This window comes from Sphaerodactylus townsendi, linkage group LG03, assembly GCF_021028975.2.
Source record: "Sphaerodactylus townsendi isolate TG3544 linkage group LG03, MPM_Stown_v2.3, whole genome shotgun sequence".
NCBI lineage: Eukaryota > Metazoa > Chordata > Lepidosauria > Squamata > Sphaerodactylidae > Sphaerodactylus > Sphaerodactylus townsendi.
The window spans coordinates 15775626-15844702 of NC_059427.1; the positions used below are offsets into that span (position 1 = coordinate 15775626).

At 69.1% G+C, this 69077-nt stretch overlaps 2 protein-coding genes and 1 long non-coding RNA gene across 3 annotated transcripts; 1 reads left to right on the forward strand and 2 right to left on the reverse strand.

Moving 5' to 3' along the window:
• Positions 1-235: 235 nt before the first annotated feature.
• PPP1R10 (protein phosphatase 1 regulatory subunit 10) lies at positions 236-12943 on the reverse strand. Its single transcript, XM_048489677.1, has 18 exons — positions 12826-12943; positions 11711-11797; positions 9474-9609; positions 9326-9377; positions 9050-9133; positions 7751-7921; positions 7456-7561; positions 6555-6664; positions 6267-6367; positions 6003-6150; positions 5608-5769; positions 4765-5011; positions 4192-4267; positions 3548-3745; positions 2964-3078; positions 2493-2594; positions 1756-2337; positions 236-1351 (listed from the first exon to the last, which is right to left on the reverse strand). Exons 1-18 carry the CDS (start codon positions 12930-12932, stop codon positions 1242-1244), a joined length of 2694 nt encoding a protein of 897 aa, XP_048345634.1. The 5' UTR covers positions 12933-12943; the 3' UTR covers positions 236-1241.
• Positions 12944-16845: 3902 nt separating this feature from the next.
• Positions 16846-24372, reverse strand: LOC125428981. Its single transcript, XR_007243922.1, has 2 exons — positions 18383-24372; positions 16846-18218 (listed from the first exon to the last, which is right to left on the reverse strand). It is a non-coding gene; the product is annotated as an uncharacterized LOC125428981 (long non-coding RNA).
• Positions 24373-24881: 509 nt separating this feature from the next.
• Positions 24882-32980, forward strand: MRPS18B (mitochondrial ribosomal protein S18B). The gene is made up of 4 exons (XM_048487252.1): positions 24882-25272; positions 29159-29300; positions 32438-32562; positions 32906-32980. The coding sequence occupies exons 1-4, from the start codon at positions 25183-25185 to the stop codon at positions 32978-32980; spliced, it is 432 nt and encodes a 143-aa protein (XP_048343209.1). The 5' UTR covers positions 24882-25182.
• Positions 32981-69077: the final 36097 nt, after the last annotated feature.

Genomic DNA, 69077 nt, shown 5'->3' on the forward strand with positions numbered 1-69077 from the left:
AATATTAGACAGTCAAAGCTCACAGAAGTTTATCTTGCAGTAAAAATTTCAGTCATAAGATGCTGGGGGACTCCTGTTTTGTTTGATATGTGTCTCCTGGTTTGGAAGCTCTAGGTAAATATGCTGGGCGGGGGAAATCTTAGACTCTCCCCAAGTCCCCTTTCAGTAAAATGAAGAAGTCCTCCTTCCCCTTTAGTGAAGAAAACACAACAAAGAATAACCTAGGCTATCAGGGTTAAGTTAGAGAATTTCTTTTTTTTCCACCATGTTTATTACTAATATACAAAATATACAAAACAGAGAGGGAAACATCTCTTCTCCTCAGGAAAGGGATTGCTGCACCCACTTTTTTGGGGGGAGGGGGAAAGAGACAAAAGATGTAGTGATGAGTCCACATCTTGAGAGCCAGTTTTTCTTAAAAAAAACCTGCAGCCAACGATAATGTAATCAGGAAAACAAAAGTCACCCCTCGCCCCCAAATTATAAGAGTAGAGTTTTCATAGAAAACAGGTGGTAGATTTCCCCCAATGACAGCTTTAGCACCAAGAGAAATTTTTTATCTCTGCAGTCAGTGGGGGGGTTACTGCAGGGGGCACCTTGGGTAAAGAGGACAATGTGCAAGGGGGGCGGGGGGGGGGAAGCTGCTAAAATCCCCACAACCCACGTGGTCTTCAGGCACAGTAAAGATCCCGCACAGTACAGCCAAGTGATCTACGGGCATCTGCTTCACTTTCAACCCTGCCTCGCACACGTTCCTACAAGGGCAATAGCTTTTCTGCTGTTTCCTCCAGACCAAAGCAAAAGTTCTCAGTGCAAGTCTGGTGCCGGAGGCCAAATACAACGCAGAATCCAAGTAGGACTGAGTGGTGGAGCGTCCCCTTGTCCTTTGCTGGTTTTCACAGGGATATTTACACGAATAGTTTTTTTAAAAAAAAAATCTGTAAGTCTCTTGTGCTTTCAAGTCATTGGTTGCCTCCTTGCGCTGTGAATAAGGAGAAGATTCCTTGCAGTGGTTCCTCTTTTGGGGGTTGTGGCATTTCACCAGTAGCAGCAAACGTGGCAGAAGGGATCAGCCACCTCCCCTTGCCCCAAGCATTCAAAGGGCCTCACAGAAGCCATAAAGTGGTGGATGCAACAAGAGTCCAGAACTGAGGTTCAAGCCCCCATGTAGTCCATGGCAACGGGAATGTGCGCTGCCACCACAGTTGACGGAGAGAGGCAGAGAGGAAGGGTCCTTGCGACTAGGGTAAGGGTGGCCCGTTCACTCCGGGGTGATAGAAGGCACAGTTGTTCTCGTATCGACAGCTGCCTTTCATGGTGAAATGACGACACACGGGGCGCTTCGACCTGTCTGAGAGGCACAAAATAGAAACAGGACTGTCAGCCACAGCGGCTGAAAGGTTTAGGAGATTCACACCCCGTTGCTGTCAGCATGCACGGTTCTACTCTTTCCCCTAGCCTGACTCCATCAAGAACCCAGAATACAGCACATGAGCCTGTTAAAACGGCAATAAAGACTATTTCAGCAGGTTTACGCAGGAATTATGACTGCCAGCATGCCTTGGCAGGAAGCTGAAGGAATCTTTCCCTCAATCCAGCCCAGAATCGATCCCTTTGAACAGCCTATCTTTTAGTAGCCAAAGAAAGCAAAAGAAGCCAGCCAACATGCAATCCCTACTCTTACAGAATTGAATGTTATTGCCTTTCTAAAGCCCAACCTGCCAGGGCAGAGCAATCCACCCTTCTAGTATTTACCTCCTCCATGGCCTCCTCCGTGGCCTCCTCCGTGCCCCCAGCCGTGGTCCCCTGGGTGACCTCTGCCGTGGTCCCCTGGATGTCCCCTGCCATGGTCCCCAGGGTGGCCTCCTGGATGCCCCCTGCCGTGGTCCCCTGGATATCCCCTGCCGTGGTCCCCAGGGTGGCCTCCTGGATGCCCCCTGCCGTGGTCCCCAGGGTGGCCCCCTCCACCATGACCTCCATGGCCTCCACCGCTGTGTCCCCCTCCGTGTCCACCACCTCCTCCGTGTCCTCCTCCGTGTCCGCCACCCATGTTGCTGTTCGGAGGTCCACTCCTGCCGTTGGGGGGCCCACTATTGCGTCCACCTCCTCGCCCACGATAGGGGGGCTCTCTGCCACCACGCCCACGGTGGAAAGGGCCAGGGCCAGGGCCAGGGCTGCCACCCCTCATGCCTCCATGGGGCCCACCACGCATTCCACTATCAGGAGGGTCCCAGTATCCGTCATTACACTGAGGAGGTGGCGGGCCCATCATTCGAGGCCCACTTGGCACACCAGGACCTGGGGGCATGTTAGGGCCTCCTGGGCCTCCATGGTGTCCTAAGGGAAACACAACAGGAACATGATGAGCATGATTCAGGATCAAGATCCCCTCTCACAGCCCACCACAGATCATGCCCTCCTTTTCCACCCCATCGCAGCACGGTGTCTCATGCCGGTATTTGTCAAGCTAGGAACAACCTCTCTACACTTACCAGGCATGGGTCCTGGCCCTCCAGGACCAAAGTGCTGTATGTTTTTTGGCCCTTGGGGGAATCCATTGGGAACTGGGCCAGGTCCCGGTCCAAGAAGTGGAACTGTAAAACAAACAAAGCCCTCAAATAAACAGAGCCCCCAGACTGAGAATCCCCTTCCCCTTTGACAGTCTTGCAACACGTTATTTTATATTATGCTATCTTTGGTTCTTAAACTAAAAACTTTTGTAACTATTATTGTAAGCGGCTTTGAACTAAAAGGAAAAGCGGGATACAAACGTTTTAATAAACAAATAAACAATTCAGGAACTCAAGTGTTCAGACAGGGGAAAGCAATGTGGCCGAGACCCTGCTGAGGAAAAGCTGTATTCTACACAGAAAAACAGCTGATGAAAAGATGTGGTTCTCAATGACGGCTAGTTTCAGGACAAGAGTGGGGGGGCATTCTAAAAGTGACCACGACCAACTTACCTCCCGACGGACCCATTCCTGGCTGTCCCTGCAAGTTGCCCAGCAGGTGTTTGATCTTGTCTGAATAGTCCGGTTGCTTCATCAGCTCTTCTGTCTTGTGATTGTTTGAGCCTCCCTGTGTTTGCGTGCAAGAAAATACGGAGTTAGAGAAAGCAGTTTAACATGCAGCCCTAATCTGTCCCCCGTTTGCTGTACCCAATACCAATATGTCGATACCCTACTTGGAAAAAGCTAGCTAGGGAAGACTTTTCGACAGTCAATAAATCTTGACCTAGACCAGGTCGCCAGAAAACGGGTTTCCAGAAAGAATCCCATTTGTCTGCTTCTCTTCCAGGTGCAGTGTGGGAACTAAAAATATTTCTGAGCCCATTAGCTGCACCTGATTGAAGGTACTAGGGGTAAGAGCACGAGGAATTAGCTGGGATTTGGGGACTCTACTGCGCTTGAGGGCAAAGGCGGCTCTCGCATGCACACCGGCAAGGAGGCTAGGAGGTCTCTCTTTTCCATTAATTAATTTCCATTAATTAATTTCCATTAATTAGTTACGCTGCGGTTCAAGACTGCACTCTGGTAGCTCTAGTTACCATGATAGAGGTGAGGATCTCTTGTACGTTGAGAGAGGAGTTGGGGTTAGGGCCCTGCGGGTTCTTGACTGCCCCCATGCTGCCAATGAGGTTGGCCAGGACCGGGGGCAGCTTGGAGCCCCCAGCTCCATCCGGAGACTGCGAGGCGGTGGCTGGGTCGAGTCTCTCCTCGTAGGCAGCCTCATCCATGGAGCATTCCTGAGAGAGGTGACAGAGGAGACATAAGGAGTCAGGAGGAAATGGCTACTGGGGAGCTGGCTGCTCAAACCCAGGGGCGGGGAAGACTGGCAAGAAGAAATGAGGGGAGAAAGGGAGGCTGGCTGCTTCAAAGGGGGATCCAGCTGCACTTGTGTCTAGAATATTCCTCTTCTCCAGCTTGTTTCCCCCATACAGAGGGGAAATAGAGACAGAGAGAATGGGAGGATATGGCACAAAACTCAGGACTGCTGATACTGCTGTTCTAACAAATAATGTCCTCCCTGAGCCGGGGGCCTAGGAGCCTTGCCTACCAGCTGTCCTGCTCTAAACAAAAACCCTTGTCGTGAGGATCTCTGGCCAACACTCCACTCCCACTCCTGCTGCAGCCCACTGGAATTTCTGCTCAGAGCAAGGGACAGAATGTAAGAGGGCTGGGACAGACTTACCTCATCCAGAGGGATGAGCTTGGGTGGCACTGGCTCATAGGATTCTGGGTCAGGCTCGTGAGGGCTGTCAGGAACACTAGAATGACAGAAAAGAGCAGCTTAGATTTAGCAGGGAAAGAGAGAGAGAAGACGACAACAGAAAATGGCTTGTCTGTCCAAGGTTAGGATTATTACTCCTTTAGCAGTGGTGGGGTTGGGGGGCAGATCAGAATAAAAAAATTCCGATGGGCAGGCCCTTCATTAAACTCTGTCTGCCTCATAAAAGAACTGAGAAGACAAGCAAGGTCAAAACTGTGAGAAGCTCCAATAGGAAAACCAGAATTATCAAGAAGTGCCCAGAATGAGGCTAGGCGCTCCATGCTAGTTCTCGGTTGTCCCTGCATCTCCTGCTGAGTCAATCAATCCCCCAGTTAATCTTCTACGCACAAATCATACACACAGAACTTTGGAGTCTCAGGAAAAGGTCTCTTGTGCAAGCCCTTGAAGCCACCCACCAGAGATGCCGGGGAAGAGCCCAGGAATCTTGCCCATGTAAAATTATGCACTTGCGCGTCTGCAGGTCATCCCTCTCACCTCTCTTTTGAGAGAAATATCTCCTGCAGAATGCCTTTCTCTCGTTCAGCCTGAGCGAATTTCTCTTGGCTGCCACTTCCTGGCTGCACCAGTGGGGCCAGCAAGTCAATGGGCTTGGGGTAGATCCACGGGACCTTCTCCTCCATGGCATCGTGGCTGAGCCGACGGGCAGTCTCAAAGGCCTCGCGGTCCTTCAGCATCTCTCGCTTGGCTGCCTCTCCGAAGTCCTTGATCTTGTTCACATTGACTGTGAGGATGGAACGGAAGGGGACTGGTCAGCTAAAGACATGGTCTGACAAATCACTGGACAACAAGGGCTAGAGACACTCGTGTGCCGACAGGACAACAACATTTTAAAGACCAAACTAGATCATCATGGTACAAGTTTTGAAAAAGCCTATTCTACCAATTGCATGACGGTAATAATGAAAGGGTGCAAATATACCTACGGAAGGAAATATCAACGGATGTTGAAATCAAGTCCAAGCAAAAATGAATACATGTGTAACAGGCAGGGCTATACATTAGGCGGCTATTCTGAGGTCGCGCAGAAAACCCATAAAATGGGGCACTGTGTTCAGAGTTAATTCCCCTAGAATTCCAGTTTTTTATCATTTATGCATGGCAAGTTCTTTTACGGCTGTGAACATAGAAAAGTGTGTGTCCAGTGTCTGCTAGGATCTTGCAAGCTAAAGTGTGGCTCAACAATAATTTAAGTGGGGCAAGATGGGGGGGAGGGGCAGGGCTCTGTACTGATACCTGACCCACCCCTTCACCAGCAAACCAAATATGCAAATTTCAGTGAATGTGAGTAATTTATGCAGATTGAGAAAGGCCACTCACCACGCTCCGTCTCATCCAGTTCGAAGTAGAAATATTCCCGCAATTTACTCTCTTCAGGCCAGCTCACTGTCTTCTTCTTCTTCCCCTTCTTTGTCAGCTGCGTTGAATCAACAGGGCTCTCCACTGGTTTAGCATCGAGCAACCCACCCTGTTCAGAAGAGCCTGCACAAACACAACACACAAAAGCATCAGTGACATGACTTTCGAGGACGCTTATGCCTCAAGTACCAGGAACAGACGGACAAGGAAACGTCCACCACCAGTCTGGACCAGGTGGTAAATTTAGCCAGGATTTTTATCAAAGACACTCTTCCCAGGATGGCACAGGCTTGCTGAATGTGCCCAGTAGCAAGGGGCACTCCACTCTCCTATTACTGTAGCTGTGCCTTGCTTACCTGTCTCCATGGGCTCAGGAACCTCCACAGCTGGTACTGGGGTGCCAGGTCTATCTGTATCCATAGGCTCCGATGCAGGGTTCAGTTCTGGTGAAGACGGCTTGGGAGTACTGGTCTCTGGGACTGGCTTCCCTTCAAAAGGACTTGGCTGAGGATTGAGGAAAGACACATCAAACCATTATTTAGGCACTAACATTCCCTGCAGGCCTTACATCCACTCTGAAAAGCCAGGTTTGCAATATACTTTCTAAACTATTGTCTTACCTTAGTAGCTGTTGGAGACAGGACTTTCTTTTTCTTCTTGATCTTGATCCCTGGGACAGGCGCAGAGTTTAGGGCATCCAAAAAGCCCAAGCCTTCCATCGCTAGAGGGAAAAGGAGAAGGGAATTTAAAAAGCAGTTCTCTGATCCAAGCCTCTTCCGCTCCACTTTAATGGCCACCAGTCTCGTTCGGTAAGTGCAGGAGTCTACCACCACTAGCTTTTGTGCATGTTCCTTCTCTGGAGAGCAGATGTGTGAAGACTACATCAACAAAGAGAGAGAGAGACTTACGTTGTGGGGGGATGATCTTCACTTTAATTTCCTTCGTAGCATTTGGAGTGGTGTTGAGAGGCTTGTATTTCTTCTCAGCTGGTGGGTTGTCTCCAGCTGGCACAGATACGCTGTGGGAAGGAAAGGTACACACAATCAAAATGAAATAAAGGCACCAGCAGGTTGAGGAATGGCAATCCCTTCTCAGTCTGAAAGACTTCCTATAGTTCCTGGTCACTTTTTCACCGACACCGAAGTGAACTCCAAAGGGGAAAGTCATTATTTTGATACAAACTCATTGTGCTCAAAGCAACAAGATAGCATTGTCCCGGTTTTATGTTCTTTGCATACGTGTGCTTTCATAGTATTTTCTAGGAAATAAAAACTAGTTATCTCGGGTCCCCTGTTCCCAAGAGAGGGGACCTCACTTGGCTCCAAAAGGACGGACAGATGAATAGCTTTCTTGATTCTGTGGCTAATGGTGCATGGCTTTTCTTAGTTGGTGGATCAATTGGGTCTCCAACAACAGAGGAGACTCTGGTATGCTAATTATTTACACCGGTAACACACACTCGGCTAATAATATATTAACAGTTCATGGCTCGTATTACGTTTGAGTTACTTAAGCCACCTTGCCTGTTTCAGTAGGCTCTCCGGCAAGGTGGCATAAATAGCAAACTACATCCCATGTCCCACTGTTAGCCATAGATACGAGTCTAGGGATTCCTTGTTCTCACCCAAAGATCTGTGGCTAGAGACCAATGAAGCACTAGCTTTATAAACGCCAGTATGTGCTACAGAGGGAGACAGGAGTAGGAAAGAACATACCACATTACTAGCTTCAGAGCCAACATCAGTGACAAATGAAGGTCAAAGAGATCGAAATATTTTTCCTCAAGGCTATCGTAATTTGGGGACCAACCTCTGTCTTTTCAGTGGTATTGGCTTAATGTTGTATTTCTCCGAGGTTACTGCCATGCTGGCATTCTTCTTTGAAGGAATGAGCGACGGAGTCTCCATTTCCAAACCTGCAAATCAGAAGTAACAGCGGCCATCAGATCTCATTTTCAACATTCAGCACCTCAAGAAGCACCAGAATGTGCAGATCACCCACCCATCCAAGAAAAGTGGATTCTGGAGGTAATGGAACACCACAAATGTTGCTGCTGCGGCGTGTTATTCCTTCAGGCTGGAGAGTACACACTCAGCCCACTTACCAGTTGAACGGAACTTGGCATGGCTGGGTGCTGTAGTGCGTAAAGACTTCGGTTTTTCTTTCTTTTTCTCAGGGATCTCCTCGGGCTTGGCTTCTGATTTGGCCTCCTGAGGCTTCTCTTGAACGGCTGCTTTGCTTTTACTCTCCTCTTTCCTCTTTTCTCCCGTCTCAGCTCTGCCAGAAAATTAACGGAAGGTCAGAAGCCTCTGATGTGTAATATTATTGTTATTATTGTGTGTTATTATTATTGTGTGTGTGTTATTGTTATTGTGTGTTATTATTGTTAGTGTGTTTGTTTTTAAGAGGTAATCTCTCCCTAGCACTTCAGGAGGGCAAGAGAGGACGACCACCAGAGTCTTTCAGTTCAACACACAATCACAGCTTTACCTTTACAGAGCTAAGAGACGCCTCCTCTACACTTAGGTTCCTAGAAGGCAACTAATCTATCACTGTAAGGCTATTTAAGAATATCACTATCACTAAGAATATCACCTAGAAAGCAACTAATCTATCACTACAAGGCCGTGGTGGCGAACCTATGGCACGGGTGCCAGAGGTGGCACTCAGAGCCCTCTCTGTGGGCATGCACAGAGCCCCCCCCCTCCCACACATCTAGGCTGGCCTGGGCTGCTGGGCTCAATTATTAGCATTAAACCTAAGACCTAGCTTTGGGGAAGCAGTGTAGGTAACCCTGGTAAGCGCTGTTAAACCCCACTGATTTTCATGCAAAGAACTAAAGCGCGATCCTTTACCTGGGAGTAAGCTCGGTTGCTGGCAATGGGGCTTACTTCTGAGTAAACCCTCCTAGGGTCGTGATTCACCCGTTGGAAGAGTTGCATGGTTGCTTCAAAGCAAAGCCACCGACTACCACCAAGCTTTCTCCCGAGTAATGCACGCCTCGGACCCAACTGTTTTTTTTCTAAACTAAAACCTCAGGATTCAGGTTAAATGGCCATGTTGGCACTTTGCGATAAATAAGTAGGTTTTGGGTTGCAATTTGGGCACTCGGTCTCGAAAAGGTTCGCCATCACTGCTATAAAGCTATTTAAAAATAAACCTTCCTGGCCCAATTTCTAGAAAATCCCGTTGCCTGAAAGTGGTTTGTTTATATATCTGTCACTCTAACTCTCTATCTATGGCCACCACCAAGTAGGTATAATCCAACTACATGGGCCCAGATTTCTACATTATAAGATACTGCCAACAGTGTATTGAAAAAAATTGTTGATTTTACTTCAGGCTTGGCTATCATACACCTTTAAATAACAACATCTGCAGTAGAAAAAACAAAGCAACTTACCTGTAGGTTGTATACTTCTTTCTAAAACTGAGATAGTACCCATCCAGTAGCTTGAAACTAATATGAATAACAGCCTGCGAAGCTCTAGAAAACGATCAGAAACCTTTAGGGCCCATGGAAAGCACAATGAGCAGGTCCTGAACGGCCCTTCAGTATGAAGACTCATACCCACCCAAGAACTCACACAGCAGAACTTCACAGAGACCCACAGAGCGATTTCTAATATATAAATATGTATGTGTCACAGTTTTAAGTAAAGAAATGTAACATTTTTACCTTCATCCTCACTGGACTTGCTGAGCTGTTTCACCAGCTTGGCAGTATTATTCTGAAACAAATGAAAGGACAACGAACAGGTAAATCACAAGAAACAAAACCACAAGCATGTGCCCTCAATGCCGCCGCTGCTGCTTCCCTGACTAACCTGTTTCAGGTGGTCTACTGTAAGGGGCAGGTGCTGCAACGTGAGCAGAATTTGCTGAAGCAGCGGCACATTGTTAGCAGCTTTTGAGCTGGTCAGCCAGGTGTTGAGGAGTTTGTAGCCACCGGCCTGAATGAACCTGTGGGAAAAGACACATATTGTGGAGATAAGATCACTGGTAACTATTTCTTGCCTTTTTACCCATTCTTAATTTTCATCCCACCCACCCCCCTTCTTCCAAGGAGCTCGCAATGGCAAAGATGGTTCCCCCTTTTTTCCTTACAATTACCCCGTGATGTCAATTAGCTAGAAAGTGACTAGCCCCAGAACATTTGGTGAAGTTTGCGGCTGGATGTGAACTTCAGCCCAGATCTCCTTCATCCTAGTCTGAGGCTCATTCCGCACATGCAGAATAATGCACTTTCAAACTGCTTTCAGTGCTCTTTGAAGCTGTGCAGAATGGCAAAATCCACTTGCAAACAGTTGTGAAAGTGGTTTGAAAACGCATTATTTTGCGTGTGCGGAAGGGCCCTGAGATTCCCTGCCACACTATGCTCCTTCCACCTGAATAGGTTTCAAGGAGACCCCAGAATAATTATAAGCTGCAAATAAAGAAATAAAAATCTGGATCTGATTCTACCCCAATTGAACCAGCATGAACCTGTCATTTGGTTAAAACTAATTAAAAACAGTTTGAGGCACAACAACCAACACACAAACAGGGTAAAAAGGAGAATAGGGGGAAAAAACACTTAAACCAAGAATGATAAAGCTACTAGTGAACAACTGATTACGCTGCAGCAAAAAACACAAAATCACTAGAGTATTACATCATCCTAACTACTATTGAACTAAGACAGGGGTAGGGAACCTGGAAACTCCAGATGTTCAGAAGGCCATTCAATATTTCAGCATGGCCAATTGGCCATGCTGACGAAGAACTGATAGGGTGCTGGACCCTGAATATCGGAGAAAACCTACTGAACTTTAAGATCTGAATTTTTTTCCCAAATCAATTTCATAGCTCGCTATCCAGAAAGCCAATAGCCTACCATAAAGTAATCCAGAACCATAAAAACAAATTGCCAAACATGCAATTCCTAAAGGCGGGCACAGGGGCAGAGCTCAATTTCTCCAGTTTTGTTTATCCAATTTCCTTCTGAGGAGAAAATAATCAGTCCTTTCATGAGGTGCTCCTTATCATCCACATTCCCATAAACACATGCTGTGAGCACCAACCTAGCATCCTGGCCTTACTTCCTCAGCTTTGCTATGACTATGTCATGAGCCGCACCACCAAAGGAATGTAATCTTCAACTGCTTATCAACTAGGTTCCCAAACAGAGAGCTCTCAGCAGCTTCCAGAGGATCTCTGAGCTACCAAAACTATAGGTATACAGAATCAGGCTTCCCATCTACAGACCAGGATCCATTTTGTTCGGCTGAATCTGGGATCAAATCCACTAATTCAGCAAGACTGTGTCTATCATGGATGTAAGTCTGCTCATTAGACACCTTCCTAATGCTGTGACCCTTTAATACAGTTCCTCATGTTGTGGTGACCCCCAACCCTAACATTTATCCATTTTACAGATGCAGAGAGTCTTAGGCGACCCCTGTGAAAGGGTCGTTCGACCCTCAAAGGGGTCTCGACGCCCAGGTTGAGAATCACTGGACAAGGGACAAAGCTAATATTCTATAACTCTCCACTTCCATTTTTTTTAAAGTAAGTGCAGCCCTGATAAGGACGAAAACATAAAAAATGGCAGGAAGCATTGTGATGGTTTAAAAAACAATGGAGTTTGATTTCAAAGCTTTCAGGGGTCAGGAGTCAAGACCAGAGCTTGCTCTCTCTCACCTAGCTACTGTTTCTTGCGTCCCATCTGCATTGGTATTTATTGTGTTCTTTCATCCTCTTGTTATTTTAAAAACCCAGGCCTAAAAAATATTTTAATTTGCAGACACAAAGTCACCCCACCCCCTGGCCCTAGACAGCATAACTATGTACATTTCAGTCAAGTGACCAGCTGGCAAACGAACAGCACAAAGTGGCAGTGCAAATTACAGCTGCCAAACTGTCGTGGCATTCTCCTTCCAGCTCGGCTTAAGTTAGCTTACTGAAACTGGAGGTTAAAGTCCAAAGTCCTTCCCAGTAGCCCTGTTTAACCAAATAATATCTTCTTGTTGGCCCTGAAACTAGCAGGCCCAGCCTCATTCTCTTGAAATGTGCTAGTTCTTACTTTGACAGGATGTCTTGTGTCCGGGTCTGTAACAAGATGTTCAGGTAGATACAACGACTGACCATCTTCTGAGCATCTTTCATCAAGCTAAATTGGGGATGAGGTGAGAAAGAGAAACAAGGAAGAAGACTTTATTTACAGTCAATGACCAGATATATTACAAATCTCCAAAAAATCTACAACAAAACAAGAATGCAGATCTCTCTCCCGTATTCCAGCACTATCCATCTATATATCATTATACTCTGTAAACACACCAAACAGCATAAAAATACTAGACAAAACAAAAATATCTAAGGGGGATACCATATTCAGATCATTTTTTCTTTTTCATAATGAATAGACAGAATTTTGCTACCCATTTAGTAATATTCTCCTTCTTATCTTGTAATAGTTTTTCACCACAAACTTTATCAGAACAATATGTCATTTTGTGTAGTAGATGTGACAGGCATTTTTTCCTTGCCTCCTCATAAAGGGGACACTTTAATAACATATGCTCTATAGTTTCTACAGAATTCAGAGAGCAAGAACATAACCTTGCAGCATAAGGTATCTTTTGATATTTCCCTTCTAAGACAGCAGAAGGTAAATGTGCACTTCTTGCGAGTGTAAAAGCTCTCCTTAGATCTTTGTTATCCAGATAAGTTAAATAAGGAGCAGGGGCAGTGATATATTTCTGTGTATAACATAGAGGAAAATCTGAATATCTTGCCAAAGAGAAACAAGGATGTATCTTAGGTTTTTATTAGAGCTAGAATACCCAGGAGAAGAAAAATGTTTACTGGACAGATGTCGGTAAGTTATAGGGGACAGGGAATGAATCCCTTCTGCTAGGGAGACACAAATATTCTATTTATCTCAGACTCTGGCTTTTGTTAATTCTGAATAATGAGTATTCATTGTTTCTGTACAAAGACCATGACAGCTGTTCTGCACTAGGGGCGCATCTTACATTACACTCACCTGATGAGTCATTAAATTATTCCCTACCTGAACAATTGTTGACCAGATGGATAAGTACCAACCCCACATGTATTGTAAGCTAGGGGAAATGTGGATTGCTGAACGGTGTGCGTGCTAGTTCAATCATAAATTTTATGCTAAACACGTACTTGAAAATTTTAGTAATGCCTTCGTTAGTTTTTACTTCTCCATCTTTTCCAAGGAAACAATCCAGTCCTTTCAGGAGTTCCTTTGGGTCTATTGGTCTGGAGCCCATGGTGGAAAAATCTGCTAAAATACAGAGGAAGAGAGGTTACGGGTTACTAGACTCCACCCCAAAATCAAAATATGAAAGAAAAAACATATGGAACAAAAATTCATGTAAACAGATCAATGCCCTACCAAGTGCAAAGTATTATATTACCACTCCTCAGAAAATCCATACAAGGCAAAGTGCTTTACAATTTCCAGGACTGTAACCCAAAAGGACTTTGTTCTTACTTGGCCAAAGACAATTTGAAACTGTATTGCTAAACTGAAGAAGAAATTCCATTATCTGTATTCCAGTATGCTTTAAAACAAATAAAACAAGAGTTTCCAGTCCTGTGAAGACTCTTCAGGAGAGCAGAGATCATGGCCTTTTGTACCACTAAAACCACTGCTATCTTTACAATTGTCATTGAAATAGACAGTGAAAGTCAACTAAGCACCTTTGGCGCAACACATTAACATTGTACTGTTTATAAGTGAAATGGAATGAGTTGTCTTGCTTGTTGGCTCAAATGTTATTGGATATCCAGAGTCAAAAAATGTTTTCCCTCTGTAAATGGAGTAAAACAGATTTCTTCAAAAGGACTTGCTCAATGGTTGTTTAGTTACAAAGTAAGCGTGGTATTGTTAGCTTGCAGCAACTGCAGTGCCAACCTAAGCAGAATTCCTGCCTTTTAAGTTTAATTCAGATGGCGGCCTTAGAAAGTGTAACTTTGCTTAAGACAATGCTGTCTTTCCTTTCATAAATTATGAGAATCCTGTGGTCATGTCCCTAACATTTGTTAATAATCAGGCAAGATGGACAGGGTCCAATGTATCATTAAATAGTGGGTGAAGTTAAACTATTAAAACCAGCAACCCATTTTATTGAAGGGAAAGCACCTGCAAGGTCCATAGTATCCCTTTAAAGAAATGCAGCTCACAACAGTGCTCCATACATGAGGTAGATGGCTGCAGAACAAGGGCCACTATCCTTTTGCTCTTCAATGCAATCATTGTATTACATCTTAATAAAGGCCATAGCAGCTCACATTGTCTGCAAGACAAAGTAAGCAGCAGCTAAGACTCACCACTACACACTTCAGCTAGTGCTAGAAGAGCAAGTGGTTTCTTTTGCAGCATTATACTAGAACCCTCCCATGCTAGCTAATATTCAATTCCATTGGTTCTCCCATATACTTATTCTGCAGATCAACACACTACACCAGCACTCATAAATGGAACAGCAGTGTTTATGCCTCTATACTCCACAGCAATGGAGAATTGGCTGCTGGATCCAAGGTCTTTGAAACTATGCATGTGCCTACCCCATAAAACTATTGCAGAAAGCAGGAATTTTGTGCGCGTGGTGTCATGAAGTGTACACCACATGGGTTAAAAACCCATAGATTATATGCAGTTTGAATACCAACTTTTGATTTGGTCTCTCTGCAGATGCAAGACAGCCTTGTGTTGAATTTTAGCACTGAACGCCTTCTCTAGAATCCCTGGAAATGAAGGCCTGATGATCATTTTCGATTTGGTGAGGAAGTTGGCATATTCAGGTCCAGAGTAAGGGAGAGCAGATTATGAGAAAAGAAATGGATTTTTTTAGTTGCACTCTTAGAAACGGTTAATATTCCAGAGCAAGTTTGTAGGGAATGTAGAAGAGTGACGCTGGACAAGACTGTAAATGAGTCTTTGGATATCAAAGAAACTGCCTTCAAGTTTTGACTTGAATGATTGTACAGCGCACAGGAAACTTCTGGGCTGTTAAGGCAGTTGGAGTAAATAAGTGTCTGTTGTTCCTTCCCTGAAGAAAGTCTTTGTGTATGCACTTGCCAGTTTGGACTACAAACAGAAGCTTGCCAATATTTGTAGTCACACTGACAAGCAGTAGCGGTGTAGCTACCTGTCAGTTTCCTACTGAACTAATCCTAGATCAGGGGTCTGCAACCTGTGGCTCTCCAGATGTTCATGGACCACAAATCCTGATGGGAATTGTAGTCCACGAACATCTGGAGAGCCACAGGTTGCAGACCCGTCCTAAATGCTCTGGATAGAAGGTTGCAACTATTGGGTGTGTAGAAATAGCTTAAGAGGATAATTCCCCCATCCACTTAAAGTCATTGCAACATGCAACACGACACTGCTGAGAGCCCTTTGGACAACGCTCAGAGCCCTTAGGGGGTGAGCGGTATAAAAGTCTAATAAATAATAATAATAATTCCTTCATGCAGTTTAAGAACTGCCTGTGTTGTTAAGTGGACCCCAGAAGTTTTGTATGATCTTCAACTAAAAAGCCTGAAGGATGGTTGATCCTTTGCAATGCCTATCAAGGATATCAGTTAAGTGACTGTAATGTTACTGCTGCGGTGCCACTTCTCCCTGTTAGTCATGTGTGCTGGGTCAGATCTAAGGAAACTGTCAACATTCTCAATTACAACCCAGCAATACGTCATCCACTGGTCATCAAATTAGGAGTGGGGTATTTTACTTTGAAAGGGCCTTCCTGTTCCACAGATTGATCTCCACACAGGACTCCCTCCCCACACTGCTTTTTACAGCAGTAAATCAGCATCCCCGAAATCCAGGGTGGTTTTACATTCTTGTCTCGAGTGCAGATAGAATAAAAAGCAGGTGTCTCCACTAATGGCAGGATTCCATATTCATTTGAAAGGAAATAAAATCCAAGCATTGTGGACAGTTGGGAAGGAGTGAAAGCAGTTGTTACCGGTTTGCAGCAGTTTTTTTTAAAAAAAATATGGCATCGGTAAAGTTGTGAAGTATTTGCACTGAAGATCCACGGTAGTTCACCCTGTGGTGGAAGCCAGATGACCAAGTGGGCTTTGGAGACTGAATTCCCCTTTCACCCACAATTTGGCCTTCCACATACAAGGCTATGCACTGGTGAGGAAGACTTAGGACTGGTGATGCTTGACCTCAGTCTGCTTTGGTGGTAGAGGACTTCAGTCTCCAGAGCTGTCAATCTGGTACATTCCAATACGAAATTCCCAGGAAAGATTGAAGAAAAAATAAACAAACAAATATGCACTTGTGCATAATGTTCACAACATGCTAATTGATGCTATATGCCAAGTTTTAAAAGCGGTCCCTTGGGTACGAGCACACCCTACGCCATGATGGGACATGGGGATGTTTGTTTACAACCCTGAATGACGATAAGGTTGACCTGATAATATACTCCCATTTGCAATGACTCCCACATCAGGCCAATACTCATCTTAAGACCACCACACATTATTTAGCTTGAGCAAGTTTCTGAAACTGGAGAAAGCCACTAACATTCTTCAGCATCCATCGCTGCTGGCCTGTGGCTGAATTTCCCACATAAAATGTACGCTGTAGTTTTAGACCCACATGAATTACTTAGGTAAGTTGGGAAAGTCTTGTTTTACATCTTGGTGTGGCTACTGAGAACTTGAAGCTCCATGCAACTCCCCTGACAGCCAATAGGTTATCTTGAGTTTCGTCAGGTGCAAGATCAAAAATAAACCTTCAACTGACTAGTCCAGAGACACCTTAAAGACCAACACATGTTTTGTGGTACACATTTTCATGCCTTCCTCATGTCCCTGGTAAAGTGGGCTCTACTCAAACACTAAAATGTGCAATAGCTTTTAAGATATCACAGGAATTGGAATTGATACATTAATATTGTTTACTCTCTGAAAGTTATTTATATGAATAACATGATTAGTCTGGACCAACCTCCCCAATAGCCATGAAATACATCAACCCCCATTTACAATTACTTCAGTTGTGTATGCTTCTCCTTTAGCAATGCATTCTAATTTAATTTTACCCCCAGCAATCTGGGTACTCATTTTATCAAATTTGGAAGGATGGAAAGCTGAATCAACCTTGAGTCAGCTACCTGAAACTGACTTCCGTTAGAAATTGAACTCAAGTCATGAGCAAAACTTTGACCTTTTATAAAAATGTTGCTTTTTAAGCCCATTTTTAAGTGTTCACACACAACTCCCAGATTACAATAGCTTTCTTTTTTTCAGATTGCCTCCACTGAATCTCTCTAGAATTTGAAAAAAAGCAACATGAATACATCTACATGTGCAAGCAAACATAGCTAACCCGAACTAGTTTGTAAAACATGATACACTGCAAATGTTTAGTAAGTCAGGAAAGCTGTTCTCTACTCTCTAAAACAGTTGCAAGTTGCTCATTTAAATACAGGCTTCTGCATTACCACTGCAATCATATGCAGTTAGTTAGGACAAGTCTTGCTAAACTTGTTGGAACATGCTTCTGAGTGAGCATGTGGGGTATCATAAAGGTTTATGAACACAACCAGAGAAATTACAGGCAAGTCTGTGATTGAATGCAACTGTTTGCATCACTGGGGTCAAAACCCAAACCCTTCATGAGGAAACCTGATAATTGATTATGTCAATTTAACTATGTAAATTTTCAAGCTGTCTGTACTAGGTCTGAACAGGACTGTGCATCATTCAAAAAGCTGTAGTTAAGGCCTAAAATCTTAAAGGAAAGGTAAATCCATGACAGCATGATGCCTCCCTAGTTTCCCTGTGTAAATTAAGTGTGAACACTATTCTCTATTGCAAGCCATATAGTTTAATACATAGCTGCCCTTCTGCCATATGAACCTTCACAATTTTTTTCCTTTCAGCAGTCCAAATCTTGAGCAGTCTGAGCATGGATTCCAACAGCTGCCACTATCATGTAAACATCTCTACAGCTTGCAGAATAGCACAAAAGAGTTTCTCTGTACGACCAAAATGCTCAAGAATCGTACTTACTTGAAAAATCTTGAGTTTTTAAAACTAGGAAAGAAGGCTGAGCTAGAGACTGGGTCATGTTTTAAAGAGGCAGTTTCTGTGAGGTATAAAGGACCTAACCTCACAATCTGGCATCATAGTTAAAAGAAGTGACCGGGCAAATAAACCCAGCATGAAACAAGACTTGCATGTCAATCATGTCTTCTTCCAAACCAGAATCACTTCATCCTAACTACTTAGCACAGAAATTAACAGATGAAATTTGAAATAATGAACCACTTCTATACTACCTTCAGAATCAACGAGTTCATTTTAAAAATCAGTTAAAAAAATGTAAACAGGAGGAAATGTTCCCTTTCAACATTCCCTTCCATTAATCCCAGGGAAGGTCCTCAGTCACCCAGAAACAGTATTTCAAGGGGCATTTAGGCCAGCTTTAGGAAGTACAAAAATGTTGCACTCCTGTGCACAGAATGTTGACAGGACAGGATGTGTCTTACATAACCTTTTTTTTACAGAAGAACCAGCTTCAAATTCTCATGGCCTATAGACATTGGTGGCGAACCTTTGGCACTCAGATGATCTATGGACCCCTACAGGATTCATATCCAGCCCCTGCCAGCACGGCCAATTGGCTGATGCTGGCAGGGGCTGATGGGAATTGTAGTCCATAACATCTGGAGTGCCAAAGGTTTGCCACCACTGGCCTATAGCCTGAAAGGCAGTGAATTTACCATGGTACCAAGCAACCTGGTGTCAATAATGCCAATTCTATTTAAAAAGAACTATCCTCTCCCACTTCAGAAGTCAGGCACTCATGTTAGCATCCCTCAATGGTAAACACAATGTTACATGGCAAGAAATCCTTCTAGTGAAGCACTATAGGAGAACTAAATGCAACTTATTTACAGTGCAATCCTAAAGAGAGTTACTCCAGCCTAAACCCACTGACATGAAAGGACTTGGATTGGAGAACACTCTCTTTAGAATTGCATCGTAAGCTGTTATTCTGAACACTTAACCCTTGACTCCATCAAAGTTGCCATGGATATTAAACATACATTAACATTAAGGGCTACGCTTCAAATAGGAGAAAATGAACAAATATTTAGCAGTTTTAAACAGAAGTGCGAGACCACTGACATTTCCTGTAATTAAAAAAAATAACCAATGGTTAGACTAAAATTCAGCAATAATCCTAATTTGCAATACACAACCTGCAGCTTTTTGAATAATGTCTAGGCAGAGAAAAGACATTTTAAATTTCTGACACCTGTGAGATTAACTGTACCAAGCATTCCATTTCCACTGTATAAAGCTGAAGAGAATCAAATTTCTGTCCGAAACAGCACAGCAGGCCAGAAATGAGCCAAGGAACCTTAATCAGTTCCTAACAAGGTATTCCTATCAGAGCGCTTTGTGTATTAAGCGCTGCCAAATGGTGGGCAGCCATTGTCAGATGTAAGCCAATCATCCACAGCTGTGTGCTTCTATTATACTGCTGAGCTAATCAGGCAAGGCATCTTGAAGACCTTTTTATAACTAGAGTTTGGGCTCACTGAAGCAGATGTTACTATTATTAACCAAAGTGTTGAGGAAGGGGGCGCCCGACCAATAGTGAATGTCACCAGAAATCACAAGCAAAGCAGTTCTAAGCATCTATTTAGCATAACCTCTTCCCAAGTGCTCCAATCCACCTGAAAATGAATTATCTAGGATTGGATGCCATGAGGAGAGTCATATGGTACTTACAGTTTAGAGTATGGAATCAGGACTTTAATCCACTGAAAAGTTATCTTCGTATTCTATAATCCTATTGCGTTAGCAAAGTGGGTTTTTAAAATGTTCCCAAGGGAATTACTACAGCTTGATAGCTGCCGTTGAACATACCCCTCGCTGCACAATAATAGCGCAGATGGAGAAGCACAAAATTGCTACTAAAATTCAGCCCATGTAGGGATTCTGAAGGCCTCCCAAGCATTTTCTTCCTCCTTTAAAGTAACTAGGGAGAAACTGAACTGCATCAATGAAATGATTCAAAATCAGCATTTCAAAAGATGGCAGTCCCAGTCCCTTTACCACTACTGTCAACTGGAAGGCAATTAAACTAGCAGCATTTCCCCCCTAAAGCCATATTCTCTGGATGTACTATCCTACTGATGTTTCAAAGCAACCAACACCATGAACTCCCATCTGTGTGCTAGCCTCTGAATTAGTTTCAGACAGCACCAAGATTCCAGAAAAGTATCCCTATATGATATAACCCTGAAGATGTTTGCCAGAAGTACATCCCACTTCACTCAGATGTCAATCTCCAAGCAACCCCAGCTCTGCCAAGCTGGTATGACAGATGCAGCAGAGCTGCTCTTCAGTCACCTTCCAGACCAATTCAAGGCAGGGTGCCATATAAAGGAAGTTGGAGAAGTTGCTCTTAAGGGATGGCCCACAAACCTTTCTGATTTGCAGACACTTATTTGGAAGTTAGGCCTATATAACATTCCCTATAGGCATGCTCAGACCTGCCAATTCTGTTCTGGACCAGTACAAATAGAGGACAAACCATTTATTCGCAAGGGAATAGTTCTTCCCTTCCCAATTCTTCTAAACAGAGGACCAGACAGAACAAAGAACTAACCCATCAAATTGGGGACAAGGCTCTAAGTCCAACTTCCAGGTTCTTATACAATCAGCTGAAGGAAATGGGATGTCACAGACTTGTTGGGGTCTTTCACAGGAAAAATACAGCGTGGTCAATTTTTCAGCTGTCTTTTACACCATTCATAAGGATCATTCTAACCTGTTTCCCCCAAGTCTTATGACATTTCATTGCCTCACCAAAAAGGCTGACACAATAATGTAACTATCACATCTGATCAAGTAATGTAGTTAACAGGGTACAGAGGTGAACCCTAAAACAAGACTCAGGAAGCTTAAGTCCATCGGGCTGCTTTACAGGACTGAAGCTCTTTTCCTAGGCTTCCAGAATCAAGGTTTTAGAACCTTAAGCAAACTGAGATTCTAAAAGAATTGTTTCCCCATCAAGGGAGGGAATTCTTTGAATAGTTAACTGAAGGGAAACTTTCCTCATGTCCTTTCCTGTATTACTGGATTTCTAAAATAGCAGAGTGCTCAAGCATTCACACGCCTCTTCTACAGAGAGAATTACTTCCAAACCAGAGTCCCACAGCACACCTTGAGTAGAATGCTTAAGAACCACTACAGCTTCAGTTAACCTACTCTGGACTAGATAACAGCATCGTAGTTATGGAGGCTGTACAAAATGCTCATCCAATCGAGTCTAAATCTAAGACGCAATTAAGATGGCTAATTGTTATCATCTTGTACCTACTGTGAACAGCAATGTACTATTTTCCCAGGTCACTACCCCTCTAATTAATGTTATCATGACTGAAGGTAAAGAACACACTTGTCTAAATCAGGTGGATGATTAACAGAAACCCAACTTCTGAGTTCACGCATTGAGATGCAGTAATCTTTCATCCAGTTAACACTCCTTTGTTAGGAGTGCTGCCTTCCCAGCAGAGCATGCCTCACTTGGTTCCCCGCCCCCAAGTTTAAGTTACCCAGATAGGGGCCTGGCTCTTATAAAGCACTTCAGCGAGTTCTTTAGTTCTGGATGAAATGAGAAGTGCTTCTATTAACGCTACCAGGTCCATGTTTTCTAGTTAAAATACTGTCAATGGTTCACTGGGAAGAAGACTTAACAATATGAAATGCTACCACCGGAGGCGTAGATGGAGGCATTAAATTCTGCTTTGTGAAGCATTTCCCCCCACCAGAGCAAAGAATGAAGACTTAAAGGAGGGGGGGGCACATCATAATGGCATCATTTTAAAAATGCTATTTGATGCTCATGCAGACCTATTTAAGAAACTGAATTCTTGTTTTTAAATAAGACACTAATGTCCTCAGCAGATTGGCAAACATTTAACACCCTTAAAAAGCCTGCATGCATCAGTTGGTGTTACTGCATGGCGTTGACAATGGAAGAGAACAGTACCGAAAAAAAAAATTAAAGACAAAGTGGTCTGGAACAGAAATGAAGGTTGTGAAATGTAATTAATACCAGAAAGATTTTGCTTACCAGGTGGAATTGTGGCTGTTTCCCTCCCATTGATGAGGAAATACATGTGCTGGCTTCCCTTTTTCCTAATGATCACTTCTTTCCTAGTACATTGTACAGGAACTGTGGAATGTGGCAAATTAATACAAACTTATCCCCCCAGCCCCAGACATTTGTGTGCATGCGGCCACCCAACCTTTTGTCATTAGTTCCTGAAAGTGTCACTGACACTTAAACGTTTCAGGTCCAGTGGTAGCATTTCATCTTTTTAACAGTTTGATTCAACTATGAAATTTGCTCTCCTGAATAATCCTAAAAGGACTAAAAGATTAAAAAGGGGAGGGGGGAAGAACATACAATAGCTGCCTAATACCAATATTGGCATTTTAACCAATTTATCTTTATATAAAGTACAGCAGACATGGAGAGATCACTGAAATCCACAGCTCGCATGTGATGTTGGAACCTAAAAAGAAACCCAGTGGATTTATGATAATACTTTGCACTTATATTAAACCATACCTAGAGATTTCCTGTAGATGAAGTGGGAGTGGAATTTCATTAATGTTAAGACAAGAGGGAGATGAAGGGTAAACTAGTCCTGCCCTCCCCCCACCATCTCTCCTTCCCTCCATCCTGTGACTGCTTGCTCCGGGCGCCAAATGAAAGCCATTCAGGGGGTGGAGTTTGCTACAAGCTGCTTACATCAGCTCCCTGCCCAGCAAGCCTTGTGGGTTCTCTTCTACCAAAGGAAGGGAAAGAAGCAGCCGGCGCCATTTTAAGCAGACTAGAAAAAAGCAAGAGGCTTCTGAATCTACTGAGAAAACTACAGCAACACAATCTCCATCACAGACACATATTTGTATTTTTTTATGTCAGTTCTATAAACTAGAACCTATTTAACATAAAATTGAGGGAAAAAAAGCTGCCTTGTTCAAGCGCCAGAGATTCAGAAGAATCTCATCGCCTTAATTCATTTTTGCCGCGTTAATAGCCCCCCCACTCCCATGCTTTCCCACTACACATGGGGGGGGGGTTGGAATAAAAATGGAAATATCCTGTAAAGGAAAAAAAAGCAATGCTGCTTGTCAGGGACAAAAGATAAAATATCACCGCCATATTGCAGCAAGGAATCGGGGAGGGAGAATATAAAAAGGACGAACATTTTAAAAGCACATTAGACCTCATTTGAGTCCAACAGATCTTTCAATTAATGAGGGTTTTAAAATATATTGGACCGATTTAAAGCGATTTTCCCAAGCCACCTTGCAATCTTTATTTCTAGATTGCCACCTAATTTTTTTCCAGTTTTACATACCTACATATTACATCATTAAAGTTTGCAAGTAAAAAAAACCCACAAAAACTTTCAACATTGACATCAAATTTAAAAATAAGACGAGGCTATGACAGATCATCCTGTATTTTAAGCTCATTGCCACTATGCAGAGTTATTGCTCTCTTGGTCCCTTCGACTCTTATCCTGCAATCTTTATGTACAGATTGCTTATTTAGCTCAACTTCCACGTCTCCCACACAAAGAAGTAGTACTTTATGGCTCAGTTACCACCATCTGTTATGTGGGAGCTCATTAACCCTTGACAGTCCTGGAGACGATGTATTATCTAAGACCACCATCGAACTCCTTATAAATACGCATTTTTGGTAGCAAAATGCCCAAATTGTAAGGGTTAACACCTCAAATAATCCCCACTTCCCCTCCATTTTTTTTGGTCTTTTCTTCGTGCCATTAGCTCACTTCCACATGGATGATATTTTTTTGGTCAGTTGGTTGAAAATGCGACACTTACTATCCAATTATTTTTCTCGTCGACAGCGCCTCAAGGTTTAGCTTTTTTGGATTAAGCTTTGTTTTTAAAGAAAAAAATGAATTTGGTTTTGCTCATTTTAAAAAAATAGCAACTTTTTGATGGTCAATAAAGAGGCAAAAAGCTGCTCACTAAAAAACCTCAGGGAAGATTGTTGCTAAATATTAATTTTGATTTTTTTATGTTTTGGTGGCAGTTGTTCTCCTTCAGGTCATAAAGAACTTTAACAGCTTCCCAAGACAGGCGATCGAAAATGTAGCTGGCTTTTTTTGTGTGTCTTCTCAGAGGCTCAACTGTAGGGAGATTTTTTCCCTTTGTTTCTTCAAGCAAATTCAGCAGTTTCTCACGACCAAAGCCAAACCTAGAACAGGAAGAGATTTAAAAAAAACAAAATTAAGATTTTTTTGTTTAAAAGTCCCCAAATGCACATTATTAAAATAAATTATTTAACACTTAGCCCCATTACATTATATAAAATTACCTAAAACAAAGCGCTTGATGTGAGGAAGGACATCCGACACGAAAATAAAAGGTAACAAAAACGTGAATTTAAAAGTTTAACTGATCGCTAGGGAGTGGTTCGGCCTCTCTTTAATGAAAACTAAGCTGAAAGCTCCTGAAAGGGGCAATTTGCCTTCAATACAGCCCAACACACTACTAGGAACTGAAGGTATTAAGTACGACGTCTTTTTAATACGGGGAAAAGGGAACAAAAGAAGTAACAACGTAACCTTTTTTTTTTTTTGTCCCCACCCAAGCCGTTTCCCACGATAACGTGTCCAGAGACATTGTACTCACCTTTAAACAGACCCCAGAATGGCCGAACAGGGCGCGCGCAGAGCATTTTATATTAGGCCACGCCCTCCCCAACATTTCCCCCTCCTTTCGGGGCGCGCTGCGGTACAGAACAAAGTGCGGAGAGAGTGACCCCGCCCAAAGTTAACATCTGATCTATTAAATTCGACGTTAAATTTAAATTAAAACTAGAAACTGCCTTCTATTTTGAATGTAAATAATATATCTGTTAAAATAAATAAATTTTAAAGCTTTAAAAGCTTGTGACGCAGTTAGAAGATCTTCAATACGCATGCGCTAGAAGCTGCCGCTTCGTCAACGCCCGCTACGTGCACGCGCAGAATCCGCCCTACTTTTCGAAGAGGCGTAGAAAGATGTAGAAACCGATGCTCCAACAGAGCATGCGCGTAATTTGGAAGGCGACGTCTCAAGCCGAACACAATAGCCATCACTGTGCGCATGTGCAGCAAAAAAGCATGGCGGTTGTTCCCCGCTGCTTGTGGCGCAGTTTTTATTCTGCTAAGCATTGTGCGCATGTGTCTGCAGCGCTGATTAAAGGAAAAAAACAACCCGAATGCGCTTGCGCGTATTAAAATTATTGATTGGGTTTCTTGACGCAGAATAATTATTTATTTGTTAGTATTGGAAGTTGAAACGTGAATAAAGTCAGAAGATGGGTTGAGTAATTTTTTTTAAGTCAAAAAGTGTGGTGAGTTACGTAACGTTTTTTTTTGAAAGGTGACCTTGCCTGGGTGCGATATGGCGCATGCGTAAAGTGAAGCGTGCTTAAAGATGGCGGCTTCCGGGGGACCCATGCTGCTGAGAAGTATAATGGGTCATTTGGCAGTCCGAGCGGTGTTTAGAAGGCCTCTCTGGGCACAGGTGAGGTGTAGGAGGATCTCCGTTAAAAATGTGACCAGAATACGTTAGAATGGTTTTATTATGTAACTAACGAGTTGCATTCAGTTGCATTCTTTTCATTTATTGTTCAGATTGCTGCCGTTCCTTTGACTGAGGAGAGGATTTATCTTTGTCCTATGTCGGTATATTGGCATTACATGATTTTGCGGCTTTCTGTCTTTAAGTTTCTTTAGCTTCGTGTTGGAGAAAAAGTTGTGCCTTCGGGACTGTTCAGAGTACAGGAGCCCTACTAGAAAAAGTTGGCAGCCCAGTTGATGCTTGTTTTATGCGCCCTTCGTTATTTTTACATTGCGTTTATCTTTTAACTGCCCCCTTTTTTTATTACACGAGTTCCAGCAGAAATGGAAGCTTCGCTGCTAGATATTACAGATCTAAACAGGGGCGTTGTAACATTGCCTGTTTTTCAGTCCCTTTCTTAGTCATCTCCAACATCGTTTACTTTTTTCACTCCTTTAGTACATAGGGCGACACTGTCTTTAAGCAATCTGTGACCACCCTGAGATCTTTCTCCTTCTCAGTTTTAGCAAGGTCAGATTGTATTAGCGTATACTTGAAGTTCAGATTTTGTTAAGCGAACATTCATTACCTCACACTTGCCAATACTGAGCTTCATTTACCACATTATTGCCCTCTTACCCAGTTTGTGGAGATCCTCCAGGAGTTCTTCACAATCCGTGGTTTTCATCATCCTGAGTCAATTGGAGCCATCCACAAGCTTGACCTTTACACAGAACAAATTAAATAGCATTGGTCCCAACATGGATCCTTATGGAACTATTTATTCTTTGCTTCCTTCTATTTACCCTTCCTTTCTATTCTTTGCTTCTTTGTCATTGTACCAATTTTAATCAGAGAACGTGTTCTCTTTTCCCATGCCTACTCTTATATAAAATAACCATTCTGTGCACACTTATTTTAAAATGCGCTCCCGCATTGCTGGGCTTTCGTCATGCTCACCCATATCAGCTGCCTTTGGATGAATTCTGGTGTGCTGATGAAACTGTGTTTAGCAGGTAAGGCTTCAAGTGCAGTCCTATGAATTTGGGCAAGTCACCCACTCACTGCCTGACATACCCCACAGGGTTGTTGCAAGGGTAAAATGGAAGATGGAAAGAATGTGAACTACTTTGGATTCACCTTCAGGAAAAACATAGCACAGATACATGAGGAACATAGCATTTACGAAATGGGGTGGGGTGGAATGGGATTATTACCTACTCCACGCCATTGCAGTTTGCATGGTATAGTAATTAGATTGTTGGACTAGGAGCAAGGAGATGCATGTTTGAATCCTGCCTCTCCTGTGGAAGCTTGCTGACCTTGGGCCAGTCATCTATGTGCATTCTAACTTACCTTGCAGGATTGCTGTGAGGATAAAATGGAGGACAGGAGAATGCATGTCCCTGTTGAGAAGTAAGACAGGTTATACATCAAGTTAATAATAGATGTGCCTACAATGACAGTTTTCTGGTGTCACTAATTTGTACCTCTTATTTACAAATTACTATGTGATGGCTTTTTGCATTACTCAGGCTAGCTGTGCAGCTCTCTTCTCTCTCCTGCATTGGAAATAACTTCCTCTGCATCATTTTTGGAAATGTTTGCGCCACTGAGTCATTAGGATGTTATGTTGTAAGCTGAGTTGTTGAGTTGATGATGAGAGAAAGACACTTCATATGTGTCCAGAGATGCTCAGTGGCCCCATTTCCCAACATAGTGTTTAGGCAGCAGAGAATAAGAAAGTAAGAGGGGAACAGGAACCACTGTTGTTACTCAGCTTTTTGGCCTGAAAAAATACCTCCCCTCCCAACCCTGAGCTTCATTCTTTTGATAGGGTTGAGACCTTAGATAGCTAGTGGACTACATTCCCACTCAGCCCCTCCTGCTAAAGGCTACTAGTTGGCTGGGGCTGATGGGAATTGTAGTCCATAACATCTGGAGTGCCAAAGGTTCGCCACCATGGAGATAGACCGATTAAGTTCATCTAGAACTGATGGTCTGCTGCTTCACCCTTTTGCAATGTGGAGACATTGTAGACATGTTTCGTGCAGCACGAGGCAGAAACGCTGGATGATCTGAGAGGTAGTGTAAATGAAAATCCAATTTTCTTTTACAAGATTTTTTTCTGCATCAAAGAGCAAGGAATGGCAGCAAAGGTATATGCCTCGTGCCAGCATAGTGCTGCTTGTTTGCCATCTGGTGTTAGCAGAACAGGAGCAAGCTTTCCCTATTGTTCTCCAGTGCGGTTCTCTATCTGATATTAATCATAGTTCAATCTAGGAAAGCGAGTTTCAAAGTCAGTCTCGGAACCTGGGTCAAATTTGTTAAAAGCCAGTGCTGGTAAGTGGACCCAGCATGGTAGATGTTGTGGGTGGTAGGTCCTTGCACTCAGAATATTGTGGACTGATTTCTTTTTGATAGGCTCTTTCCAACATGGCCAATTGGCCATGCTGGAAGGGGCTGATGGGAATTGTAGTCCATAACAGCTGGAGTGCCAAAGGTTCGCCACCACTGATTGTAGTGGTTAAGAGCAGTGGATTATAATCTGGAGAACCGGGTGTGATTCCCCACTCCTCCAGATGAGCGGCAGACTAATCTGGTGAACCAGACTTGTTTCCCTGCCTCTCCACATGAAACCTGCTTGGCGACCTTGGGCTAGTCACAGTTCTCTCAGAACTCTCTCAGCCCCACCTACCCCACAAGGTGTCTGTTGTAGGAAGAGGAAGTGCTTTGAGACTTAAGTTACAGGAGAGAAAGATGGATTATAGAAATCCATCCCTTCAAACTCTTCTGTCTGTGTGGACTAAATAGGATATACTGTTGCTTTGTGCTGAGAAGGGGAGGGGGGTTCTCTGTTAGCCCATTTCTATCTGTGCTTGACCATATTACCTGTCCCTCCTATCTGTGCTTGACCATATTACCTGTCCACTGTACCATAACGTACTGGGCTGTGCCTGTGAATCTTTTAAATTCCAATCCAGCCACAGAACATGGTCCCATAGCAGGCGTTGTTTCCCTGCATGTTTCCAACCATACCGTTTCACCAACAAGAATCGTGATTTCTACTAATTCTTCCTTCCTTTGTAAGCCCCGTTTTCCCCCTGCCCTTCTCCTGAAAATATGCTGTTCCCCAGGAACGGGGTGGGGGTGCAGCAGAAGAGGAAAGTGGGAAAGCCCTACTCCACGAAGTCTGTGAGAAGACTGGCTCCATACAATCATCTGTGTGTGTATATTTATTTGTTTTATTATCTTCCCATTCTGTGCAGAGCTCAGTTTGGTGTATGCGGTTGTTCTCGCCTCTGTTTTATCCTCTTAACAATCCTCTTAAGTGGAGACACTGAGCGGGTGACTAGTCCAAGGTGAAATTTCATGGCAGAGTGGGAGTTCCTACTGTGGTCTCCCCAGTCCTAAATTCTAATCACTAGGCCAGAATGGCCTTCAGAAAAAGAATCTGAGGCTCATTCCACACATGCAGAATAATGCACTTTCAAACTGCTTTCAGTGCTCTTTGAAGCTGTGCGGAATAGCAAAATCCACTTGCAAACAGTTGTGAAAGTGGTTTGAAAACGCATTATTTTGCGTGTGCGGAAGGGGCCTGAATTTGTCTTTAAAAGTGAGGTTCACTGTTATTACTAATTCTACAAGAGAGAAGCATTTAAATTTGCCATAGTCTGCAGAATAAAAAAGCCAGGGGAGTATGTGGCAGCACTTAGTGTCTGAATGTTTAGTTGGGAAACCTAATTTTTTGAGGTGATTATTACTCTTTTATTTTTACAAGGCGTCATTGACAGTCAGTCATATTGATGGTTCTGTAACTCTTGCCCTGTTCTTCTTTGTCTTCCCTCAGAAAACACCCAGTGCTTTTGGTCAGCAGCATAAACAGTTGCCTTTCCGGATTTTCAGCACGGAGGCTGGCCAGGCAGCATCTACAGAACTAGATACAGAATCACGGTTTAAAGAGAAGCCATGGGAGTACTTGGAGTCTGAAGGTATTGGAGAGGGGCATGAAGCCCATAATGTGGCAAATGAGGTGGACTTCTGTGTGTTCTGCTTTAGGAGACGCTAACTTCTTATGTTTGTACCCCTGTCTTCCTTCAAGGGGCTCAGGGTGTCCTGCGTGTTTCTCCTTCTCCTTTATTTTCATAGCGGCCCTGTGAGTCAGGTCGCACTGCGGGAGAACAACTGATTTAAGATGACTTCGTGATTGTTGTGGGTTTTCCAGCCTGTGTGGCCATGGCCCACACTCTTCTCTCTGTGATACACCTCTGAAGATGGCAGCCACAGATGCAGGCGAAACGCTAGGAACAAGATCCACCAGACCACGGCCACACAGCCCGGAAAACCCACCACAACCAGTTGAGTCCGGCCGTGAAAACCTTCGACAATGCAGTGACTTAGTGAGTTTCTTTGCAAGTTGGGGTTTGAACCAAAGCCCTCTCCAACAGCTCGGACCAGTAGTCTCACCACCACAGTGGCTCCTAAACTGGGGTATGGACAGTCACAAAATCCATACCACAAGGTCTCCCTCTTCTCTCCTACCTCCCCCCCTTCAATTCTAGCATTAAGCTGAAAAGGGTAATATCATCCAGCCTCAGCTCATTTGAGCTTTCCATTTGCTGGTAGTGATGAACACCCATAACTTTTGAGCTGAAGTACTTTTGTAGAAATTAGAGCCAGAGAAGGAAAAGACCATAATAGAGATAAAGTGTCTACTATCAGGGGAGCTTGCAACAGGGTGTCCTCAACTGTATTCTGTGGATGTTGTTGGAACTTTGTCAGACAGCATGGTGTAATGGTTTAGGTGTTGGACTAGGACCTGGGAAAACCAGGTTCAAATCCCCAGTTGCACCATGGAAGCTTGTTGAATGACCTTGGGCCCTTCATGCACTCTCAGCCTGACCCTGCCTAGCTAGTATTTGGATAGGAGACCTCCAAGGAATACCAGGGTCATGACGCAAAGGCAGACCACCTCACATACACGCTACAGGGGTCAGTGCTATCAGTCACAGACCAGGAAAGGGATTGGGGCGTCTTAGTTGATAGTTTCATGGGAATGTCAACTCCATGGCAGCTGTGAAAAAGGCAAACTCTATGCTGGGGATCATTAGGAAATGAATTGAGAATAAAACTGCAAAGATTGTCATGCCCTTATATAAAGCAGTGGTCCGACTGCACTTGGAGTACTGTGTTCAGTTCTGGTTGCCACATCTCAAAAAGGATATTGAATAGATAGAAAAAGTGCAGAGAAGGGCAACGAGGATGATTGAGGGACTGGAGCACCTTCCTTATGAGGAGAGTATTGCAGCGTTGGGGACCCCCCTTTAGCCTGGGAGAGGAGACGTCTGAGTGGGGATATGATTGAAGTCTATAAAATTATGCATGGGGTAGAAAATGTTGACAGAGAGAAATTTTTCTTTCTTTCTCACAATACTAGAACCAGGGGGCATTCATTGAAAATGCTGGGGGGGGGGGGGGGGGGAGAATGAGGACTAATATAAGGAAACATTTCTTCACACAGTGTGTGATTGGTGTTTGGAATATGCTGCCACAGGAGGTGGTGATGGCCACTAACCTGGATAGCTTTAAAAGGGGCTTGGACAGATTTATGGAGGAGAAGTCGATCTCTGGCTACCAATCTTGATCCTTTTTGATCTGAGATTGCAAATGCCCTAACAGACCAGGGAGTGCCTGGGAGCAACAGTCAGTAGAAGGCCATTTCAGTTTCTCACATCCCGGGGTAACGTGGGAGCTCCCTGGGGCACCTGGTGGGCCACTGCGAGTAGCAGAGAGCTGGACTAGATGGGCTCTGGTCTGATCCAGCTGGCTTGTTCTTATGTTCTTATGAATGTCTCTTGCCTTGAAAACCCTGATATTGGGGCAACTGCAGATGGTTGAGATGATGGGACAAAGATGAGGGAAAAGGGCAGCAGGGTAGGGTGTGGCAACACTGGTGAGCATTAAAGATATGGCACTTGTTCAGACTTGGCAGTGCCTTTAGTCTTGAGGTGGATAGGCCTGTGTAATTTAAAACAGATGCCAAAAGTAATTCTGCACAAGTTCATTCACTTTGTGATCCTGGGTATGTTTGCTCAGAAGGACAGTGTTCTGAGGGGTGCACTCCTCCAAGCTAACTGCCTTGACCCCTTTCCCCTCATCTAGTTCTTATTATCTCCCTTCATCCACCTTGCCTAATAGAGGTAGTAGTCCTGGTGCTGAAGATCTCATTGAAGGTCGAGCAGGCTCTTTCTCAATAAATGATTTGGAGCTGGATCTGAATAGTTGGGTTCCACCTTTTGAGAGGAAGTGGGTTTGGAGGTTGTCTGTAAAAGCTAACAAGGTGTAGTAGCTAACATGTTGGATTAAGGTCTGGGAATTGTCATTCAAACACTGTGCCACAGAAGCTGTGGGGCAAAAAATCCAAACTTCACATACACGCTACAGGGGTCAGTGCTATCAGTCACAGACCAGGAAAGGGATTGGGGCGTCTTAGTTGATAGTTCCATGGGAATGTCCACTCAATACATGGCAGCTATGAAAAAGGCAAACTCTATGCTGGGGATCATTAGGAAAGGCATTGATAATAATAAAACTGCAAGGATTGTCATGCCCTTATATAAAGCCGTGGTGCGACCGCACTTGGAGTACTATGTTCAGTTCTGGTCGCCACATCTCAAAAAGGATATTGAAGAGATAGAAAAAGTACAGAGAAGGGCAACAAGGATGATTGAGGGACTGGAGCACCTTCCTTATGAGGAGAGGCTGCAGCGTTTGGGACTCTTTAGTTTGGAGAGGAGACGTCTGGGGGGGATATGATTGAAGTCTATAAAATTATGCATGTAAAATTACGCAGTAAGATTACTGCGAGTAGCAGAGAGCTGGACTAGATGGCCTCTGGTCTGATCCAGCTGGCTTGTTCTTATGTTCTTATGAACACCTACTGTGTCATGGATGATCTTGAGCCAGGCACTGTCTATAAGCCTAACCTTCAGGATTGTTGCAATGATACAAAACAGGGGGAAGAGAGAATTATTTTGTGAGTTATTTTGTGTCCTCATTGGGGAGAAAAGTTGGGTATAACTGTCTATATAAGTAAAGTGCATCTGCTAATGACCCTCTTTTCCTTTAGAATACCTAGAAAAATATGGCAGCAATCCTGTCTGGTTTGGCTACAGGCGCAATCACAAAGGCCAGGTTCCTCCCCAGAAGACCCGGAAGACTTGCATTGTGAGTGAATTTAGTTTCCTGTATGTGGTGTGTCCCAGGAGAACTGAGCAGGGTAGCATATGTCAACATTCCACTGTAGCGCAACCAGAATTCTCAAATGCTGCAGCCATTCTGGATCAGGCTAATAGTCCATCCAGCATCCTGTTTTCAATAATAGCCAGCCAGATGTCCCTGGAAGGCCTCCAAATGGGGCAAAGAGACAAAACTTTCCCCTGTTACTGCCCCTCCCAGCACAGTTGTTCAGAAGTCAGAGTAGACCTTGATAGACCAAAGATCTGATAAGGCCGCATAGTGTCATGTGTTTAATGGGGAAAGTAAGGTGTAATGGAGGCGGGAATGCAGAATATCTGTCCTCTGCACTTGGCCGCAGTCTCAGGTCTTGGTGGAAGTGTGCCTGATGTTGGTGGAAAAGGTCCTTGCTTCAGATCCCAGCATGTCTGGTTAAAGGGAATGCGTTTCTGTGGCTGGGACCTTGGAGATCTGCTGCAGTAGTCCATACTGGGCCTGATGACACAATTCTCTGATAATGTATATTCCCATAAATTGAAAGAAGATTGAAAATTGGTTAATTGCAGCATTTCACCAGGTAAGACATGCTGTGAAGTTTGAGTAATGGTGAATGCATGCATAAGTTGGTCAAACAGTCTGTTACCAACAAAAAGTAAGGCTTTTATGGTTATTTTGCCACCCCTAAAATGTAATATTGATGATTTTTTTGCTTCAGTGTTTATTCTGCATGTGTGGAACTGCTCAGTCTGAAACTGCCCTTTAGGGCAGATGGCTAAGATTTAGAAACAAGGAAAATAAGCTTTTGGCTATTAATGGTTAGGTCCTGGATTCTTTTGATAGGCTGCTCTGAGATCTTGCAAGCAGATTTCCTTTTTTCCCAAGCAGACACAAACTCACTTTGGCCCCTTCCGCACACGCAAAATAACGCGTTTTCAAACCACTTCACAACTGTTTGCAAGTGGATTTTGCTATTCCGCACAGCTTCAAAGAGCACTGAAAGCAGTTTGAAAGTGCATTATTCTGCATGTGCGGAATGAGCCTTTGTTTCATGCAGCTTGCACTTCCCCCCCATGCCTAGGATGTGGCGTGAGGTGTACTTGTTTCAGAGGCCTTCACGTCGTGTTCTAGTGTACCTTGACATCCAAATGCAGATGACTGGGAAGATAGCCCTCCCCCATAAAGCAGGATTCTGAACTGGAATTTAAACTGTGGTTTAGAATCCTGGTTTGTGTTGACTAAGCCAACCTTGGGTGTCATCGCTGAATTTTATTGAAAGTTTTCTGGTTTGGGAAAGTTTCAGGCCTTTCATATGCCGTCTACTTCATTGCATCTTAATGCAGCCATGCTATGAGGTCATGGTAATATTTGAAAGTAATTGTATTGAATACTAGGGTTGTTTGTTGCCCTTCTGTTTTTTTTTTTTCTCTGAAAGAGGGTAGTGGAGTAGGTCTCCTGATTTCTGTTCTAGATTAGGGTTCAGCAATTCCAGCCTTAGATAAACATGGATTCACAAATCCCATCAGTCCCTGCCAGCATGGCCATGCTGGCAGGGGCTGATGGGATTTGTAGTCCTGGGAACATCTGCCCCCCCCCCCCCTCACACCCCCCCCCCCCCCCCCTTGAATGCCCCCCCCCCCCCCTTCCCCCCTTCCCCCCCCCCCCCCCCCCCCCCCCCCCCCCCCCCCCCCCCCCCCCCCCCCCCCCCCCCCCCCCCCCCCCCACCCCCCCCCGCCCCCACCCCCCCCCCCCCCCACCCCCCCCCCCCCCCACCCCCCCCCCCCCCCACCCCCCCCCCCCCCCACCCCCCCCCCCCCCCACCCCCCCCCCCCCCCACCCCCCCCCCCCCCCACCCCCCCCCCCCCCCACCCCCCCCCCCCCCCACCCCCCCCCCCCCCCACCCCCCCCCCCCCCCACCCCCCCCCCCCCCCACCCCCCCCCCCCCCCACCCCCCCCCCCCCCCACCCCCCCCCCCCCCCACCCCCCCCCCCCCCCACCCCCCCCCCCCCCCACCCCCCCCCCCCCCCACCCCCCCCCCCCCCCACCCCCCCCCCCCCCCACCCCCCCCCCCCCCCACCCCCCCCCCCCCCCACCCCCCCCCCCCCCCACCCCCCCCCCCCCCCACCCCCCCCCCCCCCCACCCCCCCCCCCCCCCACCCCCCCCCCCCCCCACCCCCCCCCCCCCCCACCCCCCCCCCCCCCCACCCCCCCCCCCCCCCACCCCCCCCCCCCCCCACCCCCCCCCCCCCCCACCCCCCCCCCCCCCCACCCCCCCCCCCCCCCACCCCCCCCCCCCCCCACCCCCCCCCCCCCCCACCCCCCCCCCCCCCCACCCCCCCCCCCCCCCACCCCCCCCCCCCCCCACCCCCCCCCCCCCCCACCCCCCCCCCCCCCCACCCCCCCCCCCCCCCACCCCCCCCCCCCCCCACCCCCCCCCCCCCCCACCCCCCCCCCCCCCCACCCCCCCCCCCCCCCACCCCCCCCCCCCCCCACCCCCCCCCCCCCCCACCCCCCCCCCCCCCCACCCCCCCCCCCCCCCACCCCCCCCCCCCCCCACCCCCCCCCCCCCCCACCCCCCCCCCCCCCCACCCCCCCCCCCCCCCACCCCCCCCCCCCCCCACCCCCCCCCCCCCCCACCCCCCCCCCCCCCCACCCCCCCCCCCCCCCACCCCCCCCCCCCCCCACCCCCCCCCCCCCCCACCCCCCCCCCCCCCCACCCCCCCCCCCCCCCACCCCCCCCCCCCCCCACCCCCCCCCCCCCCCACCCCCCCCCCCCCCCACCCCCCCCCCCCCCCACCCCCCCCCCCCCCCACCCCCCCCCCCCCCCACCCCCCCCCCCCCCCACCCCCCCCCCCCCCCACCCCCCCCCCCCCCCACCCCCCCCCCCCCCCACCCCCCCCCCCCCCCACCCCCCCCCCCCCCCACCCCCCCCCCCCCCCACCCCCCCCCCCCCCCACCCCCCCCCCCCCCCACCCCCCCCCCCCCCCACCCCCCCCCCCCCCCACCCCCCCCCCCCCCCACCCCCCCCCCCCCCCACCCCCCCCCCCCCCCACCCCCCCCCCCCCCCACCCCCCCCCCCCCCCACCCCCCCCCCCCCCCACCCCCCCCCCCCCCCACCCCCCCCCCCCCCCACCCCCCCCCCCCCCCACCCCCCCCCCCCCCCACCCCCCCCCCCCCCCACCCCCCCCCCCCCCCACCCCCCCCCCCCCCCACCCCCCCCCCCCCCCACCCCCCCCCCCCCCCACCCCCCCCCCCCCCCACCCCCCCCCCCCCCCACCCCCCCCCCCCCCCACCCCCCCCCCCCCCCACCCCCCCCCCCCCCCACCCCCCCCCCCCCCCACCCCCCCCCCCCCCCACCCCCCCCCCCCCCCACCCCCCCCCCCCCCCACCCCCCCCCCCCCCCACCCCCCCCCCCCCCCACCCCCCCCCCCCCCCACCCCCCCCCCCCCCCACCCCCCCCCCCCCCCACCCCCCCCCCCCCCCACCCCCCCCCCCCCCCACCCCCCCCCCCCCCCACCCCCCCCCCCCCCCACCCCCCCCCCCCCCCACCCCCCCCCCCCCCCACCCCCCCCCCCCCCCACCCCCCCCCCCCCCCACCCCCCCCCCCCCCCACCCCCCCCCCCCCCCACCCCCCCCCCCCCCCACCCCCCCCCCCCCCCACCCCCCCCCCCCCCCACCCCCCCCCCCCCCCACCCCCCCCCCCCCCCACCCCCCCCCCCCCCCACCCCCCCCCCCCCCCACCCCCCCCCCCCCCCACCCCCCCCCCCCCCCACCCCCCCCCCCCCCCACCCCCCCCCCCCCCCACCCCCCCCCCCCCCCACCCCCCCCCCCCCCCACCCCCCCCCCCCCCCACCCCCCCCCCCCCCCACCCCCCCCCCCCCCCACCCCCCCCCCCCCCCACCCCCCCCCCCCCCCACCCCCCCCCCCCCCCACCCCCCCCCCCCCCCACCCCCCCCCCCCCCCACCCCCCCCCCCCCCCACCCCCCCCCCCCCCCACCCCCCCCCCCCCCCACCCCCCCCCCCCCCCACCCCCCCCCCCCCCCACCCCCCCCCCCCCCCACCCCCCCCCCCCCCCACCCCCCCCCCCCCCCACCCCCCCCCCCCCCCACCCCCCCCCCCCCCCACCCCCCCCCCCCCCCACCCCCCCCCCCCCCCACCCCCCCCCCCCCCCACCCCCCCCCCCCCCCACCCCCCCCCCCCCCCACCCCCCCCCCCCCCCACCCCCCCCCCCCCCCACCCCCCCCCCCCCCCACCCCCCCCCCCCCCCACCCCCCCCCCCCCCCACCCCCCCCCCCCCCCACCCCCCCCCCCCCCCACCCCCCCCCCCCCCCACCCCCCCCCCCCCCCACCCCCCCCCCCCCCCACCCCCCCCCCCCCCCACCCCCCCCCCCCCCCACCCCCCCCCCCCCCCACCCCCCCCCCCCCCCACCCCCCCCCCCCCCCACCCCCCCCCCCCCCCACCCCCCCCCCCCCCCACCCCCCCCCCCCCCCACCCCCCCCCCCCCCCACCCCCCCCCCCCCCCACCCCCCCCCCCCCCCACCCCCCCCCCCCCCCACCCCCCCCCCCCCCCACCCCCCCCCCCCCCCACCCCCCCCCCCCCCCACCCCCCCCCCCCCCCACCCCCCCCCCCCCCCACCCCCCCCCCCCCCCACCCCCCCCCCCCCCCACCCCCCCCCCCCCCCACCCCCCCCCCCCCCCACCCCCCCCCCCCCCCACCCCCCCCCCCCCCCACCCCCCCCCCCCCCCACCCCCCCCCCCCCCCACCCCCCCCCCCCCCCACCCCCCCCCCCCCCCACCCCCCCCCCCCCCCACCCCCCCCCCCCCCCACCCCCCCCCCCCCCCACCCCCCCCCCCCCCCACCCCCCCCCCCCCCCACCCCCCCCCCCCCCCACCCCCCCCCCCCCCCACCCCCCCCCCCCCCCACCCCCCCCCCCCCCCACCCCCCCCCCCCCCCACCCCCCCCCCCCCCCACCCCCCCCCCCCCCCACCCCCCCCCCCCCCCACCCCCCCCCCCCCCCACCCCCCCCCCCCCCCACCCCCCCCCCCCCCCACCCCCCCCCCCCCCCACCCCCCCCCCCCCCCACCCCCCCCCCCCCCCACCCCCCCCCCCCCCCACCCCCCCCCCCCCCCACCCCCCCCCCCCCCCACCCCCCCCCCCCCCCACCCCCCCCCCCCCCCACCCCCCCCCCCCCCCACCCCCCCCCCCCCCCACCCCCCCCCCCCCCCACCCCCCCCCCCCCCCACCCCCCCCCCCCCCCACCCCCCCCCCCCCCCACCCCCCCCCCCCCCCACCCCCCCCCCCCCCCACCCCCCCCCCCCCCCACCCCCCCCCCCCCCCACCCCCCCCCCCCCCCACCCCCCCCCCCCCCCACCCCCCCCCCCCCCCACCCCCCCCCCCCCCCACCCCCCCCCCCCCCCACCCCCCCCCCCCCCCACCCCCCCCCCCCCCCACCCCCCCCCCCCCCCACCCCCCCCCCCCCCCACCCCCCCCCCCCCCCACCCCCCCCCCCCCCCACCCCCCCCCCCCCCCACCCCCCCCCCCCCCCACCCCCCCCCCCCCCCACCCCCCCCCCCCCCCACCCCCCCCCCCCCCCACCCCCCCCCCCCCCCACCCCCCCCCCCCCCCACCCCCCCCCCCCCCCACCCCCCCCCCCCCCCACCCCCCCCCCCCCCCACCCCCCCCCCCCCCCACCCCCCCCCCCCCCCACCCCCCCCCCCCCCCACCCCCCCCCCCCCCCACCCCCCCCCCCCCCCACCCCCCCCCCCCCCCACCCCCCCCCCCCCCCACCCCCCCCCCCCCCCACCCCCCCCCCCCCCCACCCCCCCCCCCCCCCACCCCCCCCCCCCCCCACCCCCCCCCCCCCCCACCCCCCCCCCCCCCCACCCCCCCCCCCCCCCACCCCCCCCCCCCCCCACCCCCCCCCCCCCCCACCCCCCCCCCCCCCCACCCCCCCCCCCCCCCACCCCCCCCCCCCCCCACCCCCCCCCCCCCCCACCCCCCCCCCCCCCCACCCCCCCCCCCCCCCACCCCCCCCCCCCCCCACCCCCCCCCCCCCCCACCCCCCCCCCCCCCCACCCCCCCCCCCCCCCACCCCCCCCCCCCCCCACCCCCCCCCCCCCCCACCCCCCCCCCCCCCCACCCCCCCCCCCCCCCACCCCCCCCCCCCCCCACCCCCCCCCCCCCCCACCCCCCCCCCCCCCCACCCCCCCCCCCCCCCACCCCCCCCCCCCCCCACCCCCCCCCCCCCCCACCCCCCCCCCCCCCCACCCCCCCCCCCCCCCACCCCCCCCCCCCCCCACCCCCCCCCCCCCCCACCCCCCCCCCCCCCCACCCCCCCCCCCCCCCACCCCCCCCCCCCCCCACCCCCCCCCCCCCCCACCCCCCCCCCCCCCCACCCCCCCCCCCCCCCACCCCCCCCCCCCCCCACCCCCCCCCCCCCCCACCCCCCCCCCCCCCCACCCCCCCCCCCCCCCACCCCCCCCCCCCCCCACCCCCCCCCCCCCCCACCCCCCCCCCCCCCCACCCCCCCCCCCCCCCACCCCCCCCCCCCCCCACCCCCCCCCCCCCCCACCCCCCCCCCCCCCCACCCCCCCCCCCCCCCACCCCCCCCCCCCCCCACCCCCCCCCCCCCCCACCCCCCCCCCCCCCCACCCCCCCCCCCCCCCACCCCCCCCCCCCCCCACCCCCCCCCCCCCCCACCCCCCCCCCCCCCCACCCCCCCCCCCCCCCACCCCCCCCCCCCCCCACCCCCCCCCCCCCCCACCCCCCCCCCCCCCCACCCCCCCCCCCCCCCACCCCCCCCCCCCCCCACCCCCCCCCCCCCCCACCCCCCCCCCCCCCCACCCCCCCCCCCCCCCACCCCCCCCCCCCCCCACCCCCCCCCCCCCCCACCCCCCCCCCCCCCCACCCCCCCCCCCCCCCACCCCCCCCCCCCCCCACCCCCCCCCCCCCCCACCCCCCCCCCCCCCCACCCCCCCCCCCCCCCACCCCCCCCCCCCCCCACCCCCCCCCCCCCCCACCCCCCCCCCCCCCCACCCCCCCCCCCCCCCACCCCCCCCCCCCCCCACCCCCCCCCCCCCCCACCCCCCCCCCCCCCCACCCCCCCCCCCCCCCACCCCCCCCCCCCCCCACCCCCCCCCCCCCCCACCCCCCCCCCCCCCCACCCCCCCCCCCCCCCACCCCCCCCCCCCCCCACCCCCCCCCCCCCCCACCCCCCCCCCCCCCCACCCCCCCCCCCCCCCACCCCCCCCCCCCCCCACCCCCCCCCCCCCCCACCCCCCCCCCCCCCCACCCCCCCCCCCCCCCACCCCCCCCCCCCCCCACCCCCCCCCCCCCCCACCCCCCCCCCCCCCCACCCCCCCCCCCCCCCACCCCCCCCCCCCCCCACCCCCCCCCCCCCCCACCCCCCCCCCCCCCCACCCCCCCCCCCCCCCACCCCCCCCCCCCCCCACCCCCCCCCCCCCCCACCCCCCCCCCCCCCCACCCCCCCCCCCCCCCACCCCCCCCCCCCCCCACCCCCCCCCCCCCCCACCCCCCCCCCCCCCCACCCCCCCCCCCCCCCACCCCCCCCCCCCCCCACCCCCCCCCCCCCCCACCCCCCCCCCCCCCCACCCCCCCCCCCCCCCACCCCCCCCCCCCCCCACCCCCCCCCCCCCCCACCCCCCCCCCCCCCCACCCCCCCCCCCCCCCACCCCCCCCCCCCCCCACCCCCCCCCCCCCCCACCCCCCCCCCCCCCCACCCCCCCCCCCCCCCACCCCCCCCCCCCCCCACCCCCCCCCCCCCCCACCCCCCCCCCCCCCCACCCCCCCCCCCCCCCACCCCCCCCCCCCCCCACCCCCCCCCCCCCCCACCCCCCCCCCCCCCCACCCCCCCCCCCCCCCACCCCCCCCCCCCCCCACCCCCCCCCCCCCCCACCCCCCCCCCCCCCCACCCCCCCCCCCCCCCACCCCCCCCCCCCCCCACCCCCCCCCCCCCCCACCCCCCCCCCCCCCCACCCCCCCCCCCCCCCACCCCCCCCCCCCCCCACCCCCCCCCCCCCCCACCCCCCCCCCCCCCCACCCCCCCCCCCCCCCACCCCCCCCCCCCCCCACCCCCCCCCCCCCCCACCCCCCCCCCCCCCCACCCCCCCCCCCCCCCACCCCCCCCCCCCCCCACCCCCCCCCCCCCCCACCCCCCCCCCCCCCCACCCCCCCCCCCCCCCACCCCCCCCCCCCCCCACCCCCCCCCCCCCCCACCCCCCCCCCCCCCCACCCCCCCCCCCCCCCACCCCCCCCCCCCCCCACCCCCCCCCCCCCCCACCCCCCCCCCCCCCCACCCCCCCCCCCCCCCACCCCCCCCCCCCCCCACCCCCCCCCCCCCCCACCCCCCCCCCCCCCCACCCCCCCCCCCCCCCACCCCCCCCCCCCCCCACCCCCCCCCCCCCCCACCCCCCCCCCCCCCCACCCCCCCCCCCCCCCACCCCCCCCCCCCCCCACCCCCCCCCCCCCCCACCCCCCCCCCCCCCCACCCCCCCCCCCCCCCACCCCCCCCCCCCCCCACCCCCCCCCCCCCCCACCCCCCCCCCCCCCCACCCCCCCCCCCCCCCACCCCCCCCCCCCCCCACCCCCCCCCCCCCCCACCCCCCCCCCCCCCCACCCCCCCCCCCCCCCACCCCCCCCCCCCCCCACCCCCCCCCCCCCCCACCCCCCCCCCCCCCCACCCCCCCCCCCCCCCACCCCCCCCCCCCCCCACCCCCCCCCCCCCCCACCCCCCCCCCCCCCCACCCCCCCCCCCCCCCACCCCCCCCCCCCCCCACCCCCCCCCCCCCCCACCCCCCCCCCCCCCCACCCCCCCCCCCCCCCACCCCCCCCCCCCCCCACCCCCCCCCCCCCCCACCCCCCCCCCCCCCCACCCCCCCCCCCCCCCACCCCCCCCCCCCCCCACCCCCCCCCCCCCCCACCCCCCCCCCCCCCCACCCCCCCCCCCCCCCACCCCCCCCCCCCCCCACCCCCCCCCCCCCCCACCCCCCCCCCCCCCCACCCCCCCCCCCCCCCACCCCCCCCCCCCCCCACCCCCCCCCCCCCCCACCCCCCCCCCCCCCCACCCCCCCCCCCCCCCACCCCCCCCCCCCCCCACCCCCCCCCCCCCCCACCCCCCCCCCCCCCCACCCCCCCCCCCCCCCACCCCCCCCCCCCCCCACCCCCCCCCCCCCCCACCCCCCCCCCCCCCCACCCCCCCCCCCCCCCACCCCCCCCCCCCCCCACCCCCCCCCCCCCCCACCCCCCCCCCCCCCCACCCCCCCCCCCCCCCACCCCCCCCCCCCCCCACCCCCCCCCCCCCCCACCCCCCCCCCCCCCCACCCCCCCCCCCCCCCACCCCCCCCCCCCCCCACCCCCCCCCCCCCCCACCCCCCCCCCCCCCCACCCCCCCCCCCCCCCACCCCCCCCCCCCCCCACCCCCCCCCCCCCCCACCCCCCCCCCCCCCCACCCCCCCCCCCCCCCACCCCCCCCCCCCCCCACCCCCCCCCCCCCCCACCCCCCCCCCCCCCCACCCCCCCCCCCCCCCACCCCCCCCCCCCCCCACCCCCCCCCCCCCCCACCCCCCCCCCCCCCCACCCCCCCCCCCCCCCACCCCCCCCCCCCCCCACCCCCCCCCCCCCCCACCCCCCCCCCCCCCCACCCCCCCCCCCCCCCACCCCCCCCCCCCCCCACCCCCCCCCCCCCCCACCCCCCCCCCCCCCCACCCCCCCCCCCCCCCACCCCCCCCCCCCCCCACCCCCCCCCCCCCCCACCCCCCCCCCCCCCCACCCCCCCCCCCCCCCACCCCCCCCCCCCCCCACCCCCCCCCCCCCCCACCCCCCCCCCCCCCCACCCCCCCCCCCCCCCACCCCCCCCCCCCCCCACCCCCCCCCCCCCCCACCCCCCCCCCCCCCCACCCCCCCCCCCCCCCACCCCCCCCCCCCCCCACCCCCCCCCCCCCCCACCCCCCCCCCCCCCCACCCCCCCCCCCCCCCACCCCCCCCCCCCCCCACCCCCCCCCCCCCCCACCCCCCCCCCCCCCCACCCCCCCCCCCCCCCACCCCCCCCCCCCCCCACCCCCCCCCCCCCCCACCCCCCCCCCCCCCCACCCCCCCCCCCCCCCACCCCCCCCCCCCCCCACCCCCCCCCCCCCCCACCCCCCCCCCCCCCCACCCCCCCCCCCCCCCACCCCCCCCCCCCCCCACCCCCCCCCCCCCCCACCCCCCCCCCCCCCCACCCCCCCCCCCCCCCACCCCCCCCCCCCCCCACCCCCCCCCCCCCCCACCCCCCCCCCCCCCCACCCCCCCCCCCCCCCACCCCCCCCCCCCCCCACCCCCCCCCCCCCCCACCCCCCCCCCCCCCCACCCCCCCCCCCCCCCACCCCCCCCCCCCCCCACCCCCCCCCCCCCCCACCCCCCCCCCCCCCCACCCCCCCCCCCCCCCACCCCCCCCCCCCCCCACCCCCCCCCCCCCCCACCCCCCCCCCCCCCCACCCCCCCCCCCCCCCACCCCCCCCCCCCCCCACCCCCCCCCCCCCCCACCCCCCCCCCCCCCCACCCCCCCCCCCCCCCACCCCCCCCCCCCCCCACCCCCCCCCCCCCCCACCCCCCCCCCCCCCCACCCCCCCCCCCCCCCACCCCCCCCCCCCCCCACCCCCCCCCCCCCCCACCCCCCCCCCCCCCCACCCCCCCCCCCCCCCACCCCCCCCCCCCCCCACCCCCCCCCCCCCCCACCCCCCCCCCCCCCCACCCCCCCCCCCCCCCACCCCCCCCCCCCCCCACCCCCCCCCCCCCCCACCCCCCCCCCCCCCCACCCCCCCCCCCCCCCACCCCCCCCCCCCCCCACCCCCCCCCCCCCCCACCCCCCCCCCCCCCCACCCCCCCCCCCCCCCACCCCCCCCCCCCCCCACCCCCCCCCCCCCCCACCCCCCCCCCCCCCCACCCCCCCCCCCCCCCACCCCCCCCCCCCCCCACCCCCCCCCCCCCCCACCCCCCCCCCCCCCCACCCCCCCCCCCCCCCACCCCCCCCCCCCCCCACCCCCCCCCCCCCCCACCCCCCCCCCCCCCCACCCCCCCCCCCCCCCACCCCCCCCCCCCCCCACCCCCCCCCCCCCCCACCCCCCCCCCCCCCCACCCCCCCCCCCCCCCACCCCCCCCCCCCCCCACCCCCCCCCCCCCCCACCCCCCCCCCCCCCCACCCCCCCCCCCCCCCACCCCCCCCCCCCCCCACCCCCCCCCCCCCCCACCCCCCCCCCCCCCCACCCCCCCCCCCCCCCACCCCCCCCCCCCCCCACCCCCCCCCCCCCCCACCCCCCCCCCCCCCCACCCCCCCCCCCCCCCACCCCCCCCCCCCCCCACCCCCCCCCCCCCCCACCCCCCCCCCCCCCCACCCCCCCCCCCCCCCACCCCCCCCCCCCCCCACCCCCCCCCCCCCCCACCCCCCCCCCCCCCCACCCCCCCCCCCCCCCACCCCCCCCCCCCCCCACCCCCCCCCCCCCCCACCCCCCCCCCCCCCCACCCCCCCCCCCCCCCACCCCCCCCCCCCCCCACCCCCCCCCCCCCCCACCCCCCCCCCCCCCCACCCCCCCCCCCCCCCACCCCCCCCCCCCCCCACCCCCCCCCCCCCCCACCCCCCCCCCCCCCCACCCCCCCCCCCCCCCACCCCCCCCCCCCCCCACCCCCCCCCCCCCCCACCCCCCCCCCCCCCCACCCCCCCCCCCCCCCACCCCCCCCCCCCCCCACCCCCCCCCCCCCCCACCCCCCCCCCCCCCCACCCCCCCCCCCCCCCACCCCCCCCCCCCCCCACCCCCCCCCCCCCCCACCCCCCCCCCCCCCCACCCCCCCCCCCCCCCACCCCCCCCCCCCCCCACCCCCCCCCCCCCCCACCCCCCCCCCCCCCCACCCCCCCCCCCCCCCACCCCCCCCCCCCCCCACCCCCCCCCCCCCCCACCCCCCCCCCCCCCCACCCCCCCCCCCCCCCACCCCCCCCCCCCCCCACCCCCCCCCCCCCCCACCCCCCCCCCCCCCCACCCCCCCCCCCCCCCACCCCCCCCCCCCCCCACCCCCCCCCCCCCCCACCCCCCCCCCCCCCCACCCCCCCCCCCCCCCACCCCCCCCCCCCCCCACCCCCCCCCCCCCCCACCCCCCCCCCCCCCCACCCCCCCCCCCCCCCACCCCCCCCCCCCCCCACCCCCCCCCCCCCCCACCCCCCCCCCCCCCCACCCCCCCCCCCCCCCACCCCCCCCCCCCCCCACCCCCCCCCCCCCCCACCCCCCCCCCCCCCCACCCCCCCCCCCCCCCACCCCCCCCCCCCCCCACCCCCCCCCCCCCCCACCCCCCCCCCCCCCCACCCCCCCCCCCCCCCACCCCCCCCCCCCCCCACCCCCCCCCCCCCCCACCCCCCCCCCCCCCCACCCCCCCCCCCCCCCACCCCCCCCCCCCCCCACCCCCCCCCCCCCCCACCCCCCCCCCCCCCCACCCCCCCCCCCCCCCACCCCCCCCCCCCCCCACCCCCCCCCCCCCCCACCCCCCCCCCCCCCCACCCCCCCCCCCCCCCACCCCCCCCCCCCCCCACCCCCCCCCCCCCCCACCCCCCCCCCCCCCCACCCCCCCCCCCCCCCACCCCCCCCCCCCCCCACCCCCCCCCCCCCCCACCCCCCCCCCCCCCCACCCCCCCCCCCCCCCACCCCCCCCCCCCCCCACCCCCCCCCCCCCCCACCCCCCCCCCCCCCCACCCCCCCCCCCCCCCACCCCCCCCCCCCCCCACCCCCCCCCCCCCCCACCCCCCCCCCCCCCCACCCCCCCCCCCCCCCACCCCCCCCCCCCCCCACCCCCCCCCCCCCCCACCCCCCCCCCCCCCCACCCCCCCCCCCCCCCACCCCCCCCCCCCCCCACCCCCCCCCCCCCCCACCCCCCCCCCCCCCCACCCCCCCCCCCCCCCACCCCCCCCCCCCCCCACCCCCCCCCCCCCCCACCCCCCCCCCCCCCCACCCCCCCCCCCCCCCACCCCCCCCCCCCCCCACCCCCCCCCCCCCCCACCCCCCCCCCCCCCCACCCCCCCCCCCCCCCACCCCCCCCCCCCCCCACCCCCCCCCCCCCCCACCCCCCCCCCCCCCCACCCCCCCCCCCCCCCACCCCCCCCCCCCCCCACCCCCCCCCCCCCCCACCCCCCCCCCCCCCCACCCCCCCCCCCCCCCACCCCCCCCCCCCCCCACCCCCCCCCCCCCCCACCCCCCCCCCCCCCCACCCCCCCCCCCCCCCACCCCCCCCCCCCCCCACCCCCCCCCCCCCCCACCCCCCCCCCCCCCCACCCCCCCCCCCCCCCACCCCCCCCCCCCCCCACCCCCCCCCCCCCCCACCCCCCCCCCCCCCCACCCCCCCCCCCCCCCACCCCCCCCCCCCCCCACCCCCCCCCCCCCCCACCCCCCCCCCCCCCCACCCCCCCCCCCCCCCACCCCCCCCCCCCCCCACCCCCCCCCCCCCCCACCCCCCCCCCCCCCCACCCCCCCCCCCCCCCACCCCCCCCCCCCCCCACCCCCCCCCCCCCCCACCCCCCCCCCCCCCCACCCCCCCCCCCCCCCACCCCCCCCCCCCCCCACCCCCCCCCCCCCCCACCCCCCCCCCCCCCCACCCCCCCCCCCCCCCACCCCCCCCCCCCCCCACCCCCCCCCCCCCCCACCCCCCCCCCCCCCCACCCCCCCCCCCCCCCACCCCCCCCCCCCCCCACCCCCCCCCCCCCCCACCCCCCCCCCCCCCCACCCCCCCCCCCCCCCACCCCCCCCCCCCCCCACCCCCCCCCCCCCCCACCCCCCCCCCCCCCCACCCCCCCCCCCCCCCACCCCCCCCCCCCCCCACCCCCCCCCCCCCCCACCCCCCCCCCCCCCCACCCCCCCCCCCCCCCACCCCCCCCCCCCCCCACCCCCCCCCCCCCCCACCCCCCCCCCCCCCCACCCCCCCCCCCCCCCACCCCCCCCCCCCCCCACCCCCCCCCCCCCCCACCCCCCCCCCCCCCCACCCCCCCCCCCCCCCACCCCCCCCCCCCCCCACCCCCCCCCCCCCCCACCCCCCCCCCCCCCCACCCCCCCCCCCCCCCACCCCCCCCCCCCCCCACCCCCCCCCCCCCCCACCCCCCCCCCCCCCCACCCCCCCCCCCCCCCACCCCCCCCCCCCCCCACCCCCCCCCCCCCCCACCCCCCCCCCCCCCCACCCCCCCCCCCCCCCACCCCCCCCCCCCCCCACCCCCCCCCCCCCCCACCCCCCCCCCCCCCCACCCCCCCCCCCCCCCACCCCCCCCCCCCCCCACCCCCCCCCCCCCCCACCCCCCCCCCCCCCCACCCCCCCCCCCCCCCACCCCCCCCCCCCCCCACCCCCCCCCCCCCCCACCCCCCCCCCCCCCCACCCCCCCCCCCCCCCACCCCCCCCCCCCCCCACCCCCCCCCCCCCCCACCCCCCCCCCCCCCCACCCCCCCCCCCCCCCACCCCCCCCCCCCCCCACCCCCCCCCCCCCCCACCCCCCCCCCCCCCCACCCCCCCCCCCCCCCACCCCCCCCCCCCCCCACCCCCCCCCCCCCCCACCCCCCCCCCCCCCCACCCCCCCCCCCCCCCACCCCCCCCCCCCCCCACCCCCCCCCCCCCCCACCCCCCCCCCCCCCCACCCCCCCCCCCCCCCACCCCCCCCCCCCCCCACCCCCCCCCCCCCCCACCCCCCCCCCCCCCCACCCCCCCCCCCCCCCACCCCCCCCCCCCCCCACCCCCCCCCCCCCCCACCCCCCCCCCCCCCCACCCCCCCCCCCCCCCACCCCCCCCCCCCCCCACCCCCCCCCCCCCCCACCCCCCCCCCCCCCCACCCCCCCCCCCCCCCACCCCCCCCCCCCCCCACCCCCCCCCCCCCCCACCCCCCCCCCCCCCCACCCCCCCCCCCCCCCACCCCCCCCCCCCCCCACCCCCCCCCCCCCCCACCCCCCCCCCCCCCCACCCCCCCCCCCCCCCACCCCCCCCCCCCCCCACCCCCCCCCCCCCCCACCCCCCCCCCCCCCCACCCCCCCCCCCCCCCACCCCCCCCCCCCCCCACCCCCCCCCCCCCCCACCCCCCCCCCCCCCCACCCCCCCCCCCCCCCACCCCCCCCCCCCCCCACCCCCCCCCCCCCCCACCCCCCCCCCCCCCCACCCCCCCCCCCCCCCACCCCCCCCCCCCCCCACCCCCCCCCCCCCCCACCCCCCCCCCCCCCCACCCCCCCCCCCCCCCACCCCCCCCCCCCCCCACCCCCCCCCCCCCCCACCCCCCCCCCCCCCCACCCCCCCCCCCCCCCACCCCCCCCCCCCCCCACCCCCCCCCCCCCCCACCCCCCCCCCCCCCCACCCCCCCCCCCCCCCACCCCCCCCCCCCCCCACCCCCCCCCCCCCCCACCCCCCCCCCCCCCCACCCCCCCCCCCCCCCACCCCCCCCCCCCCCCACCCCCCCCCCCCCCCACCCCCCCCCCCCCCCACCCCCCCCCCCCCCCACCCCCCCCCCCCCCCACCCCCCCCCCCCCCCACCCCCCCCCCCCCCCACCCCCCCCCCCCCCCACCCCCCCCCCCCCCCACCCCCCCCCCCCCCCACCCCCCCCCCCCCCCACCCCCCCCCCCCCCCACCCCCCCCCCCCCCCACCCCCCCCCCCCCCCACCCCCCCCCCCCCCCACCCCCCCCCCCCCCCACCCCCCCCCCCCCCCACCCCCCCCCCCCCCCACCCCCCCCCCCCCCCACCCCCCCCCCCCCCCACCCCCCCCCCCCCCCACCCCCCCCCCCCCCCACCCCCCCCCCCCCCCACCCCCCCCCCCCCCCACCCCCCCCCCCCCCCACCCCCCCCCCCCCCCACCCCCCCCCCCCCCCACCCCCCCCCCCCCCCACCCCCCCCCCCCCCCACCCCCCCCCCCCCCCACCCCCCCCCCCCCCCACCCCCCCCCCCCCCCACCCCCCCCCCCCCCCACCCCCCCCCCCCCCCACCCCCCCCCCCCCCCACCCCCCCCCCCCCCCACCCCCCCCCCCCCCCACCCCCCCCCCCCCCCACCCCCCCCCCCCCCCACCCCCCCCCCCCCCCACCCCCCCCCCCCCCCACCCCCCCCCCCCCCCACCCCCCCCCCCCCCCACCCCCCCCCCCCCCCACCCCCCCCCCCCCCCACCCCCCCCCCCCCCCACCCCCCCCCCCCCCCACCCCCCCCCCCCCCCACCCCCCCCCCCCCCCACCCCCCCCCCCCCCCACCCCCCCCCCCCCCCACCCCCCCCCCCCCCCACCCCCCCCCCCCCCCACCCCCCCCCCCCCCCACCCCCCCCCCCCCCCACCCCCCCCCCCCCCCACCCCCCCCCCCCCCCACCCCCCCCCCCCCCCACCCCCCCCCCCCCCCACCCCCCCCCCCCCCCACCCCCCCCCCCCCCCACCCCCCCCCCCCCCCACCCCCCCCCCCCCCCACCCCCCCCCCCCCCCACCCCCCCCCCCCCCCACCCCCCCCCCCCCCCACCCCCCCCCCCCCCCACCCCCCCCCCCCCCCACCCCCCCCCCCCCCCACCCCCCCCCCCCCCCACCCCCCCCCCCCCCCACCCCCCCCCCCCCCCACCCCCCCCCCCCCCCACCCCCCCCCCCCCCCACCCCCCCCCCCCCCCACCCCCCCCCCCCCCCACCCCCCCCCCCCCCCACCCCCCCCCCCCCCCACCCCCCCCCCCCCCCACCCCCCCCCCCCCCCACCCCCCCCCCCCCCCACCCCCCCCCCCCCCCACCCCCCCCCCCCCCCACCCCCCCCCCCCCCCACCCCCCCCCCCCCCCACCCCCCCCCCCCCCCACCCCCCCCCCCCCCCACCCCCCCCCCCCCCCACCCCCCCCCCCCCCCACCCCCCCCCCCCCCCACCCCCCCCCCCCCCCACCCCCCCCCCCCCCCACCCCCCCCCCCCCCCACCCCCCCCCCCCCCCACCCCCCCCCCCCCCCACCCCCCCCCCCCCCCACCCCCCCCCCCCCCCACCCCCCCCCCCCCCCACCCCCCCCCCCCCCCACCCCCCCCCCCCCCCACCCCCCCCCCCCCCCACCCCCCCCCCCCCCCACCCCCCCCCCCCCCCACCCCCCCCCCCCCCCACCCCCCCCCCCCCCCACCCCCCCCCCCCCCCACCCCCCCCCCCCCCCACCCCCCCCCCCCCCCACCCCCCCCCCCCCCCACCCCCCCCCCCCCCCACCCCCCCCCCCCCCCACCCCCCCCCCCCCCCACCCCCCCCCCCCCCCACCCCCCCCCCCCCCCACCCCCCCCCCCCCCCACCCCCCCCCCCCCCCACCCCCCCCCCCCCCCACCCCCCCCCCCCCCCACCCCCCCCCCCCCCCACCCCCCCCCCCCCCCACCCCCCCCCCCCCCCACCCCCCCCCCCCCCCACCCCCCCCCCCCCCCACCCCCCCCCCCCCCCACCCCCCCCCCCCCCCACCCCCCCCCCCCCCCACCCCCCCCCCCCCCCACCCCCCCCCCCCCCCACCCCCCCCCCCCCCCACCCCCCCCCCCCCCCACCCCCCCCCCCCCCCACCCCCCCCCCCCCCCACCCCCCCCCCCCCCCACCCCCCCCCCCCCCCACCCCCCCCCCCCCCCACCCCCCCCCCCCCCCACCCCCCCCCCCCCCCACCCCCCCCCCCCCCCACCCCCCCCCCCCCCCACCCCCCCCCCCCCCCACCCCCCCCCCCCCCCACCCCCCCCCCCCCCCACCCCCCCCCCCCCCCACCCCCCCCCCCCCCCACCCCCCCCCCCCCCCACCCCCCCCCCCCCCCACCCCCCCCCCCCCCCACCCCCCCCCCCCCCCACCCCCCCCCCCCCCCACCCCCCCCCCCCCCCACCCCCCCCCCCCCCCACCCCCCCCCCCCCCCACCCCCCCCCCCCCCCACCCCCCCCCCCCCCCACCCCCCCCCCCCCCCACCCCCCCCCCCCCCCACCCCCCCCCCCCCCCACCCCCCCCCCCCCCCACCCCCCCCCCCCCCCACCCCCCCCCCCCCCCACCCCCCCCCCCCCCCACCCCCCCCCCCCCCCACCCCCCCCCCCCCCCACCCCCCCCCCCCCCCACCCCCCCCCCCCCCCACCCCCCCCCCCCCCCACCCCCCCCCCCCCCCACCCCCCCCCCCCCCCACCCCCCCCCCCCCCCACCCCCCCCCCCCCCCACCCCCCCCCCCCCCCACCCCCCCCCCCCCCCACCCCCCCCCCCCCCCACCCCCCCCCCCCCCCACCCCCCCCCCCCCCCACCCCCCCCCCCCCCCACCCCCCCCCCCCCCCACCCCCCCCCCCCCCCACCCCCCCCCCCCCCCACCCCCCCCCCCCCCCACCCCCCCCCCCCCCCACCCCCCCCCCCCCCCACCCCCCCCCCCCCCCACCCCCCCCCCCCCCCACCCCCCCCCCCCCCCACCCCCCCCCCCCCCCACCCCCCCCCCCCCCCACCCCCCCCCCCCCCCACCCCCCCCCCCCCCCACCCCCCCCCCCCCCCACCCCCCCCCCCCCCCACCCCCCCCCCCCCCCACCCCCCCCCCCCCCCACCCCCCCCCCCCCCCACCCCCCCCCCCCCCCACCCCCCCCCCCCCCCACCCCCCCCCCCCCCCACCCCCCCCCCCCCCCACCCCCCCCCCCCCCCACCCCCCCCCCCCCCCACCCCCCCCCCCCCCCACCCCCCCCCCCCCCCACCCCCCCCCCCCCCCACCCCCCCCCCCCCCCACCCCCCCCCCCCCCCACCCCCCCCCCCCCCCACCCCCCCCCCCCCCCACCCCCCCCCCCCCCCACCCCCCCCCCCCCCCACCCCCCCCCCCCCCCACCCCCCCCCCCCCCCACCCCCCCCCCCCCCCACCCCCCCCCCCCCCCACCCCCCCCCCCCCCCACCCCCCCCCCCCCCCACCCCCCCCCCCCCCCACCCCCCCCCCCCCCCACCCCCCCCCCCCCCCACCCCCCCCCCCCCCCACCCCCCCCCCCCCCCACCCCCCCCCCCCCCCACCCCCCCCCCCCCCCACCCCCCCCCCCCCCCACCCCCCCCCCCCCCCACCCCCCCCCCCCCCCACCCCCCCCCCCCCCCACCCCCCCCCCCCCCCACCCCCCCCCCCCCCCACCCCCCCCCCCCCCCACCCCCCCCCCCCCCCACCCCCCCCCCCCCCCACCCCCCCCCCCCCCCACCCCCCCCCCCCCCCACCCCCCCCCCCCCCCACCCCCCCCCCCCCCCACCCCCCCCCCCCCCCACCCCCCCCCCCCCCCACCCCCCCCCCCCCCCACCCCCCCCCCCCCCCACCCCCCCCCCCCCCCACCCCCCCCCCCCCCCACCCCCCCCCCCCCCCACCCCCCCCCCCCCCCACCCCCCCCCCCCCCCACCCCCCCCCCCCCCCACCCCCCCCCCCCCCCACCCCCCCCCCCCCCCACCCCCCCCCCCCCCCACCCCCCCCCCCCCCCACCCCCCCCCCCCCCCACCCCCCCCCCCCCCCACCCCCCCCCCCCCCCACCCCCCCCCCCCCCCACCCCCCCCCCCCCCCACCCCCCCCCCCCCCCACCCCCCCCCCCCCCCACCCCCCCCCCCCCCCACCCCCCCCCCCCCCCACCCCCCCCCCCCCCCACCCCCCCCCCCCCCCACCCCCCCCCCCCCCCACCCCCCCCCCCCCCCACCCCCCCCCCCCCCCACCCCCCCCCCCCCCCACCCCCCCCCCCCCCCACCCCCCCCCCCCCCCACCCCCCCCCCCCCCCACCCCCCCCCCCCCCCACCCCCCCCCCCCCCCACCCCCCCCCCCCCCCACCCCCCCCCCCCCCCACCCCCCCCCCCCCCCACCCCCCCCCCCCCCCACCCCCCCCCCCCCCCACCCCCCCCCCCCCCCACCCCCCCCCCCCCCCACCCCCCCCCCCCCCCACCCCCCCCCCCCCCCACCCCCCCCCCCCCCCACCCCCCCCCCCCCCCACCCCCCCCCCCCCCCACCCCCCCCCCCCCCCACCCCCCCCCCCCCCCACCCCCCCCCCCCCCCACCCCCCCCCCCCCCCACCCCCCCCCCCCCCCACCCCCCCCCCCCCCCACCCCCCCCCCCCCCCACCCCCCCCCCCCCCCACCCCCCCCCCCCCCCACCCCCCCCCCCCCCCACCCCCCCCCCCCCCCACCCCCCCCCCCCCCCACCCCCCCCCCCCCCCACCCCCCCCCCCCCCCACCCCCCCCCCCCCCCACCCCCCCCCCCCCCCACCCCCCCCCCCCCCCACCCCCCCCCCCCCCCACCCCCCCCCCCCCCCACCCCCCCCCCCCCCCACCCCCCCCCCCCCCCACCCCCCCCCCCCCCCACCCCCCCCCCCCCCCACCCCCCCCCCCCCCCACCCCCCCCCCCCCCCACCCCCCCCCCCCCCCACCCCCCCCCCCCCCCACCCCCCCCCCCCCCCACCCCCCCCCCCCCCCACCCCCCCCCCCCCCCACCCCCCCCCCCCCCCACCCCCCCCCCCCCCCACCCCCCCCCCCCCCCACCCCCCCCCCCCCCCACCCCCCCCCCCCCCCACCCCCCCCCCCCCCCACCCCCCCCCCCCCCCACCCCCCCCCCCCCCCACCCCCCCCCCCCCCCACCCCCCCCCCCCCCCACCCCCCCCCCCCCCCACCCCCCCCCCCCCCCACCCCCCCCCCCCCCCACCCCCCCCCCCCCCCACCCCCCCCCCCCCCCACCCCCCCCCCCCCCCACCCCCCCCCCCCCCCACCCCCCCCCCCCCCCACCCCCCCCCCCCCCCACCCCCCCCCCCCCCCACCCCCCCCCCCCCCCACCCCCCCCCCCCCCCACCCCCCCCCCCCCCCACCCCCCCCCCCCCCCACCCCCCCCCCCCCCCACCCCCCCCCCCCCCCACCCCCCCCCCCCCCCACCCCCCCCCCCCCCCACCCCCCCCCCCCCCCACCCCCCCCCCCCCCCACCCCCCCCCCCCCCCACCCCCCCCCCCCCCCACCCCCCCCCCCCCCCACCCCCCCCCCCCCCCACCCCCCCCCCCCCCCACCCCCCCCCCCCCCCACCCCCCCCCCCCCCCACCCCCCCCCCCCCCCACCCCCCCCCCCCCCCACCCCCCCCCCCCCCCACCCCCCCCCCCCCCCACCCCCCCCCCCCCCCACCCCCCCCCCCCCCCACCCCCCCCCCCCCCCACCCCCCCCCCCCCCCACCCCCCCCCCCCCCCACCCCCCCCCCCCCCCACCCCCCCCCCCCCCCACCCCCCCCCCCCCCCACCCCCCCCCCCCCCCACCCCCCCCCCCCCCCACCCCCCCCCCCCCCCACCCCCCCCCCCCCCCACCCCCCCCCCCCCCCACCCCCCCCCCCCCCCACCCCCCCCCCCCCCCACCCCCCCCCCCCCCCACCCCCCCCCCCCCCCACCCCCCCCCCCCCCCACCCCCCCCCCCCCCCACCCCCCCCCCCCCCCACCCCCCCCCCCCCCCACCCCCCCCCCCCCCCACCCCCCCCCCCCCCCACCCCCCCCCCCCCCCACCCCCCCCCCCCCCCACCCCCCCCCCCCCCCACCCCCCCCCCCCCCCACCCCCCCCCCCCCCCACCCCCCCCCCCCCCCACCCCCCCCCCCCCCCACCCCCCCCCCCCCCCACCCCCCCCCCCCCCCACCCCCCCCCCCCCCCACCCCCCCCCCCCCCCACCCCCCCCCCCCCCCACCCCCCCCCCCCCCCACCCCCCCCCCCCCCCACCCCCCCCCCCCCCCACCCCCCCCCCCCCCCACCCCCCCCCCCCCCCACCCCCCCCCCCCCCCACCCCCCCCCCCCCCCACCCCCCCCCCCCCCCACCCCCCCCCCCCCCCACCCCCCCCCCCCCCCACCCCCCCCCCCCCCCACCCCCCCCCCCCCCCACCCCCCCCCCCCCCCACCCCCCCCCCCCCCCACCCCCCCCCCCCCCCACCCCCCCCCCCCCCCACCCCCCCCCCCCCCCACCCCCCCCCCCCCCCACCCCCCCCCCCCCCCACCCCCCCCCCCCCCCACCCCCCCCCCCCCCCACCCCCCCCCCCCCCCACCCCCCCCCCCCCCCACCCCCCCCCCCCCCCACCCCCCCCCCCCCCCACCCCCCCCCCCCCCCACCCCCCCCCCCCCCCACCCCCCCCCCCCCCCACCCCCCCCCCCCCCCACCCCCCCCCCCCCCCACCCCCCCCCCCCCCCACCCCCCCCCCCCCCCACCCCCCCCCCCCCCCACCCCCCCCCCCCCCCACCCCCCCCCCCCCCCACCCCCCCCCCCCCCCACCCCCCCCCCCCCCCACCCCCCCCCCCCCCCACCCCCCCCCCCCCCCACCCCCCCCCCCCCCCACCCCCCCCCCCCCCCACCCCCCCCCCCCCCCACCCCCCCCCCCCCCCACCCCCCCCCCCCCCCACCCCCCCCCCCCCCCACCCCCCCCCCCCCCCACCCCCCCCCCCCCCCACCCCCCCCCCCCCCCACCCCCCCCCCCCCCCACCCCCCCCCCCCCCCACCCCCCCCCCCCCCCACCCCCCCCCCCCCCCACCCCCCCCCCCCCCCACCCCCCCCCCCCCCCACCCCCCCCCCCCCCCACCCCCCCCCCCCCCCACCCCCCCCCCCCCCCACCCCCCCCCCCCCCCACCCCCCCCCCCCCCCACCCCCCCCCCCCCCCACCCCCCCCCCCCCCCACCCCCCCCCCCCCCCACCCCCCCCCCCCCCCACCCCCCCCCCCCCCCACCCCCCCCCCCCCCCACCCCCCCCCCCCCCCACCCCCCCCCCCCCCCACCCCCCCCCCCCCCCACCCCCCCCCCCCCCCACCCCCCCCCCCCCCCACCCCCCCCCCCCCCCACCCCCCCCCCCCCCCACCCCCCCCCCCCCCCACCCCCCCCCCCCCCCACCCCCCCCCCCCCCCACCCCCCCCCCCCCCCACCCCCCCCCCCCCCCACCCCCCCCCCCCCCCACCCCCCCCCCCCCCCACCCCCCCCCCCCCCCACCCCCCCCCCCCCCCACCCCCCCCCCCCCCCACCCCCCCCCCCCCCCACCCCCCCCCCCCCCCACCCCCCCCCCCCCCCACCCCCCCCCCCCCCCACCCCCCCCCCCCCCCACCCCCCCCCCCCCCCACCCCCCCCCCCCCCCACCCCCCCCCCCCCCCACCCCCCCCCCCCCCCACCCCCCCCCCCCCCCACCCCCCCCCCCCCCCACCCCCCCCCCCCCCCACCCCCCCCCCCCCCCACCCCCCCCCCCCCCCACCCCCCCCCCCCCCCACCCCCCCCCCCCCCCACCCCCCCCCCCCCCCACCCCCCCCCCCCCCCACCCCCCCCCCCCCCCACCCCCCCCCCCCCCCACCCCCCCCCCCCCCCACCCCCCCCCCCCCCCACCCCCCCCCCCCCCCACCCCCCCCCCCCCCCACCCCCCCCCCCCCCCACCCCCCCCCCCCCCCACCCCCCCCCCCCCCCACCCCCCCCCCCCCCCACCCCCCCCCCCCCCCACCCCCCCCCCCCCCCACCCCCCCCCCCCCCCACCCCCCCCCCCCCCCACCCCCCCCCCCCCCCACCCCCCCCCCCCCCCACCCCCCCCCCCCCCCACCCCCCCCCCCCCCCACCCCCCCCCCCCCCCACCCCCCCCCCCCCCCACCCCCCCCCCCCCCCACCCCCCCCCCCCCCCACCCCCCCCCCCCCCCACCCCCCCCCCCCCCCACCCCCCCCCCCCCCCACCCCCCCCCCCCCCCACCCCCCCCCCCCCCCACCCCCCCCCCCCCCCACCCCCCCCCCCCCCCACCCCCCCCCCCCCCCACCCCCCCCCCCCCCCACCCCCCCCCCCCCCCACCCCCCCCCCCCCCCACCCCCCCCCCCCCCCACCCCCCCCCCCCCCCACCCCCCCCCCCCCCCACCCCCCCCCCCCCCCACCCCCCCCCCCCCCCACCCCCCCCCCCCCCCACCCCCCCCCCCCCCCACCCCCCCCCCCCCCCACCCCCCCCCCCCCCCACCCCCCCCCCCCCCCACCCCCCCCCCCCCCCACCCCCCCCCCCCCCCACCCCCCCCCCCCCCCACCCCCCCCCCCCCCCACCCCCCCCCCCCCCCACCCCCCCCCCCCCCCACCCCCCCCCCCCCCCACCCCCCCCCCCCCCCACCCCCCCCCCCCCCCACCCCCCCCCCCCCCCACCCCCCCCCCCCCCCACCCCCCCCCCCCCCCACCCCCCCCCCCCCCCACCCCCCCCCCCCCCCACCCCCCCCCCCCCCCACCCCCCCCCCCCCCCACCCCCCCCCCCCCCCACCCCCCCCCCCCCCCACCCCCCCCCCCCCCCACCCCCCCCCCCCCCCACCCCCCCCCCCCCCCACCCCCCCCCCCCCCCACCCCCCCCCCCCCCCACCCCCCCCCCCCCCCACCCCCCCCCCCCCCCACCCCCCCCCCCCCCCACCCCCCCCCCCCCCCACCCCCCCCCCCCCCCACCCCCCCCCCCCCCCACCCCCCCCCCCCCCCACCCCCCCCCCCCCCCACCCCCCCCCCCCCCCACCCCCCCCCCCCCCCACCCCCCCCCCCCCCCACCCCCCCCCCCCCCCACCCCCCCCCCCCCCCACCCCCCCCCCCCCCCACCCCCCCCCCCCCCCACCCCCCCCCCCCCCCACCCCCCCCCCCCCCCACCCCCCCCCCCCCCCACCCCCCCCCCCCCCCACCCCCCCCCCCCCCCACCCCCCCCCCCCCCCACCCCCCCCCCCCCCCACCCCCCCCCCCCCCCACCCCCCCCCCCCCCCACCCCCCCCCCCCCCCACCCCCCCCCCCCCCCACCCCCCCCCCCCCCCACCCCCCCCCCCCCCCACCCCCCCCCCCCCCCACCCCCCCCCCCCCCCACCCCCCCCCCCCCCCACCCCCCCCCCCCCCCACCCCCCCCCCCCCCCACCCCCCCCCCCCCCCACCCCCCCCCCCCCCCACCCCCCCCCCCCCCCACCCCCCCCCCCCCCCACCCCCCCCCCCCCCCACCCCCCCCCCCCCCCACCCCCCCCCCCCCCCACCCCCCCCCCCCCCCACCCCCCCCCCCCCCCACCCCCCCCCCCCCCCACCCCCCCCCCCCCCCACCCCCCCCCCCCCCCACCCCCCCCCCCCCCCACCCCCCCCCCCCCCCACCCCCCCCCCCCCCCACCCCCCCCCCCCCCCACCCCCCCCCCCCCCCACCCCCCCCCCCCCCCACCCCCCCCCCCCCCCACCCCCCCCCCCCCCCACCCCCCCCCCCCCCCACCCCCCCCCCCCCCCACCCCCCCCCCCCCCCACCCCCCCCCCCCCCCACCCCCCCCCCCCCCCACCCCCCCCCCCCCCCACCCCCCCCCCCCCCCACCCCCCCCCCCCCCCACCCCCCCCCCCCCCCACCCCCCCCCCCCCCCACCCCCCCCCCCCCCCACCCCCCCCCCCCCCCACCCCCCCCCCCCCCCACCCCCCCCCCCCCCCACCCCCCCCCCCCCCCACCCCCCCCCCCCCCCACCCCCCCCCCCCCCCACCCCCCCCCCCCCCCACCCCCCCCCCCCCCCACCCCCCCCCCCCCCCACCCCCCCCCCCCCCCACCCCCCCCCCCCCCCACCCCCCCCCCCCCCCACCCCCCCCCCCCCCCACCCCCCCCCCCCCCCACCCCCCCCCCCCCCCACCCCCCCCCCCCCCCACCCCCCCCCCCCCCCACCCCCCCCCCCCCCCACCCCCCCCCCCCCCCACCCCCCCCCCCCCCCACCCCCCCCCCCCCCCACCCCCCCCCCCCCCCACCCCCCCCCCCCCCCACCCCCCCCCCCCCCCACCCCCCCCCCCCCCCACCCCCCCCCCCCCCCACCCCCCCCCCCCCCCACCCCCCCCCCCCCCCACCCCCCCCCCCCCCCACCCCCCCCCCCCCCCACCCCCCCCCCCCCCCACCCCCCCCCCCCCCCACCCCCCCCCCCCCCCACCCCCCCCCCCCCCCACCCCCCCCCCCCCCCACCCCCCCCCCCCCCCACCCCCCCCCCCCCCCACCCCCCCCCCCCCCCACCCCCCCCCCCCCCCACCCCCCCCCCCCCCCACCCCCCCCCCCCCCCACCCCCCCCCCCCCCCACCCCCCCCCCCCCCCACCCCCCCCCCCCCCCACCCCCCCCCCCCCCCACCCCCCCCCCCCCCCACCCCCCCCCCCCCCCACCCCCCCCCCCCCCCACCCCCCCCCCCCCCCACCCCCCCCCCCCCCCACCCCCCCCCCCCCCCACCCCCCCCCCCCCCCACCCCCCCCCCCCCCCACCCCCCCCCCCCCCCACCCCCCCCCCCCCCCACCCCCCCCCCCCCCCACCCCCCCCCCCCCCCACCCCCCCCCCCCCCCACCCCCCCCCCCCCCCACCCCCCCCCCCCCCCACCCCCCCCCCCCCCCACCCCCCCCCCCCCCCACCCCCCCCCCCCCCCACCCCCCCCCCCCCCCACCCCCCCCCCCCCCCACCCCCCCCCCCCCCCACCCCCCCCCCCCCCCACCCCCCCCCCCCCCCACCCCCCCCCCCCCCCACCCCCCCCCCCCCCCACCCCCCCCCCCCCCCACCCCCCCCCCCCCCCACCCCCCCCCCCCCCCACCCCCCCCCCCCCCCACCCCCCCCCCCCCCCACCCCCCCCCCCCCCCACCCCCCCCCCCCCCCACCCCCCCCCCCCCCCACCCCCCCCCCCCCCCACCCCCCCCCCCCCCCACCCCCCCCCCCCCCCACCCCCCCCCCCCCCCACCCCCCCCCCCCCCCACCCCCCCCCCCCCCCACCCCCCCCCCCCCCCACCCCCCCCCCCCCCCACCCCCCCCCCCCCCCACCCCCCCCCCCCCCCACCCCCCCCCCCCCCCACCCCCCCCCCCCCCCACCCCCCCCCCCCCCCACCCCCCCCCCCCCCCACCCCCCCCCCCCCCCACCCCCCCCCCCCCCCACCCCCCCCCCCCCCCACCCCCCCCCCCCCCCACCCCCCCCCCCCCCCACCCCCCCCCCCCCCCACCCCCCCCCCCCCCCACCCCCCCCCCCCCCCACCCCCCCCCCCCCCCACCCCCCCCCCCCCCCACCCCCCCCCCCCCCCACCCCCCCCCCCCCCCACCCCCCCCCCCCCCCACCCCCCCCCCCCCCCACCCCCCCCCCCCCCCACCCCCCCCCCCCCCCACCCCCCCCCCCCCCCACCCCCCCCCCCCCCCACCCCCCCCCCCCCCCACCCCCCCCCCCCCCCACCCCCCCCCCCCCCCACCCCCCCCCCCCCCCACCCCCCCCCCCCCCCACCCCCCCCCCCCCCCACCCCCCCCCCCCCCCACCCCCCCCCCCCCCCACCCCCCCCCCCCCCCACCCCCCCCCCCCCCCACCCCCCCCCCCCCCCACCCCCCCCCCCCCCCACCCCCCCCCCCCCCCACCCCCCCCCCCCCCCACCCCCCCCCCCCCCCACCCCCCCCCCCCCCCACCCCCCCCCCCCCCCACCCCCCCCCCCCCCCACCCCCCCCCCCCCCCACCCCCCCCCCCCCCCACCCCCCCCCCCCCCCACCCCCCCCCCCCCCCACCCCCCCCCCCCCCCACCCCCCCCCCCCCCCACCCCCCCCCCCCCCCACCCCCCCCCCCCCCCACCCCCCCCCCCCCCCACCCCCCCCCCCCCCCACCCCCCCCCCCCCCCACCCCCCCCCCCCCCCACCCCCCCCCCCCCCCACCCCCCCCCCCCCCCACCCCCCCCCCCCCCCACCCCCCCCCCCCCCCACCCCCCCCCCCCCCCACCCCCCCCCCCCCCCACCCCCCCCCCCCCCCACCCCCCCCCCCCCCCACCCCCCCCCCCCCCCACCCCCCCCCCCCCCCACCCCCCCCCCCCCCCACCCCCCCCCCCCCCCACCCCCCCCCCCCCCCACCCCCCCCCCCCCCCACCCCCCCCCCCCCCCACCCCCCCCCCCCCCCACCCCCCCCCCCCCCCACCCCCCCCCCCCCCCACCCCCCCCCCCCCCCACCCCCCCCCCCCCCCACCCCCCCCCCCCCCCACCCCCCCCCCCCCCCACCCCCCCCCCCCCCCACCCCCCCCCCCCCCCACCCCCCCCCCCCCCCACCCCCCCCCCCCCCCACCCCCCCCCCCCCCCACCCCCCCCCCCCCCCACCCCCCCCCCCCCCCACCCCCCCCCCCCCCCACCCCCCCCCCCCCCCACCCCCCCCCCCCCCCACCCCCCCCCCCCCCCACCCCCCCCCCCCCCCACCCCCCCCCCCCCCCACCCCCCCCCCCCCCCACCCCCCCCCCCCCCCACCCCCCCCCCCCCCCACCCCCCCCCCCCCCCACCCCCCCCCCCCCCCACCCCCCCCCCCCCCCACCCCCCCCCCCCCCCACCCCCCCCCCCCCCCACCCCCCCCCCCCCCCACCCCCCCCCCCCCCCACCCCCCCCCCCCCCCACCCCCCCCCCCCCCCACCCCCCCCCCCCCCCACCCCCCCCCCCCCCCACCCCCCCCCCCCCCCACCCCCCCCCCCCCCCACCCCCCCCCCCCCCCACCCCCCCCCCCCCCCACCCCCCCCCCCCCCCACCCCCCCCCCCCCCCACCCCCCCCCCCCCCCACCCCCCCCCCCCCCCACCCCCCCCCCCCCCCACCCCCCCCCCCCCCCACCCCCCCCCCCCCCCACCCCCCCCCCCCCCCACCCCCCCCCCCCCCCACCCCCCCCCCCCCCCACCCCCCCCCCCCCCCACCCCCCCCCCCCCCCACCCCCCCCCCCCCCCACCCCCCCCCCCCCCCACCCCCCCCCCCCCCCACCCCCCCCCCCCCCCACCCCCCCCCCCCCCCACCCCCCCCCCCCCCCACCCCCCCCCCCCCCCACCCCCCCCCCCCCCCACCCCCCCCCCCCCCCACCCCCCCCCCCCCCCACCCCCCCCCCCCCCCACCCCCCCCCCCCCCCACCCCCCCCCCCCCCCACCCCCCCCCCCCCCCACCCCCCCCCCCCCCCACCCCCCCCCCCCCCCACCCCCCCCCCCCCCCACCCCCCCCCCCCCCCACCCCCCCCCCCCCCCACCCCCCCCCCCCCCCACCCCCCCCCCCCCCCACCCCCCCCCCCCCCCACCCCCCCCCCCCCCCACCCCCCCCCCCCCCCACCCCCCCCCCCCCCCACCCCCCCCCCCCCCCACCCCCCCCCCCCCCCACCCCCCCCCCCCCCCACCCCCCCCCCCCCCCACCCCCCCCCCCCCCCACCCCCCCCCCCCCCCACCCCCCCCCCCCCCCACCCCCCCCCCCCCCCACCCCCCCCCCCCCCCACCCCCCCCCCCCCCCACCCCCCCCCCCCCCCACCCCCCCCCCCCCCCACCCCCCCCCCCCCCCACCCCCCCCCCCCCCCACCCCCCCCCCCCCCCACCCCCCCCCCCCCCCACCCCCCCCCCCCCCCACCCCCCCCCCCCCCCACCCCCCCCCCCCCCCACCCCCCCCCCCCCCCACCCCCCCCCCCCCCCACCCCCCCCCCCCCCCACCCCCCCCCCCCCCCACCCCCCCCCCCCCCCACCCCCCCCCCCCCCCACCCCCCCCCCCCCCCACCCCCCCCCCCCCCCACCCCCCCCCCCCCCCACCCCCCCCCCCCCCCACCCCCCCCCCCCCCCACCCCCCCCCCCCCCCACCCCCCCCCCCCCCCACCCCCCCCCCCCCCCACCCCCCCCCCCCCCCACCCCCCCCCCCCCCCACCCCCCCCCCCCCCCACCCCCCCCCCCCCCCACCCCCCCCCCCCCCCACCCCCCCCCCCCCCCACCCCCCCCCCCCCCCACCCCCCCCCCCCCCCACCCCCCCCCCCCCCCACCCCCCCCCCCCCCCACCCCCCCCCCCCCCCACCCCCCCCCCCCCCCACCCCCCCCCCCCCCCACCCCCCCCCCCCCCCACCCCCCCCCCCCCCCACCCCCCCCCCCCCCCACCCCCCCCCCCCCCCACCCCCCCCCCCCCCCACCCCCCCCCCCCCCCACCCCCCCCCCCCCCCACCCCCCCCCCCCCCCACCCCCCCCCCCCCCCACCCCCCCCCCCCCCCACCCCCCCCCCCCCCCACCCCCCCCCCCCCCCACCCCCCCCCCCCCCCACCCCCCCCCCCCCCCACCCCCCCCCCCCCCCACCCCCCCCCCCCCCCACCCCCCCCCCCCCCCACCCCCCCCCCCCCCCACCCCCCCCCCCCCCCACCCCCCCCCCCCCCCACCCCCCCCCCCCCCCACCCCCCCCCCCCCCCACCCCCCCCCCCCCCCACCCCCCCCCCCCCCCACCCCCCCCCCCCCCCACCCCCCCCCCCCCCCACCCCCCCCCCCCCCCACCCCCCCCCCCCCCCACCCCCCCCCCCCCCCACCCCCCCCCCCCCCCACCCCCCCCCCCCCCCACCCCCCCCCCCCCCCACCCCCCCCCCCCCCCACCCCCCCCCCCCCCCACCCCCCCCCCCCCCCACCCCCCCCCCCCCCCACCCCCCCCCCCCCCCACCCCCCCCCCCCCCCACCCCCCCCCCCCCCCACCCCCCCCCCCCCCCACCCCCCCCCCCCCCCACCCCCCCCCCCCCCCACCCCCCCCCCCCCCCACCCCCCCCCCCCCCCACCCCCCCCCCCCCCCACCCCCCCCCCCCCCCACCCCCCCCCCCCCCCACCCCCCCCCCCCCCCACCCCCCCCCCCCCCCACCCCCCCCCCCCCCCACCCCCCCCCCCCCCCACCCCCCCCCCCCCCCACCCCCCCCCCCCCCCACCCCCCCCCCCCCCCACCCCCCCCCCCCCCCACCCCCCCCCCCCCCCACCCCCCCCCCCCCCCACCCCCCCCCCCCCCCACCCCCCCCCCCCCCCACCCCCCCCCCCCCCCACCCCCCCCCCCCCCCACCCCCCCCCCCCCCCACCCCCCCCCCCCCCCACCCCCCCCCCCCCCCACCCCCCCCCCCCCCCACCCCCCCCCCCCCCCACCCCCCCCCCCCCCCACCCCCCCCCCCCCCCACCCCCCCCCCCCCCCACCCCCCCCCCCCCCCACCCCCCCCCCCCCCCACCCCCCCCCCCCCCCACCCCCCCCCCCCCCCACCCCCCCCCCCCCCCACCCCCCCCCCCCCCCACCCCCCCCCCCCCCCACCCCCCCCCCCCCCCACCCCCCCCCCCCCCCACCCCCCCCCCCCCCCACCCCCCCCCCCCCCCACCCCCCCCCCCCCCCACCCCCCCCCCCCCCCACCCCCCCCCCCCCCCACCCCCCCCCCCCCCCACCCCCCCCCCCCCCCACCCCCCCCCCCCCCCACCCCCCCCCCCCCCCACCCCCCCCCCCCCCCACCCCCCCCCCCCCCCACCCCCCCCCCCCCCCACCCCCCCCCCCCCCCACCCCCCCCCCCCCCCACCCCCCCCCCCCCCCACCCCCCCCCCCCCCCACCCCCCCCCCCCCCCACCCCCCCCCCCCCCCACCCCCCCCCCCCCCCACCCCCCCCCCCCCCCACCCCCCCCCCCCCCCACCCCCCCCCCCCCCCACCCCCCCCCCCCCCCACCCCCCCCCCCCCCCACCCCCCCCCCCCCCCACCCCCCCCCCCCCCCACCCCCCCCCCCCCCCACCCCCCCCCCCCCCCACCCCCCCCCCCCCCCACCCCCCCCCCCCCCCACCCCCCCCCCCCCCCACCCCCCCCCCCCCCCACCCCCCCCCCCCCCCACCCCCCCCCCCCCCCACCCCCCCCCCCCCCCACCCCCCCCCCCCCCCACCCCCCCCCCCCCCCACCCCCCCCCCCCCCCACCCCCCCCCCCCCCCACCCCCCCCCCCCCCCACCCCCCCCCCCCCCCACCCCCCCCCCCCCCCACCCCCCCCCCCCCCCACCCCCCCCCCCCCCCACCCCCCCCCCCCCCCACCCCCCCCCCCCCCCACCCCCCCCCCCCCCCACCCCCCCCCCCCCCCACCCCCCCCCCCCCCCACCCCCCCCCCCCCCCACCCCCCCCCCCCCCCACCCCCCCCCCCCCCCACCCCCCCCCCCCCCCACCCCCCCCCCCCCCCACCCCCCCCCCCCCCCACCCCCCCCCCCCCCCACCCCCCCCCCCCCCCACCCCCCCCCCCCCCCACCCCCCCCCCCCCCCACCCCCCCCCCCCCCCACCCCCCCCCCCCCCCACCCCCCCCCCCCCCCACCCCCCCCCCCCCCCACCCCCCCCCCCCCCCACCCCCCCCCCCCCCCACCCCCCCCCCCCCCCACCCCCCCCCCCCCCCACCCCCCCCCCCCCCCACCCCCCCCCCCCCCCACCCCCCCCCCCCCCCACCCCCCCCCCCCCCCACCCCCCCCCCCCCCCACCCCCCCCCCCCCCCACCCCCCCCCCCCCCCACCCCCCCCCCCCCCCACCCCCCCCCCCCCCCACCCCCCCCCCCCCCCACCCCCCCCCCCCCCCACCCCCCCCCCCCCCCACCCCCCCCCCCCCCCACCCCCCCCCCCCCCCACCCCCCCCCCCCCCCACCCCCCCCCCCCCCCACCCCCCCCCCCCCCCACCCCCCCCCCCCCCCACCCCCCCCCCCCCCCACCCCCCCCCCCCCCCACCCCCCCCCCCCCCCACCCCCCCCCCCCCCCACCCCCCCCCCCCCCCACCCCCCCCCCCCCCCACCCCCCCCCCCCCCCACCCCCCCCCCCCCCCACCCCCCCCCCCCCCCACCCCCCCCCCCCCCCACCCCCCCCCCCCCCCACCCCCCCCCCCCCCCACCCCCCCCCCCCCCCACCCCCCCCCCCCCCCACCCCCCCCCCCCCCCACCCCCCCCCCCCCCCACCCCCCCCCCCCCCCACCCCCCCCCCCCCCCACCCCCCCCCCCCCCCACCCCCCCCCCCCCCCACCCCCCCCCCCCCCCACCCCCCCCCCCCCCCACCCCCCCCCCCCCCCACCCCCCCCCCCCCCCACCCCCCCCCCCCCCCACCCCCCCCCCCCCCCACCCCCCCCCCCCCCCACCCCCCCCCCCCCCCACCCCCCCCCCCCCCCACCCCCCCCCCCCCCCACCCCCCCCCCCCCCCACCCCCCCCCCCCCCCACCCCCCCCCCCCCCCACCCCCCCCCCCCCCCACCCCCCCCCCCCCCCACCCCCCCCCCCCCCCACCCCCCCCCCCCCCCACCCCCCCCCCCCCCCACCCCCCCCCCCCCCCACCCCCCCCCCCCCCCACCCCCCCCCCCCCCCACCCCCCCCCCCCCCCACCCCCCCCCCCCCCCACCCCCCCCCCCCCCCACCCCCCCCCCCCCCCACCCCCCCCCCCCCCCACCCCCCCCCCCCCCCACCCCCCCCCCCCCCCACCCCCCCCCCCCCCCACCCCCCCCCCCCCCCACCCCCCCCCCCCCCCACCCCCCCCCCCCCCCACCCCCCCCCCCCCCCACCCCCCCCCCCCCCCACCCCCCCCCCCCCCCACCCCCCCCCCCCCCCACCCCCCCCCCCCCCCACCCCCCCCCCCCCCCACCCCCCCCCCCCCCCACCCCCCCCCCCCCCCACCCCCCCCCCCCCCCACCCCCCCCCCCCCCCACCCCCCCCCCCCCCCACCCCCCCCCCCCCCCACCCCCCCCCCCCCCCACCCCCCCCCCCCCCCACCCCCCCCCCCCCCCACCCCCCCCCCCCCCCACCCCCCCCCCCCCCCACCCCCCCCCCCCCCCACCCCCCCCCCCCCCCACCCCCCCCCCCCCCCACCCCCCCCCCCCCCCACCCCCCCCCCCCCCCACCCCCCCCCCCCCCCACCCCCCCCCCCCCCCACCCCCCCCCCCCCCCACCCCCCCCCCCCCCCACCCCCCCCCCCCCCCACCCCCCCCCCCCCCCACCCCCCCCCCCCCCCACCCCCCCCCCCCCCCACCCCCCCCCCCCCCCACCCCCCCCCCCCCCCACCCCCCCCCCCCCCCACCCCCCCCCCCCCCCACCCCCCCCCCCCCCCACCCCCCCCCCCCCCCACCCCCCCCCCCCCCCACCCCCCCCCCCCCCCACCCCCCCCCCCCCCCACCCCCCCCCCCCCCCACCCCCCCCCCCCCCCACCCCCCCCCCCCCCCACCCCCCCCCCCCCCCACCCCCCCCCCCCCCCACCCCCCCCCCCCCCCACCCCCCCCCCCCCCCACCCCCCCCCCCCCCCACCCCCCCCCCCCCCCACCCCCCCCCCCCCCCACCCCCCCCCCCCCCCACCCCCCCCCCCCCCCACCCCCCCCCCCCCCCACCCCCCCCCCCCCCCACCCCCCCCCCCCCCCACCCCCCCCCCCCCCCACCCCCCCCCCCCCCCACCCCCCCCCCCCCCCACCCCCCCCCCCCCCCACCCCCCCCCCCCCCCACCCCCCCCCCCCCCCACCCCCCCCCCCCCCCACCCCCCCCCCCCCCCACCCCCCCCCCCCCCCACCCCCCCCCCCCCCCACCCCCCCCCCCCCCCACCCCCCCCCCCCCCCACCCCCCCCCCCCCCCACCCCCCCCCCCCCCCACCCCCCCCCCCCCCCACCCCCCCCCCCCCCCACCCCCCCCCCCCCCCACCCCCCCCCCCCCCCACCCCCCCCCCCCCCCACCCCCCCCCCCCCCCACCCCCCCCCCCCCCCACCCCCCCCCCCCCCCACCCCCCCCCCCCCCCACCCCCCCCCCCCCCCACCCCCCCCCCCCCCCACCCCCCCCCCCCCCCACCCCCCCCCCCCCCCACCCCCCCCCCCCCCCACCCCCCCCCCCCCCCACCCCCCCCCCCCCCCACCCCCCCCCCCCCCCACCCCCCCCCCCCCCCACCCCCCCCCCCCCCCACCCCCCCCCCCCCCCACCCCCCCCCCCCCCCACCCCCCCCCCCCCCCACCCCCCCCCCCCCCCACCCCCCCCCCCCCCCACCCCCCCCCCCCCCCACCCCCCCCCCCCCCCACCCCCCCCCCCCCCCACCCCCCCCCCCCCCCACCCCCCCCCCCCCCCACCCCCCCCCCCCCCCACCCCCCCCCCCCCCCACCCCCCCCCCCCCCCACCCCCCCCCCCCCCCACCCCCCCCCCCCCCCACCCCCCCCCCCCCCCACCCCCCCCCCCCCCCACCCCCCCCCCCCCCCACCCCCCCCCCCCCCCACCCCCCCCCCCCCCCACCCCCCCCCCCCCCCACCCCCCCCCCCCCCCACCCCCCCCCCCCCCCACCCCCCCCCCCCCCCACCCCCCCCCCCCCCCACCCCCCCCCCCCCCCACCCCCCCCCCCCCCCACCCCCCCCCCCCCCCACCCCCCCCCCCCCCCACCCCCCCCCCCCCCCACCCCCCCCCCCCCCCACCCCCCCCCCCCCCCACCCCCCCCCCCCCCCACCCCCCCCCCCCCCCACCCCCCCCCCCCCCCACCCCCCCCCCCCCCCACCCCCCCCCCCCCCCACCCCCCCCCCCCCCCACCCCCCCCCCCCCCCACCCCCCCCCCCCCCCACCCCCCCCCCCCCCCACCCCCCCCCCCCCCCACCCCCCCCCCCCCCCACCCCCCCCCCCCCCCACCCCCCCCCCCCCCCACCCCCCCCCCCCCCCACCCCCCCCCCCCCCCACCCCCCCCCCCCCCCACCCCCCCCCCCCCCCACCCCCCCCCCCCCCCACCCCCCCCCCCCCCCACCCCCCCCCCCCCCCACCCCCCCCCCCCCCCACCCCCCCCCCCCCCCACCCCCCCCCCCCCCCACCCCCCCCCCCCCCCACCCCCCCCCCCCCCCACCCCCCCCCCCCCCCACCCCCCCCCCCCCCCACCCCCCCCCCCCCCCACCCCCCCCCCCCCCCACCCCCCCCCCCCCCCACCCCCCCCCCCCCCCACCCCCCCCCCCCCCCACCCCCCCCCCCCCCCACCCCCCCCCCCCCCCACCCCCCCCCCCCCCCACCCCCCCCCCCCCCCACCCCCCCCCCCCCCCACCCCCCCCCCCCCCCACCCCCCCCCCCCCCCACCCCCCCCCCCCCCCACCCCCCCCCCCCCCCACCCCCCCCCCCCCCCACCCCCCCCCCCCCCCACCCCCCCCCCCCCCCACCCCCCCCCCCCCCCACCCCCCCCCCCCCCCACCCCCCCCCCCCCCCACCCCCCCCCCCCCCCACCCCCCCCCCCCCCCACCCCCCCCCCCCCCCACCCCCCCCCCCCCCCACCCCCCCCCCCCCCCACCCCCCCCCCCCCCCACCCCCCCCCCCCCCCACCCCCCCCCCCCCCCACCCCCCCCCCCCCCCACCCCCCCCCCCCCCCACCCCCCCCCCCCCCCACCCCCCCCCCCCCCCACCCCCCCCCCCCCCCACCCCCCCCCCCCCCCACCCCCCCCCCCCCCCACCCCCCCCCCCCCCCACCCCCCCCCCCCCCCACCCCCCCCCCCCCCCACCCCCCCCCCCCCCCACCCCCCCCCCCCCCCACCCCCCCCCCCCCCCACCCCCCCCCCCCCCCACCCCCCCCCCCCCCCACCCCCCCCCCCCCCCACCCCCCCCCCCCCCCACCCCCCCCCCCCCCCACCCCCCCCCCCCCCCACCCCCCCCCCCCCCCACCCCCCCCCCCCCCCACCCCCCCCCCCCCCCACCCCCCCCCCCCCCCACCCCCCCCCCCCCCCACCCCCCCCCCCCCCCACCCCCCCCCCCCCCCACCCCCCCCCCCCCCCACCCCCCCCCCCCCCCACCCCCCCCCCCCCCCACCCCCCCCCCCCCCCACCCCCCCCCCCCCCCACCCCCCCCCCCCCCCACCCCCCCCCCCCCCCACCCCCCCCCCCCCCCACCCCCCCCCCCCCCCACCCCCCCCCCCCCCCACCCCCCCCCCCC

Bases quoted from the DNA above. Each gene is read 5' to 3' on its own strand.
- PPP1R10 (XM_048489677.1), bottom strand. From the start codon at position 12,932: ATGGGCTCCAGACCAATAGACCCAAAGGAACTCCTGAAAGGACTGGAT. The intron at 4,268-4,764 runs GTGAGAGGGATG...CTGTCATTCTAG, and splicing joins ATATTTCTCTCAAAAGAGAG to TGTTCCTGACAGCCCTCACG. The intron at 3,746-4,191 runs GTAAGTCTGTCC...CACCTCTCTCAG, and splicing joins AGCTCATCCCTCTGGATGAG to GAATGCTCCATGGATGAGGC.
- MRPS18B (XM_048487252.1), top strand. From the start codon at position 25,183: ATGGCGGCTTCCGGGGGACCCATGCTGCTGAGAAGTATAATGGGTCAT. The intron at 25,273-29,158 runs GTGAGGTGTAGG...GTCTTCCCTCAG, and splicing joins GAAGGCCTCTCTGGGCACAG to AAAACACCCAGTGCTTTTGG. The intron at 32,563-32,905 runs GTGTGTCCCAGG...ACTTGGCCGCAG, and splicing joins AATTTAGTTTCCTGTATGTG to TCTCAGGTCTTGGTGGAAGT.